This window comes from Camellia sinensis, chromosome 13, assembly GCF_055761805.1.
Source record: "Camellia sinensis isolate YWXY chromosome 13, ASM5576180v1, whole genome shotgun sequence".
Taxonomy (NCBI): Eukaryota; Viridiplantae; Streptophyta; class Magnoliopsida; order Ericales; family Theaceae; genus Camellia; species Camellia sinensis.
In genome coordinates, this window is record NC_138973.1 from 88,453,419 (window position 1) to 88,525,507 (window position 72,089).

The 72,089-nt window shown below is 35.2% G+C and overlaps 3 protein-coding genes across 4 annotated transcripts; 2 read left to right on the top strand and 1 right to left on the bottom strand.

The window, feature by feature from the left end:
- Positions 1–26,235: 26,235 nt before the first annotated feature.
- LOC114276615 (DEAD-box ATP-dependent RNA helicase) lies at positions 26,236–29,406 on the top strand. Of its 2 annotated transcripts, none has more exons than XM_028218400.2 (4): positions 26,236–26,419; positions 27,486–27,687; positions 27,776–27,831; positions 28,796–29,406. In XM_028218400.2, the coding sequence occupies exons 1-4, from the start codon at positions 26,380–26,382 to the stop codon at positions 29,125–29,127; spliced, it is 630 nt and encodes a 209-aa protein (XP_028074201.1). In that variant the 5' UTR covers positions 26,236–26,379; the 3' UTR covers positions 29,128–29,406. The 2 variants fall into 2 exon arrangements, with proteins under 2 accessions (XP_028074201.1, XP_082758922.1); XM_082902796.1 differs by having other exon boundaries at positions 26,251–26,418; positions 27,479–27,687.
- A 12,546-nt stretch (positions 29,407–41,952) lies between these two features.
- LOC114276614 (BTB/POZ domain and ankyrin repeat-containing protein NPR1) lies at positions 41,953–47,455 on the top strand. The gene is made up of 4 exons (XM_028218398.2): positions 41,953–42,782; positions 44,306–45,053; positions 45,991–46,194; positions 46,996–47,455. Exons 1-4 carry the CDS (start codon positions 42,243–42,245, stop codon positions 47,265–47,267), a joined length of 1,764 nt encoding a protein of 587 aa, XP_028074199.1. The 5' UTR covers positions 41,953–42,242; the 3' UTR covers positions 47,268–47,455.
- Positions 47,456–49,944: 2,489 nt separating this feature from the next.
- LOC114276604 (uncharacterized) lies at positions 49,945–50,872 on the bottom strand. The gene has a single exon (XM_082902797.1). The coding sequence runs from the start codon at positions 50,747–50,749 to the stop codon at positions 49,958–49,960; it is 792 nt and encodes a 263-aa protein (XP_082758923.1). The 5' UTR covers positions 50,750–50,872; the 3' UTR covers positions 49,945–49,957.
- Between the last annotated feature and the right edge of the window lie 21,217 nt (positions 50,873–72,089).

Here is a 72,089-nt window from a genome sequence, read left to right on the forward strand (position 1 = left end):
ATCCCAGGGAAGGCAAGCTTGGCCCAAACTGGGAAGGACCCTACAGAATTACTTCAGTATTAGGCAAGGGAGCTTATCGGCTTGAGGATAATGAGGGCAAAGCACTACCCAGACCTTGGAATACTTGTAATTTGAAATATTTCTATCATTAAGATGTGCATCATTTTTTGACCGACGTCATCAATAAAGTCTCTTCAGAATTCTTTCAACGCATATGATTGATAAAGTTATGCATTGTTGTTTATTGAAAACGTAATTAATGTGAACCCAAGTCAAACTCAAGTTCACATTGGGGGCAAAGAATAAACCGAGATTATTCCTTAATTCACTTGTTGAAATTTGTAGCAATTTACAAGTTGGAATTAAGCTGATTCCTTATCTTCACTTGTTGAAATTTGTAGCAATTTACAAGTTGAAGTTAAGCCGAGATTATTTCTTAATTCACTTGTTGAAATTTGTAGCAATTTACAAGTTGGAATTAAGCTGATTCCTTATCTTCACTTGTTGAAATTTGTAGCAATTTACAAGTTGAAGTTAAGCCGAGATTATTCCTTAATTCACTTGTTGAAATTTGTAGCAATTTACAAGTTGGAATTAAGCTGATTCCTTATCTTCACTTGTTGAAATTTGTAGCAATTTACAAGTTGAAGTTAAGCCGAGGTTATTGCTTAAGTTCTCATAGCAATTTGTGGGTTGCTTAACCCTAAGGAAAATACTTAACACTTGTTGAAATTTGTAGCAATTTACAAGTTTATGTTAAGCCGACATATGATCACCCGCTGAGGTATACAGAAATTTACAGGTTGAAATAAAGGCTAAGTATATTGTTTACTACTTATTGAAATTTGTAGCAATTTACAAGTAGGATAGATCGAGATTACTGTTTGAAACTTACTTGAGAAGAAACTTGCAAAGTTTACATTCAGAAATATGTGTTTTATACTTGTTAAAATTTATGAAAAAGTTTGCAGGTCAGTATCTTGCCGAAGTAAAAGTTTTGTAGTTATACCCGAGGTATGAAACCCCGAGAAGATTGCACAAAGGAAGCAACATGAAGAAGCATGCAAAAAAATTTCTAAGTACAAGACTATGCAGAAGCAGTCAACAGAACATCACAAGATTAAAACATCCAAAGGAAGAACAGTTGCAGTTACATATTGAAAAAGCCACGTCGGCCATAAGAAGGAGTTTTTCATTATCCAGAAATTAAAAGAGTACAAAATGCAAAAAACATTAATAGAAGGAAAAAGGTACAAAAGACATTTTTTCAAGATTCTTCAGTATTAGCCGCTGCTAGGACTGGGACCTCGGACGATTCTGGTGGAACCTCCTCGGCAACCCTTTCTGCTTCAATCTCAGCATCAATCTCAGCCAGCGTATTATCCACATTTCTTTCGGCCAAAAGAAGGTCGGATGATAGTTGCCCGATGGCAATCTCCTTAGGTGCCTCCCCAACCTCATCACCCTCCTCATCCAGGGTTAGATCCATAACTTGCTCAGCAGGAGGAAGGGACTTGGCTTCAACAGCATCCTTGGGTCTCCTCACCAAGGCTTCATCTTCATTTTTTTCTCCATCCTCATCCTCGACATCGGCCTCAGTCTCTGATTTGTTTTCAGCCTGACTTGGAGGAGGAAATGGTAAGGGGATGGCATCAGCATTCCGAAGGGGCGAGTCAACAGGGAGATCAAGCTTCTTTATCAGGGACATCCAACCAAGGGAAAATCCCCTGTTGTATGCCTGCCTGACTTGAAGCTTATAATCTTCTGCGACGTCGGTCATACCTTGGGCATAGGCCTTTTCATCGGCCTCTTTGACTTCGGCCTCCTTGGTGGCCAGAGCTTGCTGGAGTTCTTTCTCCGCTTGGGCCCTCTTAGCCTTGGCCTCTCTTTTCTCAACTTCAGCAACTTTTTTAACGGCCTCAGCGGATTCGGCCTTCTCAAGAGCTAAAGTTTGGGCTTTAGTGGCAGCCTCGGCCTGATCCTCCAGTTTTTTCATTTTTGATTCAAGAGACTTTATCTCCCTCTTCAGAGAGGACGCCTCCCTCTTCATATCAACCAATCTTTGACGATTTTCAAATGATTGCATTGAAAATGAATGGGCGTGTTGGATAGCCTGAAAGAAAACAGAAGTGTCAGAAAATTTTCTCAGTAAGAAACAGAAAGAAAAAACACAAATGCAAACAGAAATGCTTACCTGAACAGAATGTTAGAGCATGAGAGCATAATTCTCATACTCACTAAGCTTAGCATTTCGCTCCAAATCATTTGGAAGCAGAAGAGCAGTGCTGAGGGCGACACCAACGTTAATATCGTCGGCACTTTCACTGGCCATGATAGGCCTATCCTCCAGAGTTAGTTCAGGAGCCCATGGAACATCGGGCTTCTTTGACGCCGAGGTCGTCGCAGACAATGACCTTGGCCTCTTTGATTGTGTAGACCCTGAGGGTTGGCCCTCAGCTGACCTCTTGGTGGAAGCAGAGGTTGATTTTCTGCTTTCTGCCAGCTTAGAAATAGGCAAAGCATCATCAGCTTCGGCATCTGTAGCCTTGGCCTTGGGCTGAGCCTTTTTAACTCTCTTTGGCTTTGGTGGGAGCACTGATTGCGTTGGCGCAGCTTCGGTGTCAATTGGAAGGTCAGCGAGAAAGTCTTGAACGACAGGCCTTGGACGAACCATCTCGGCAGTCTTTACAAGCCTTCGTCGACATTTACGTTCTGGAATTGGTATTAAGTAGGGGGCCGAAGTTGATGGAAGATCGGCTGGGTCAGATGTGGACTCTTGATCTGTTCGGGATGTAGAAGCAGTTAAAGTTGTAGCCGTGGGTGGAGAAAGGCTCTTCTTCCTTTTTCTTGGGACGTCGGGTAAAGTGGATTTATATGTAGGGATGAAGTTTAGTAACAGTGGGGCTTTTCGTTTATGGATTGGAAGCTTAAGGAGTGTTTTCAGATCTGTTCCTGGGAAGAAGGATTGACGAAAATTTTTCGGTGGCTGATGAAGATCTGCAGGACAAAGAAACAGACGTCAGAAACAAAAAGTATTAAAGACTTAAATAAAAACAGCTAAGTGTTGACTCAGGGCTCTTACTCTTGCCCTCTGTAATTGTTCGAGGAAGAGGGTAGAGGTGGACATCTTCATCTGGGCCAAATTCCCAATTTCCAGAAGCAATGACAAAATCATCTCCAGCCCCCTTGTTGGAGTCTGGGAGGTCGGCTACAATTTTGTACTGAGTAGATCTCGACTTAAGGTAATAGACAAAACCCCTATCCTTCAGGTCGAGAGGGCACATGGTATAACAATATTGAAGGTCGGCTAGGGTGATTCTGAGGTTTTCCTGCCTAGCTAGGGCTATGATACCGTTAATCACCCTATAGGAATTGATAGTAAGTTGCATGGGGTTCAGCTTGTAGAAATGAAGAACTTCGCGAAACAGGGGATCAAGTGGAAGCCGAAGTCCACATTCGGTGAAAGCTACTATAGGAAAAGGCATTGTATGATCTGTGGGTATGATAGTGTCGCTATCCCCAGCTAGCTTAAGGTGAACATCGGCTGGGATAGAGAATTCCTGCCTAAAGTATTCTAGTTTTGTTGGGGTATTTACCCTATGCCTCCACATACCCATCACGTCAACTTAACAAAAGAAGAATGTGTTTCAGAAGATGGGCGTTTAGAGAAGGGTTGCAAGAACCTCGGCAAAGAACTAGGAATGGACTGATAAGGCTTGTTTCAGTTTTCCCTAAAAAATTGAAGGTTCTACACACAAATCCCAAGCTAAGGAACTATAAAGAACAAAATCGAAGGCACAGATCTGGGACAGATACGAAAAACAGAAAATAGAGACATAGTTTCAGAATCAAGAACAGTGGCAAGAAAAATGGTAAAATAGTACAAAAGTTCAAGATATAGCCACAATCCAGGATACAAGTAAATCCAAGGCTTCGAACAAAAGCAACAATGACAACAGACAGACAAAAGCTCATGAAAAAATTTTAGAGTGAAAGGAAAGAATCTTACCAGAACAAATGAAGCCGAGGCAATGATCGCCGAACCCAGAAATCGGTCGCAACAGTGGAGAAAGCTTTGCAAGAATGGGAGATTAAGAACAGTTCCAGAAGGGAGATCGAAGCAATGGCAGATCTGAAGAGGAAAGAGCTTTCAGAGAGAGAAAGAGCAAGAAGTCAGAATGAAAAAGTGAAGGAAAAATAGAGGAAAAGAAGAGTTTTGTCAAAAATTTGAAACGGCAGCAAAATTAGGGCAATTATTACGCCTAGAGCAACGCACGCGTCAGACGGCGCAGACGAATGACAGACAGCTTTCGGGCGCGTCACCGAGACGTTCCAATGAAGACAAAACACGTGAAGGGAACAGTTAGATATGCATGACAGCTCATGTGTATAAAAAAGTACGATTGAAATCTTGTTCTCCGAAGAGAACACATTGGCTGAAAGTGGATTATCTCGGCTAAAACAATTTTTGAGAAAAGGAATATCGAAATATCGGTATAGGTTCCATCACCTCAGAGCGCCGAGGTAATAGAACCTAGGGGGCAGTTGTGAGGATATATTTTCTGAATACCAACACGTGGCATGGTGACGCCGAAGTGTCAGCCGAGGTGCCACGTGTCCTGGTAGTTACGCCGAGGTGATCTCGGAGTTGCCGGGGTTATCTCCAAAGATATCGGAATCCGAGATAGGCGGATAGGGGACAAGAGTCCTAAGACGAGGAGGGGACTTAACCTAGATAAGGATAAAGCTCTTAGGGAGTTTATCTTTATCTCTTAAAGAGTCCAAAGTAAACATTGATATGAAGTTCATAGAAGTCATACTTCTAGTGGGACTTGGATTGAGTATATTATAAAAGAGAGGCACCCCCGTGGGTCTAAGGTATGCAATTTATGTTTTGAGTATTCAGTTTAGCACTTGATTATCTTTGAGAGATATACTGACTTGATCGTCGGAGTGCCCCCGGGTGGAAGAACCACCGCCGGAGCTTTTTCTTTCTGTTACAGGTTGCTAAAGTCATCTATTCTGCCTGTACTCTCCAGCTGATCACTAAACAAACAGTGTAGTCAGATTTTCACCCACACACACTGTCATACGTACCACACCAAAAATCTCTCTTTGTTTTTTTTTTTTTTTTTTTTTTTTTTTTTTTTTTTGAGCAGCACAAAAATCTTTCTTCAATAGCTTTTGTTTCAATCTCATGCGATAACTTTATAGATCCAATGTAGGGAAGCCTTTATCTGACAGGCCGAAATGAGGACTCACTCATTGGTCTTATCAAATAGGCCCAATGGGATTGGTTGGTCTTATCATGACATCCCTCTTCTAAGGCTAATAAAAGTTAAAATTATTTTATTTCAATTTATTTTTTAGTGCATTAATAAATTAGGTTAAGATGATTGTGTGTTCGATTCTTTTCAGTGCCATTTTAAAAATATGATAAAAAGAACGTTCAAAAACGTGGCTGTCAAAAAGGTCAAAAAAGTCATTTGGTAAGTGCCAAAAACACAGCTGTAAAATTACAAATTAGGATTTATGAAAAAAAATAAAAAAATAAATCTCTTATATTGGATAAGGGTATTTTGGTCATTTTAATTTGATTTGACACCATAAATAAATATTAAACTAAAAAACAAAAAGTCAATTTTTTACCAACTTCAAATCACTTCCAAAAAAGCTAAAATTCTTAATAAAAAGTCAAAAGCTAACTTTTTACCAACTTCCCAAAACAAGCTCAACCCCTAAACTCTTCATAAGAACTTAGAGACACAACCACTTGAATTACACTAAAGTTCAATATTATAAGTACTTGTAGAGCCAATTAGCTTGGGTTTGGTTAAGTTTAATCACAGATAAACAACCTATTAGCAACAAGGTACAGTGAAGAGGTATTTGATTAGGCTCTTTCGAATGGATGAAGTTAATTATTTGCATAGATATTACTTGAGGATATTCTTCAACATTTTGAATTTAGATTAATACTTTAAAATATACACTAATTTATATAAAACTGAAAGGGTCATACTGAATGCACAAGAATCTCGTTTACATATGAGAGATAGCAATTAGGTTGACAGCCTTACACCTTTTTCTTTTTTCTTTTTTTTTGTGTGGAGAGGTTTATTTTACTTATTAGTGACACTTTATCAAAGTTTTATTAAGAAAATGACACTCCATCTACATTCACTTTATCAAAACTAAAAGTATAACTTTCTTGATTGTCTATCTAAAACAAAAAAAAAAAAAACAAACAAAAAAAAAAAAACAAACAAACTTTCTTAATATTGTTTGATTATTATTTTTTAACTTATCAAAACTTTTGCACCATAAAAGGTTAGAATTTGACTTCTCCATCTACGTGTTCATGATTTAGAGTAATTTTAACTAGAGCAGTGCCTTATACCCCCAGTGGGGGTCGCACCCCCAGTGAGGTGGCGCATTCTTACTGGCTGACAGTCCAAAAAAAAAAAAAAAACAATTTTTTTCGCCCCAATCACGGGCCGCCACCTCACTGGGGGTCGACCCCCAGTGGGGGTATAATGCATTTTCGTTTTAACTATACTCTTTATTTTTCATTATAGTTAAAATTCAAAAAATATATACTCTTTATTTTATTTAATTATTTTTTAATCTATGTGCTTTAATGTTACTATTTATTTTACCTATCAATTCTCACAGATTATATAAAGAGCACTTTATGACTCTTCAAATGTAATTAATCTGAGAGAAAATATTAAAATAACTATCAGTTCCGATTTGTAGCTCGAAAGAGTGTGGCTCGAGAGTGGCTCGACATCAAAACGACGTTGTTTTGGTGTCTTTTTTTCTTTTCTTTTTTTTCCTTTCTTCGCGTTTTTCTGAAGATGAAGAAGAAGAAGAAGAAGAAATTTTTGAAGAAGAAGGAGCTAGGTCTGCTGCGTTGCTAGGTTCATCAACATCAACAACAACAAAAAAAAAAATTTGTTGATCAACATCAACAATTTTTTTCTGAACAAATTTTTTTTTGTTCATCAACATCAACAAGATCTGGGTCTGCAGATCCAGATCAATATCATCAACATCTTCATCAACAAATTTTTTTTTTCCCCTTCATCTTCAATCCAAATCAACATCATCAACATCTTCATCAATAATTTTTTTTTTCCTTCATCTTCAGATTTTGAACATCATCATCATCATCTTCATCAACAAAAAAAAAAATTCTCTTTCATCCTCAAATCCAGATCTACTGGAAAGGGGACTGCTATCACCGACCGATCACCGATATCACCGACTGTCATCACCGACCGCCATCACCGCCGATCTTCCTTCTTCTCTTCTCTCTTCCTCTTCTCTTTTCTCTCTCTCTCCCCTCGTCTCTGCCCACTGTATTTGAATGCACAGAGAAAGAAAGAAAAGGGGAAAAAGAAAAAAAAACCTAAAATGATGTCGTTTTGGGTATTCAGGCTAATTTCGAGCCAATAATTTCGAGCAACGGATCATTTTTCAATAACTGTTATAATAACTAATCCGTTGAAAGAAGTAAAATATGTTATAACTAGCTATATATTTTTTTAAAGAGCCATGGTTTTTTAAAGAACCCATTGAAAATGGTTTTATATTCCATTTATTTGTTTGGGAGAGAAGGAGTGGTTTTCTTATTTTGGTTTCCCAGAGGGTAGGACCATTGACTACATAAGCGACATCTAAATATAAATATCTTTTGTACCAATCATCTTTATTTCGCTATTTAAAGATTCATCTTCATTAAACAATCAGATCACAGATACTCATTGTATAATAGAAAGGTATCTTTGAAGAAAAACATGAGATTTCAAATAGTGATCCGACCTACTTAAATACCTGTACGGGGAGCAAATATTCGGTGATGCCTATACTCCTTTCGTCCAAACTCCTTGTTCGTCCGATTAACCTACGAACACAACGGCGGTGAGCTACCCGGCAGTGTGTGGCCGAAAAACCCCTCCGACGGTCAAGTTAGCGCACACTTAGGGATCTAGAGAGAGAGGAGAGAGTTTTCTTTGTTTAGGTTGTTCTCACCAGAAGATGTTCCATCTCCGGCATGGGGGGCGCATCCATGCTTATATACTTTTTGCGCTCAACTTTGCACCCATTAGTCTCTTTACACGTGGAGCTGCTCTCCCATCTGTCAGCACAAATCCAGCGAACACCACCTAACCAAACCGCCAGACAACATTAGCGGGAACTCGGCAGCCCGACAGCATCACCCCGGCCTCCTTCGACCGAGCTACTTAACGAGTCCAACAGTGCCACTCGCCGAGCTCCATCACAACCGAGCTCGGTAGCATTCTAGTACGACCGAGCTCCAGACAGGTTAGGCTAGTCCGTGAGAGACCTTTCTACCGAGCTACATGCGCGAACAATAAGCCTGGGTTGACAGACAATCATCTCGGCCGAATAGGCCCTGGACCTCAACCGAGCAATCTACTCCAGTTCAGCCAACGTTAGCTCGGCCCAAACACGCTCGAACCTCTTTTTAGCCCGGCCATTACCACAGCCTAAAGCCAGATTATGAAATCTCCCTCACAATTGCCCCTTAATTCTGTCCGCAATTGCGTGACCGGAATTACATTACAAGGTCGGGCTAGACTTTTCGCTCGGTGGTTCACTTTGCTCGGTTGGCGAGCAAAGTCAGCTTGGTGACTTTTTTCTTGGTGAGCAAGATCAGCTCGGCAAGGAACTATAAGGTCGGCGGGTAAGGTCCGCTCTGCGACTTGTTTCTTGGCGAGCAAGATCAGCTCGGCAAGGAACGCCATGGTCGACGAGCAAGGTCTGCTCCGCGACTTGCTTCTTAGCGAGCAAGATCAGCTCAACAAAGAACTCCATGGTCGACGAGCAAGGTCCGCTCGGCGACTTGCTTCTTGGCGAGTAAGATTAGCTCGGCAAAGAACTCCATGGTCGACGAGCAAGGTCCGCTCGGCGACTTGTTTCTTAGAGAGCAAGATCAGCTCAGCAAGGAACTCCAAGGTCAATGAGCAAGGTCCGCTCGACGACTTACTTCTTGGGGAGCAAGATCAGCTTGGCAAGGAACTCTAAAGTCGGCGAGCAAGGTCCGCTCGGCGACTTACTTCTTGGCGAGCAAGATCAGCTCGGTAAGGAACTCCAAGATCGGCGAGCAAGGTCCGCTCGGCGACTTACCTCTTGGCGAGCAAGATCAGCTCGGCAAGGAACTCAAAGGTCGGCGAGCAAGATCAGCTCGGCAAGGAACGCCATGGTCGACGAGCAAGGTCCGCTTGACGACTTGTTTTTTGGCGAGCAAGATCAGCTCGGCAAGGAACTCCAAAGTCGGCGAGTAAGGTCCGCTCGGCGACTCACCTCTTGGCGAGCAAGATCAGCTCGGCAAGGAACTCAAAAGTCGGAGAGCAAGGTCAACTCGGCGACTTTCTTCTTGGCGAGTAAGATCAGCTCGGGAAGGAACTCCAAGGTCGGCGAGCAAGGTCAGCTCGGCGACACACCTCTTGGCGAGCAAGATCAGCTCGGCAAGGAACTCCAAGATCGGTGAACAAGGTCAGCTTGGGGATTTTCTTCTTGGCGAGCAAGATCAGCTCGGCAAGGAACTCCAAGGTCAGAGAGCAAGGTCAGCTCGGCGACTTTCTTCTTGGCGAGCAAGATCAGCTCGGCAAGGAACTCCATGGTCGACGAGCAAGGTCCGCTCGGCAACTTGCTTCTTGGCGAGCAAGATCATCTTGGCAATGAACTCTACGGTCGACGAGCAAGGTCCGCTCGGCGACTTGCTTCTTGGCGAGGAAGATCAGCTCGACAAGGAACTCCAAGGTCGGCGGGCAAGGTCCGCACCGCGACTTTTGTCTTGGCGAGCAAGATCAGCTCGGCAAGGAACTCCAAGGTCGGCACGTAAGATCCGCTCAGCGACTTACCTCTTGGCGAGTAAGATCAGCTCGGCAAGGAACTCCAAGGACGGCGAGCACGGCGACTTACTTCTTGGCGAGCATGATCAGCTCGGCAAGGAACTCCAAGGTCAACGAGCAAGGTCCACTCGGCGACTTACCTCTTGGCGAGCAAGATCAGCTCGGCAAGGAACTCCAAGGTCGCGAGCAAGGTCCGCTCGGTGACTTACCTCTTGGCGAGCAAGATCTGCTTGGCAAGGAACTCAAAGGTAGGCGAGCAAGGTCAACTCGGCGAATTTCTTCTTGGCGAGCAAGATCAGCTCGGTAAGGAATTCTAAAGTTGATTAAAACCATCAACAAACCTCTTGCCGAGTAAAATCCATTCGGCAAGGAATTCCAAAGTTGATAAAATTATCAACAGACCTTTTGCCGAGTAAAACCTGTCCGGCAAGGAATTCCAAAGTTGATCAAAACCATCAACAAACCTCTTGCCGAGCAAAATTTGCCCAGCAAGGAATGTAGATCTTTCCATCCAAATGATTGTTAGTTGCCCCTTGGACCGCACTAAATCCACTTGGCGAGGCAAAAATACAACAACTTCTAAGAAAATGGTCAACTTGTTCTGCGCCATTGGCAAAAAGGGTTACAAAAACAGAACTAAGAACAAAACTTTAGATTGGCAGAGTTCGATGTTCTGGAAATGGATCGGCCATTTACATTCCGCGAGTTTTATGCCCCTTTTCCTCAGCCTTCTTATAGACGTCTTCCAAAAATCGAACTCTCTATATCTCTTCCATGGTGGTTTGCATGTCCATTATCTTGTCTGACTGCGTGAACCTTTCGCACTACTCTCTTATTCTTTACTACCGGACTTGTCGTCACGGTAGCTGCGGCTGTATCATCTTCGACTCAGATGTGCTCATTGATGCGCTGCATTAGTTGGCCCATGGATGTCAGCTGGCTCATGGTAAGCGAGTCCCGCAGCCTATGTCCGATCGGGAGACCGCGTTTATATTGGGTGATTGCCAGGTTGATCGGGCAATCTAAAATCTCATTGAAGGTTTCCCAGTATCTGGAGTTGTATGCCTTAAGTGTGTCGCTCGACTCCATTTTGACACTGAGAAGGTGGTCCATCTCCTTTGGCGTTTTAGTGTTGGTCTTGAAACGAGTCACAAAGGCTTCCGCCAACTGCTGCCACCTTTCGATGCTTCCCTCCGGCAGCCTCTCAAACCATTTCAAGCCCAGCTCGCCCAAACTTGACGAGAAGATAAGGCACATAAGAGCGTCATTGCGCCTATGTCCGGCCATGACCTGCCGGAAGTGGCTTATATGCATGTATGGATCGGTCTTTCTGTCGTAGAGTGTAAACTTGGGCTGGTGAAAGCCCGCAGGGAGCGGTGTGGTTTCTATCTCAAGGGAGAAGGGGGTGGCGTTCAGCCTCGCCAAATCTGTGTCTGGAGGGACAGCCATGGCCGGGCGGGGTGGCGGCATTATGACCTCCTCACTGGCGTGACCCCTGTAAGATAGCCGCTGGAGCGCCGGCACCCTTTCGGCCTCTTGTCGATGAGCTCACTCCTTCAGGACATCCCTCAAGTCCTCTGAATGGACGAAGTAAGAATATCTTGAAGTGGTCACGCGGACGTGAGGGATGGTAGGTACTATCTTGCGTGCTAGACTTCTCTGCAGGCGTGTCTAGGTCTCCACCCCTATAGCTTCTGGTGATAGAAAAGGAAGGAGTGCCCCGCTGGCTCTGGCTGCCTGAACGGCGGGGTTGGGTGCACTCACTGTGGTCTCTCACTCCAGCAATACCCTTCCCTTTGACCTGGCGTTTGAGAGCTTCCATCTCCGCCGCCATTTTCTGGATGACAGTGTCTTGGTCCCTTAACTTGTGCTCCAAACGTCTAGCGTGCGATTCTCTTCGCCGCCGGTGTCCGTCTGGGCTCCGTGAATGACCAAAACTTCTACCGCGCTTATCTCGCGCATCTCTGGAACGTCCTCCTGGGGAAGTCTCCAAGTCCGCCATGTTCTGAACGGCGGGGAGTCCGTCTCTCTGTCTGGCTGATTCCGGGGTAACACTGTCAATGGTAGACAATGGCATTTCGTCGTTGTTCGCCATTGAAAGCGATCGGATAAACTTGGAAGACAAGGTTTTGTCTGTTGAACTCTTCCCACAGACGGCGCCAATTGTACGGGGAGCAAATATTCGGTGATGCCTGTACTTTTTTCGTCTAAGCTCCTTGTTCGTCCGATCAACCTGCGAACACAACGGCGGTGAGCTACCTGGTAGTGTGTGGCCGGAAAACCCCTCCGACGGTCAAGTTAGCGCACACTCAGGGATCTAGAGAGAGAGGAGAGAGTTTTCCTTGTTTAGGTTGTTCTCACCTGAAGATGTTCCATCTCCGGCATGGGGGGCGCAGCCATACTTATATACTTTCTGCGCTCAACTCTGCACCCATTAGTCTCTTTACACGTGGAGCTGCTCTTCCATCTATCAGCACAAATCCAGCGAACACCACCTAACCAAACCGCCAGATAACATTAGCAGGAACTCGGCAACCCGACAGCATCACCCCGGCCTCCTTCGACCGAGCTACTTAACGAGTCCAACAGTGCCACTCGCCGAGCTCCATCACAACCGAGCTCGGTAGCATTCCAGTACGGCCGAGCTCCAGACAGGTTAGGTTAGTCTGTGAGAGACCTTTCTGCCGAGCTACATGCGCGAACAATAAGCTTGGGTTGACAGATAATCATCTCGGCCGAATGGGCCCTGGACCTTAACCGAGCAATCCACTCTAGTTCAGCCAACGTTAGCTCGGCCCAAACACACTCGGACCTCTTTTTAGCCCGGCCATTACCACGGCCCAAAGCCAGATTATGAAATCTCCCTCGCAATACCTAATATGAAAAGAAAAAAAAAATGATAAATCTATTCCACATCTTTGTTATAATTAAGGGGAAATAACAGTTCAGTTGAAAGTTCAAAAAATAATTTCAGATACATGAAAAATTTTATAAAATTGCCTTTCAATATTGCTAAATTTATCATTAATAAGTAAATATTTATTTTAAATTGCATTGAAATGAAATTACCCCTTATAATTAATAGGAAACTCTACAAGTTCATTGGTTTATGACGCAGTTCACATCTTCCAACAAATAACACTAAAAAAAATTGTGAAATTCACATTTCTAAATTTTGTACAAATTTTGTTTATAAACTGATGTAACATGTTGCCTCCATTTACTACACCAACAAATAACTCTAAAAAAAAATTGTGAAATTCACATTTCTAAATTTCGTACAAATTTTATTTATAAACTGATGTAACATGTTGCCTCCATCTACGACACCAGCAAATAGCACTAAAAAAATTGCGAAATTCACATTTCTAAACTTCGTACAAATTTTATTTATAAACTGATGTAACATGTTGCCTCCATTTCCTACATTGATCTTTATTACTGTTTCCTCCGCATTTTATTTATCTATTGATTATGGCCTGGTTAATTATGGTCAAATTTAATTATGGTCGGTTGATTAAGACTATAGACTATTTTTAAGAATAATTCTGGTTACATTTGTTTTTATTATTATTATTTTTGTCGACAGACATGATAAGATAGCGTGACAAATGTGTTAAGGACGTGAAGTGATGACATGTTAAATGGAGGGTTAGCAAATTAGCAATTGAGCAATTTGAAAGTTAGTTGTTGAGATCAAGGAGTCAATATCAAATTAAGCATCAAATCTGTAAATTGGTTCCTATAAAAAATGGGATATGTATCTTGTTGAGGGTGGCCTTAGATTATCTCTTTCTCTCATCAGCTGAGCCTATAAATAGGTCAAGAGAGATACAAATAAAAGATATCATCAACTATCAAATACACTCGTGCAGAGTTATTTAGGAGTAGATTAAAACTAGAAGATTTTTTCAACCCCCACTTCTCTTCTTTTCTTCTATCAATTGTTGCATTTTTTTTTTAATTTTTTGTTCTTATTTAAGTTCTTGTAACTAGTGACAAGTGACAATTCATTCAAATTAATGCATATTCCTTTATGTTCTATCTCTTCTTTGCGTAATTACCTTCAAAGAAGTCTTTAATCTGTTTAAGGCATAGAACTCAACCACAAAGCCTGATTTTTATTTGTGTTTACTTAAAGATTGGTTTAATTCTGTCGATCAAATCTTTGTTGATTAGGCTTGAACTAGATTTTTACCAACAATTACTAAAATAAATCAATAGTTGGTAATTATGGAATCAAAATATACTCACTTCAGCCCAACTTAAATAAGGTCTAAGGCCTCATTTGAGAAAATACTTTTTTAGTAACTTTTTGACTAAAATATAATGTAAAAAAAATTAGTATGTTTAGGATGAACTTTTTGACTTTTTACAAAAAAATATGAAAAAAAATAATATAAATAATTAAAAGTGGATAATTTGATAGAAATGCGACAAACGGCATATTGATGCCAAGGCTGCACGGCTGCTGCCTAGTACATATAAAACAATATAATATATTTGAAAACATATAAAACAATATAATATATTTGTAAATATCAACTCATATTGGGGGTGTTTGGTGCAGCTTTTTTAAGCCAACTTATGACTTCTGGCTTTTAAAAAGTTATTTTGGACTGTTTGGTTAAACTTATTTCAAACAGCTTCTGATTCTAACAACTTATTTTAAGTCAAAAAAGCTGATTCTGAGAAGCTGCTCACCCCTTGCTTCTGATTATCAGCTTCTGCTGTGGACATGTTAATTCACCGTTATACTCTTAGATTTTTTTATTTTTTATTTTTTTAAAAATAGAAAAAGACTTAAATGGACTATTAAATATTATTATTATTTTTTATGAAAAATGTAGACAACTAGTGAATAATAAAAAATAAAAATTAATTGAAAAAGCTACTTCACAGCTTATTTAACAAACACTACTCAGCAACTTAAATCTATAATCCAACAGCTATACCAAACAGATTAACCGCTTCTGATTAAAGTCATAATCTATAATCTGTTAAGCTATAATCTATAATCTGTTTTAACAGCTACACCAAACACCACCATTGTAGGCTGCTGCCTAGTACAATAGGCATCAAGACATTGGCTTAGTACACTATGATAGTACATTGTTGCTTAGTACACTGTGACTGTGCAAAGGTTTATAGGATAAAAATTTTAAACTTTTTGATTTTTTTGATAATTTTTTAACTTTTTGACTAAAACCATCACCACCTACATAAAAATTTTAAACTTTTTGATTTTTTTGATAATTTTTTAACTTTTTGACTAAAACCATCACCACCTACCAAACGAGATCTAATAAGTATGGAGTAACCAGACTAAGGCCTCGTTTGGAAATAGGCTAATTTAGTAACTTTTTCGCTAATTGGTTAAAAAAGTAGGTAAAAAAAACTTGTATGTTTGGGATGACTTTTTGACTAATTACGAAAAGTTGTGCAAAAAGTAGAGAGAAGCCGTAATTGTTGACTTTTTGGTATGACTAATTGACTAATTGGCTAATTTAACAACTTTTTAGCTAATTGACTAAAAATGTAGCATCCCAAACGAGACCTAAGAGGCCCACTAAACAAATAATTAGGGCAAGGAACCCAACCAATACAAAGAAAACTACCTCTTAAAGATGAGGTATGCCTCATTCCCTGCACACAAACACACTCCAAGTTATCTGCTGTTCTAATTTCATCCTTGGAATGTCCGCGGCTCGAAATCACCGGTTGATCAGTGAAAGATTAATTTGAAAGAGAGGCTAGAGAGCAAAAGAGTGTTTCTGTATATGTGTGTTGTAAATTACAAGAGAAATGAACTCTCTCTTTATAGAGAGAGGCAATGTACATTGGATGCCAATCCATTACCACCGAAAGCAGAAAGAAGCCAGCTATACAATTAGCAAGAAAGCTAGACAGCTATACAACAATTAACAAATTAACAATATTATATTAACAGCCCCCCGCAAACTCAAGGAGGGAAAGCATCTACCAAGTTGAGTTTGGAAACAAGATCAGTAAAGCGGCCAGGAGGATGAGCCTTAGTGAAGATATCAGCGGGTTGATCGACTGAAGCAATAGGAAGAAGATGAACAGTTCCACAAGTAACATGCTGGCGAATGAAATGACAATCAATCTCAATATGTTTGGTGCGATCATGAAAAACATCATTGTGAGCAATCTGAATAGCACTCCGATTGTCACAGTAGAGAGGAGTAGGAGTAGATGAAGAAACTCCCATATCAGCAAGGAGCCAGCGAAGCCAGAGAAGTTCCTGAGTAGTATCAGCAAGAGCTCGGTATTCAGCTTCGGTGCTAGAGCGGGCAGTGAGAGATTGTTTTTTGCTACGCCAAGCAAGAAGAGAATCCCCTAAGAAGAAGCAGAATCCCGTGGTGGAGCGTCGATCCGTAGGATCCCCAGCCCAATCAGCATCGGAAAAGGCACGTAGGTCAAGAGAGGAAGAAGCCGAGAAGTGAAGACCATGGAACAGAGTGCCTTTGAGGTAGCGAAGGATGCGGAGTAGAGCAGTATAGTGGGGAGTGCGAGGAGCCGACATGTACTGACTGACAATGTGAACAGCATAGGCAATGTCAGGACGAGTGACTGTGAGATAGACAAGACTGCCGACGAGCTGGCGATAAAGAGTAGCATCAGAGAGAAGAGTGCCATCGAGAGGAGTGAGACGAATCTGAGGATCAATCGGAGTAGAGGCAGTTTTGCAATCAGTAAGACCAGCACGAGCCAGAAGATCGGATGCATATTTGGCCTGGGACAAATAGGAACCAGTAGAATCATGAGAGACTTCAAGGCCTAAGAAGTAGTTAAGAGTACCAAGGTCCTTCATCTCAAATTGTTGGTGGAGAAATTGTTTGAGGTGGAGAATACCAGCTGTATCATTACCAGTGATAATCATATCATCCACATACAGAAGAAGAAGAGTAGTACCATGAGCAGTAGTCCGTATAAAGAGAGCAGAGTCATAGGAACTAGAGGTGAATCCGAAGTCAAGAATGGTAGAACTGAACGTAGCAAACCAAGCACGAGGTGCTTGCTTGAGACCATAGAGAGCACGCTGTAGTTTGCAAACCTGATGAGGTTGAAAAGTGGACCCAGGTGGAGGTTGCATGTAGACCTCCTCAAGGAGATGACCATTGAGGAAAGCATTTTTGACATCCATCTGAAAGAGCCCCCAGTGGCGAGCAGTAGCAACAGCAAGTAAACTGCGAACAGATGTACGCCGAGCAACAGGAGAGAATGTCTCCTCATAATCAATGCCATATTCTTGGTTGAAGCCCTTGGCAACAAGACGAGCTTTGTATCGTTCAATAGAGCCATCAGAATGTGTTTTGATTTTGTAAACCCATTTGCAGCCAATTGCAGTCTTGCCAGGAGGAAGATCAACAAGATCCCAAGTATGAGCTTTATCCAAGGCATGAAGTTCATCAGTCATAGCTTGCTGCCAAAGAGGATTAGTACAAGCCTCACGATAGGAGGTAGGTTCATAAGTAGAGAAGGCAGCAGATCCAACAATATAATCACGAAGATGGATAGGAGGTTGAGTTACCCGGCGTGGCCGACCTGGAGAAGGATCGGTGGGAGGAAGAGCCGGTGGAGAAGGAGGTGTGGTTGCAAGAGGTAGACCTTCAGGGAGAGCAGGCTGGACAGGATCAGGGGTGAGCAAGGGCGTCTCGATGGAGGAGGAACCTGTATCAAAATCAGCAGAGAAAAGATCGATGGAAGGATCAGTAAATAGTGCAGTAGTGGAAAGTCCGGGTAAGTGAAAAGAGGATAACGAGGAAAACATTTGGTGTTCCCAGAAAACGACATGGCGGGAGATACGAAGACGTTTAGAGAGAGGATCCCAACAGCGGAAGCCTTTATGTTCAATGCCATACCCAAGAAAGCAACAAAGACGAGAGCGAGGTTCAAGTTTGGTGTGTTCATGGGATTGAAGTAGAACAAAGCAAGCAGAACCAAAAACCCGGAGATTGGCGTATGGAGGGGGAGTGCCATGCAGACGTTCAAAAGGAGTTTGATTATGGATGACAGGTGTAGGAGAACAGTTGATAGTGTAAACAGCAGTGAGGGCAGCTTCGCCCCAAAAGTTTTCAGGGCAGGAAGAAGAGAGAAGGAGAGCGCGAGTAGTGTCAAGAATATGCCTATGTTTCCGTTCAGCGCGGCCATTTTGCTGTGATGTGCCAGCACAGGAACGATGAGGCAATGTACCATGATGCTGAAGAAAGGAAAGGAAATCTGAATCCCGATATTCCATAGCATTGTCAGAGCGAAAAATTTTGATGGTTTTGGAGAATTGGGTGTGGACCATTTGTGCAAAACGATAATAAATGTGTTTCAATTCAGACCTATGTTTCATGAGAAAAAGCCAAGTAAATCGGGAAAAATCATCAATGAAAACAACAAAATAGCGGGATCCCCCCATAGTAGTAGTAGGTGAGGGTCCCCAAATGTCCGAATGTATAAGATCAAAAGGTGCAAGAGAAACAGAAGTACTTTTATTAAATGATAAAGCAGGTTGTTTGGCCAGTTGACAGGGTATACAATCGAAATTATCGGGAATTACATGACCCAACTGTCCACTAGAAACCAAAGACCTTAAGCGATTAACAGAAATATGCCCTAAGCGACAATGCCAAAGATGAAAGGGAGATAATGAGGAAGTAGATGTAGGAGCAGCAATTTGAGGAGAGTCAGGAACATGAAGGTGAATGAGTTCATAGAGACGTCCATGCTTACGGCCGATCCCAATAGTCTGCCCTGTCTGAGGGTCCTGTACCAAACAATCAGTAGCAGAAAATGTGACAGTTAGACCAAGTTCACATAATTGACCAATGGAAATAAGGTTTAAGGTAAGAGCAGGGATATGATAAACGTGAGGTATGGATAAAGAAGAGGTGGAAACAGTACCAACATGACGAACAGACATGAGAGAACCATCAGCAGTATGTATTGAGGGAATATGAGGAGAGGAAGATAAGGAAGAAAAAATAGTAGAACTGGAGGTCATATGATTACAACAGGCAGAGTCGAAATACCAAGAAGAGTTACCTGGAATGACAGACAAAGCAGTAGGAGGAGGTGTACCAGAGGGGGAGAGAAGCTGTTTGAGCATGGCCTCTACATCTGTTGGAGAAAAGCGAGGGGTAGATGGAGTAGGTGACTCAGAGAACCCGGCAGAGGTGGCAGTGTCAGTGTGATGAGACTGATTCCCGGAAGCAGCAGCAGCAGTGTGATGAGACTGATTGCCGGAACGGTGAAAGTTTCCCCGGGAAGAGCCACCGCGAGAGGAGTGGCTATTGGAGGATGAGCGAGAGGGATTGCGAAAACAATCCTGTTGCAGATGGCCAGGACCAAGTTTGTTGCAGTAGCGGCAGGATCTGACGGGGCAATGGACCAGGAGATGGGTTGAAGGAAGGCCCCGATTCTGACAGTAGAGGCAAGCAGTAGTCCGCTGGGGAAAGGATGGCCGGGACGGAGGAGTGGCAAGAACAGAGTCCACATGATGAGTTTGAAGAGTACCGAGACGAGTCTCTTCGGAGAGCAACTCAGAAATTGCTTGTTCAAGAGTGGGCAATGGATGGCGATGAAGCAGAGAGGCACGTACGGGCTCAAAAGATGAGGTAAGAGCCATGAGAAATTGCACCAACCTTTGCTGGTTGCGATGGATAGTAAATAAAACGGCATCTTCGGGGTCATGCCATGCTGGTTCGGAAAGAGCAAGCTGATCCCAAACAGAGTATATTTGAGAAAGGAAGTCATTAATGGACTGAGTGGATTCTTGGCGCATGCGGTGAAGTTGGTTCTGAAGTTGATATTGATGGGCAAGACCAGTAGTCTGGTATCGTTCTTTCAAAAAATCCCAGATGTCTTTCGCAGGAGTAGTTACAGAGTCAAGCTGAAAGCGGCCAAATTGAAGACTGATAGAGGTAATAGAGGTATTACGAAACCAGGTAATGATTTGGTAATTCTTACTGTCCCATTCCTCAAGTCGGTCTTCATAAGTAGCAGTATGAACAGGAGTTTCAGTAGTGGCACTGTCTTTTACTGGTTTAGCCACATCCCCGGTGACAATTCGCCAGAGCTTCTTGCCTTTGAGGAAAGAGGACATAGCTTGGGCCCACAGAACATAGTTTGAACCATTTAAAATGACGGAAATGGGATGGGAGGCATCATGACGATCCATAATACTAGTTGAGTAGGTTTAAAGTAATAGAAATAGATCCGTAGGAGCAAAATTTGGTAAAACAGAGTGTACCAGTGAGTCCGGAAGGTCGAAAATAGCAAGGAAAGGTATGCTGGACAGAGATGATGTCAGCAATGATGTCAGCGGCGCACGTTAGCAGAGTGCAGGGAGGAGCACGTTAGCAGGAAGGCAACGGCGTACGTTAGCAGAAAGCGCAGGCGCGGCGCACAGGAGCTGGTTTGGCGCACGCGGGTGCACAATAGCAAAGTGGCGCACGGTACGCGTACGGTAGCAGGCGCGGCGTATGGGAGCCGCGGATGTGTGGGCGCGTGTGGGCGCGTGGCGGAAGTGAGCGACAGGAGTTGGCGCGTGCGAGCGCGTGTGAGAGTGGTGGCGGTCGTGTTGACGCGCAGAGGCTAAGGGCGGCGCGTGTGGGCGCGTGTTGGCTTTTCTGAGAACGGGCTTGGTGCCGTTGGACTCAGGAGAAAATTTCGAACAGATTTATGTGCTCTGATACCATGAAAGATTAATTTGAAAGAGAGGCTAGAGAGCAAAAGAGTGTTTCTGTATATGTGTGTTGTAAATTACAAGAGAAATGAACTCTCTCTTTATAGAGAGAGGCAATGTACATTGGATGCCAATCCATTACCACCGAAAGCAGAAAGAAGCCAGCTATACAATTAGCAAGAAAGCTAGACAGCTATACAACAATTAACAAATTAACAATATTATATTAACAATCAGCATCAATTTTGTTCTATTTTGCAGGTTTTGGAGTCAAAACTTATCTTTTGTTTAATATAGAGTAATGTTAGAGGTATCAAAATTCTATTAAAAATTTTATCAAATATTTCACATGGATGTCCCATGTGAGTTCCGCAACCATGTAAGATATTTATTAAAAATTTTAATATAATTTTTGAAATCTCTATCATTTTTGTTAAACATATACTGCAAACTAATATGGTAAATTAATAAGCGTAAAACATAAAATATCATATAAACAGGAGAAAAAAATAAATACTCTTCATGTTCCAAATTATTGGTCTATTTTTACTATTTCAAACATTTTTAAATCATTTATATTTTTATTTTTTTTTCTATTATTTTGAAAATTTTCTCTACAAGAATTAATTGAGATATTTTAATTTATAAAAATAAAACTGATTATTTGTTAAGAAAATACATTATTCGATTAAAAAATATGAATGTCGAAAATGGACCACCAATTTAGGACGGAAAGAATAATTGTGAAGGTGCGCATGACAATTATTTCTTGGAACATAACTTTTATTTGCATCCAGTACATGGTTCATTTGTATTTATTTACAATTAATTTTATATTTATACCAAAAATATACCAACAGAGAAATAAATCACAGAATATAAATAGATAGGGGGGTTGCACTAGTATATGTGGGAGAGATTTTATTTGCACTTAAAACATCATTAAGCATATCCAATTTTTCAATACAATCTATTAAATTATTTAGAATTATAACTTACTCTCAATACCATCTTTTTTTTCCCCCCAAATTACCCTTCAAGGTAACATCTAAATAATAAACAAATCAAAATCTTAAATTATACTACTCTAAAAAACCTTTTCAAAAATCCTTAAACAAATTTCTCAACTGAAGGAGAACGATGAAACACAGTTCTCTTTTCATTTCTACCTCCTCGTTCTTTTCTAGTCTGATAATATTAATATATAATAATATTAAATAAATATATATATATATATATACACACATTTATAGACATGATTATAGTTGAAGAGGTTGTGATCTAGAATATTTTTCAGCTGGTGGGTGGTGTGGGGCTGGGTGTAAAGCCTGGGTATTTATTCCCCCTTTTGGTTAGTTGATCCTCTTAGAAAGGATGACTGCCATGTTTTTGTTTAAATTCTAGTTTTATCAATATATTTTCTACTGTTAACAATAATAACAATAACAACAAACAAATAAACAAATAAACAAAAAATATACAAGATATTGATGATAATAGTGAGTTTTGATGGGATGGATTAAAGTTTTGAAATAAGAAAAGAGATGAAGATAGTTGAATATAAAGAATATATCAGTTTTGTTAGGTTATATTTTTGGCAACTCCGTTTGACAAAACTCCTTTCAATTGTATTTGTTTTCGCACTTTTATTTCAATATGGCTATGAGTTTCTTAGATGCGAATCCAACCTGAATTGTGCCGTTCAGAGAAGTTTGTGATGTTAATACTTTTAAGATTGCCACTTCGCTGATTATGACGGGGGTCGAGCTGCCCGGTTAGCTCGCAGCCGAAGCAAAATGCAAAAATGCATTCAATTTTGATCTCCTCGCTCGAGCGGGGAAAGTAACGCTCGAGCGGGGTTTACAAGCTCACAGCATCTCTGCTATGCCTGAAAAAGTACTGGATGGTGTGATTCGACGCTCGAGCGTCGAAACTGACGCTCGAGCGTGAAGCTTATATGAATTGCGGAATATGAAGTCTCCGCTCAAGCGGGAAGTCCCACGCTTGAGCGGACTGCGCAAACATAGTTTTCCGAATTTCAATAAGGATTGGGTTTTCTTCCAAATCTAAGATTATTTTTGGTTTTCTATAAGTAGTTGGTTTTCTCCCAAAACTAGACTACTCCTGAAATCCTCCAAATCTTCTTTTTGGATTCTAAGGCTTATTTCTGGGGATATTTTGTTAGTTTTCTTTGATATCTTGATTGAGTATTCAACTCATGGTTTAAAGAGTATACATCAAAGGATTATTTGTTTGTTCTACACAAAAGAGAGAGTTATTCTTCAGTAGATTCTGAAGAATTTGAGCTAAAAGTTTTGGTGGATTTCGGAGTGGTTCATCGTCAAGACAATTCCGAGGTGAAGACGAGGTTAGAAGAGACACATAGAGGTTGATTCAATTCGGGCGTGGATTCGCTAGGTAATTAAGAGTATACCTGTGCAATTCCTTTATATCTTCTTAGTGAATTGTTTTGTGGCTGTTGCCCGTGGTTTTTTATCACAATTAGAGGTGTCCAATTGTAGTTTTTTCACGTAAAATCGTTGTGTCGATTTGTTTTGATTGTTTGATTGAGATTGTTATATATTGCTTAAAATTGATACATAATCACAAATCAACATTTAGAGGAGTTTTAGATTTTTCAGGTTTGGATGTATCATGAGAAAAAATATATATAATATTTTATTTTAAAATTTAATGTGTATTCCTTATTAAAAACTTTACATAGTTAGACATACTGAGTTATTATTTAGTTGCAAATAGAATCACCCCTACATGTGTCAACCCAAGCCCAACTCAGTTGGACACCAGGCTTAATTTTACCATTCCAAATCTGTCTCTAAAAGAATTTTTAAATCTCAAACCTAACAGTTAGCCTAATCGTTATGGGCTATTAATTTTATTTTTTAATTTTTTTTTCTGAAAAGAATTATTAAATTATTTAAACCTTTTAATAATTATTTAAATTTGCATTAACAAAATTCAATTATAAACTAAACATAGTCTTTTAATTAATAATTTAATTTAAGCCGTTGAAAAAAAAAAGGCAAATATACTTTTCTTATCTTTCATTAATTTTTTTTAAGTTTATTTTATAACTAATTATATAAAAATTAAAATTAATATTTTATAAATAAACCAGCTGGGTCAAGCTAAAACTAAGGGAGATTCTATTTACATCCAAAAAATTATTAAGTACTCTCAATTTTTAAATGCACTTGTTCAATTATTGAAAATTTTATTTTATTCTCATTACACCATTTTATTTTTCTCAAATTACCCTCAAGGCAAACCCAAATTATAAATAATAAACAAACTAAAAAAATTAAATTATTCAAAAACTTTTCAATACAGAAAAAAAAACAAACTTATAAGCACATAAGCATTATAAATACAGAAAAAAAAAATCAAACTTTTACATAAGTATTATAAAACTTTTCAATACAAAAAAAAAAACTTTTACATTATAAATTGTTCACAAGAATGTTGGTGAAAAAATTAAAACCAAATTTATAAGCACATAAGCATCTGGTACTAACAAGAAAGAGTAGTTCTCAAATAATATACTATTTAAATGACAAAATAAGAACAACTCTAATAATATGTTATTGTTAATCTAACTACTGGGTTCTTTAATTTTTGTCAAAAAAACGATATAGAAAATAATTGATGGTATTCTACAAAAATTGTGAAATCCCTTTATATGAATATTTATCTCATTTTTGATGGGTTGTTTCAAAAAACTATTTTGATTAATACTCTCTTTATTATTTGATTTTGTTCAAACTTTCTTCTAGGGTTTAGGGTTTTGAAATAATAAAAAACAATGATGTTGATGATGGTGAGTTTTGGTAGGATGGATTGGAGTTTTGGAGGGGGGAAAAAGAAAAAGAAAAAAAAAAAAAACTTTGATCTCTTGGAGAAAAAGATACAGAAATTTGAATAATAATAACTGATTACGGTGTACCATGAGGAAAAAATATATATATATATATATATATATTAGAGTTTAATAGATGTTGTACTTATTAGTAAATTCATATTAGCCTATAATAAAAATTAAAATTTATGAATTTAAATTAGACGTATCGAGACATATTTTAGGTTCAAATAGAATCCTCTAAAACTAATAATTTCAATTCTACCTTAAAAATTCAATAGCTCAAAATTTTAGAGCATCTCCAACGGTAGTAGGCATTTTACCTATCTAAATATTACTATAAACTATATATTTTATTTTGCCTATCGACTGTTTTATGTTTTTACTCCAACCATGCTCTTTATTTTAACTATTTATCCAAATACTATTAATTTTATAGAATGCCACGTCAACAACAAAGATGGAGGGAAATGATCCTAATGATTGAATACATTTTGCCTAGTATTGAAGGCTAGCTACATGTAGCTAGTGAATATGAGTTGAGGCAAAATGCCTAATCATATGCCTAGTGCATTGGAATTGAAAAAAGTGAATCACATTAGGCATTTTAACTAACAAGTATTATATGCCTAGTGCATTGGAGATGTTCTTAGTCCAACCTAGTTGTATGAGTTAATTTTTTTTTTTAAACCCTAAAAATATCCAAATCTAAAAGAAAAAAAAAATACAGTTTATCATTAATTTGATTTTTTTTTTTCAAAACATACACTGATTTGTTATTCTCCCTAAAATAAACTCCACTCTCTGTATTTTGTGATCAATTTTCTTAATTTTATTTTTTAAATATTTATTTATTTATTTTAATGTGTACTGTATTTCATACATTTGTGTATTGTATTTTTTAAATATATATATTTTTAAATATTTTAAATTTTAAAAAATTTGATTTTTATTTTATAAATATATTTTAAAATATTTTAATTCTTTAATATTTTAATTTTTTTTTCCTTTTTTTTTAATATTTAATTTTTAAATTTTTTTAAAAAAAATTGGATGGTCATAAATATCTAAATCATAGCAAATTATTTGACCAATACTTAAAAAAATAACAAAAACTTTTATTTGAAAAAATAGAAAAGAACAAATATTTTTCTTCAAAAATAAAAAAAAACAAAATATTTTTTCAAAAAAATATAAAACAAAAAATAATTTTAAAAGACAAAATAAAAAATATTTTTTTGAAATTTTTTTTAATAGAATTTTGAAAAGAGTTTGAGTATGAAGTTGTATTTTGAGTTTAAAATATTTAAAAAAAAATAAAATATTTACAAAAAAAAATAAAATATTTAAAATAAAAAATTTTAATAAAAATTATATATTTAAAATTAAAAAAATAAAATTTTCTTAAACATTTTTAAATATTTTAAAAAAATAAATCTAAAAAATTTCAAAGTACAACTCAAAATTTAAAAACTCAAAACTCAAAATATAATTTAAAATTCTTTTCATTTTCAAAATTTAAAATTCAAAAATTTTTTTCAAAACTCATAATCAAACAAATTTTATCTTTTTAATACTCAACTCACAACTCTACACTTAAATCACAATTCCACGCCGAAATCATAATTCTAAAATTAAAACAAATGGAACCGAAATTATTTGTCAAATCCTGATTGGTCACACCTCAGTGTCTGAAAAAGAATTACAAGTCTTCCTGTTGCAGAGAACCAAACCCCTCCATAGTGTCAACTTTGCCAAAGTTGGCACTTTCAAACCTGGTGGCATATATGAAACCTTTGATTCTAATATTATTCTCTCTACCATCTCTGCGTGCTCTGAACGGTCCATCTATTCTAATCCCAGATCGCATCAACCAAATCAAAACTCAACTTTGAAGAAACCTCTCCAACAGATCTCCAATGGCTGAATCTAAATCAGACCCATCAATCACTATCTCAGGTAAGTATTTCTTTTTTCATTCATTCACATCTTTTGATCTCATACCCATGTTACTTTTTTTTCTCATTTCTTGAACAAATCAAAGATTACATTGCCCAATAATTGCTATTTCAATTATTAATAGTTTTAATCAAGAACAACCCCTTTTGTGTTATTTGATTGATCATCCTTCTTTGTGTGTGTTAGAGACTAGAGATAGAGAGAGAGAGAGAGAGAGAGAGAGAGAGAGAGAGAGAGAGAGTCTTATTTTCTTTGCAATGTTGTTTGTTTGTAATCATCCCATTAAAGCATAGAAGGCCAAATTAAGCATATAATTTATAAATTAGCAGGCTTAAAGCTGCAAGAAGTTACAAAATTTTGATAGTAATTTGATTTGATAGTTACATGAGGCAAGAAGTTACATACAGTTACAGCTATTTTGAGAAAATCAAAAAAATATGCAGTCTACACTGATCACTCTGGTGGAGGCTTCATATAATAATATAGATAATCCTAGTGCATGTGTATCTCCCTATACTTGGTGTGTATCTTTGTGAATTTAGATGTTGATGTGATAAGAAACAACTCATAAAAATTTTAAGTTTTATAACTAAAGCAGTTGAGAGGATATGGGAGGAGGGGAATTGAAGCGGTTAGCTCTGTAGGGTAAATTTGGCATAAAAAATAGCATGATTTGGCTTCAGTTCATACCATGTGGGTATTACTTTTATAAGATACTAGCGATGGGTGCAAATGTCATGCGTTTGCAATTTGAGAAAAATTGATTAACAATTTTGAACGGTTTGATTAAGGAGAAAAATTGTTCAAACATATATTGGATATGATGTGGCAATTAAATGTGAAGGGTATTCTTGAAAAGGAAAAAAAAAAAGTGACGTCATTCACACCGAGTCATACGCTTTATATAATGGAATATATATATACACATCCTTCATGTGCGGTAAGGCTATTTTTCATAACCAGACCAAACATGTTGCAAGTACTATAATTATTAACTAGGTGGTGAGGTTCAAACATACCTATTGATACCATGTTGAATTGTTGTACGTTTTGGTGCCGGATAAAGATGTAAAAACACATGATCGCCATCATAATGAAAGTCATGGATTGCGCAATGACATTGATGAGGACACCCCAATGAATGACGTCAAAGCTCCCAATGTTTTTGAGAGAATGCAGGAAGAGATTGAGGCACTTGTTCAAACAATTCATCCAAAGAAAGAAACAAAGACTAGTCATGACTCAGTTTTGAATAAAACTGAAACAAGGTTTGGGAACACTTGTTTTCCTTGTGTTAAAATTGAGCTGCAAGTTGTGGACTTCGATTTCTTATTGCTTTTTTATGATTAATTGCAGGGATGAAACTATAAAGGCAGAGTCAAAACCAGAGAAACCAAATTCTGTGTCACAAGGTATCGTTTTTGATTACCTCTTCTTTGCAATGTTCACATATATATATACACTAGCGGTGGGTGCAGTTTGTGATTGTACATCTGAACATTTGGACAGTTTAACGAATGAGGATTGAATTTGGAAACTGTTTAGCAGTTACGGGATGTGCAGTTTTAGCGGTTACCGATTTTATGGATATTTTCAGAAAACAAAAAGCATAATAAAGCTTCTAAGTTGTGCGCTTTATCCAATAGAATAGATATATTTGTAGGAGGGGAATAGGGCAAAGAAAAAGTTGCATCGCACAAAAGAGAGACTCTAACCTAGGTATCATGCCTGGTAAGAGAAGCATCTCAGCGCAATGTTCATATAGGCTCCGGATAATTAGAGTTTGGTTTTGGTTGTGAACTTGTGATGGTCTGTGATTGGTTGTTTCCTCATATTCAACAACCTATCTTGTATAGTAAATACTTAAACTACGAATTTGTTTATACATGTAATGACAATTCTCAGTAGGAACTAGGGTTTAATCTCCCACAACCAAGGCAAAATGAAAGAAGAAAAAAGCAGCAGGACGCACCAAAATTTAAAGTGAAAATTCATCTTAGAAGGAAAAACCCAATGCACAAATGTGTCTATGAGCTTTATTGAGCCGAAGTTGAGGTTACCTCCAATTAGAGTAACTTTCCCACATGGTTCTAACTCGGAAAATTGTGTAGAAACTTCTGTTGGAGGATTTTGTGCCCGTGGCTCAATCTAGTGCACAAAGTAAAAAAATTGGTGATCTAATGTAAGAGGCTCCTACTAAAGCGGGGTTTGGGAAAACTTAGCCTTATGTTTTCTTGTAGAACTTAGGAAACTCAAACTGCTTTGGCTTCTGCATTGTTCCATGCACTCATTGGTTATTGAATTATCCGTGCTTGAGCATTTGATTTGAAGAAAATTTCAAAATATTCATTGATATTTTGGTTTTGATTTTTGTAGAAAAGGATGCAAAGGCACCCAATCTAATAGAAAGAGCTAAGGAAGAACTTGAAGCAATCATGCACAAGGGGAAGTCACCGCGCCATCATCACAAAGAAACTCATGGAACGAGTGATGACATTAATGAGAACACCCCAATTAGTGAAGTGAAAGGTCCGAACGTGTTTGAAAGAGCAAAAGAAGAGATTGAGGCCCTCGTTCAAACAATTCATCCTAAGAAAGAATCAGACGACAATGTTGTTCACTCACCAAAGAAGGAAGGTGGATTTCGGATGTCCGTTGGAAAGGGTTTGGAAAAAGTATGCTCTCCATGGGGTCACAAGAGAGATTGAAGGTAAACTTGTTTTCAAGTGTTGATTACTTTTGCATTATTAATTTTGCAAGAAAACTAGATCTGTGAAATTTTTCTTAATTATTGACGGTTTAAATACTCATTCGGCTTCGTTAAAAGATGTAAATTCATTGCTTGTTCTTTCCAGTTTTTTGGTGAATTTGTTTCAGTTATCAAATTGAGAAAGTTGCATACATATTGGCTTTCTTTGATATGTTGATTCCATGTATACAATTATAAACTCAATTGATAAAAAGATAGTTTGGATTTTGGATTGCTAGTTCAAGTCTGTCCTCATATTTTTCTGTTATTTTGCAATTGCATGCAGCCCTTCTCTGTTTTTGACGTACTTAGTCCTTACATATTGCCCCTTGTATCATTTTAGTCCATACATTTTTATTTTACTTGATTTTGACACTCATTTTGGATTTTGTGTCCATTAAATCCAATTGATAACATTAGTTAGGATTTTTTAGTCACTGTGTTGGTTGAGATTAACTCACTGAGTTGAATAAATATATAATTTTGCTTCTAAAAATATGAAATATGACATATGACATTCTCGTGCGCATTTTCTATCAAAAACAGTAATGGGTGCAATTAATTGAGCCAAATTAAGATAAAATTGAACCAACTGAAACAACAAGGACCAAAATGACACAATAATAAAACTATAGGGACTTTTTTTGGGGGTGAGTAGAAGAAAGTATAGGGACTACCCTATGTAATTTGTCCAATTATAAATATGTTTTTGGGATGAAACTGAAAACATGAGCTTTCACTACGATTGCCTTGAAATTTTGTTTTGTTTTTTTCTTTTTGCTTTTTTCTGAGCCAATTCAGTAGTTATATGCATCATGGGAAGGTCACAAATATGAGAGATCAGTATTTATGGAGATTGCACTCTGTTTGGGTTCAGGGAATGAAATCCAGAAATTAATTTTAGAAAATTTTCATTGTTGCTTGTTACCATTGACACTATCGTTTTGTTTGTTTTGGCAATATATATATATATATATTTTTTTTTTCATAAATATTTTTTTCTTTCTTGTGTTTGATTACAACCCAAAAAGTATTGGTGTTGGTGGTTGGTTTTGGTAAAGTGAATGGTGGCGGGGTAGTGATAGTAGGATGGTGGTGGTAAAGCGGTGACAGTGATAGTGTTCTTGGAAAGTTTAAACTGGTATTTTTATTTAAATTTGAAAAATATTTTTCACCTTCAAAAAAAAATATATACAATTTGTTGTGGAGGGAAAAGATATGAGTCCAGTTCCAAATCCCCTTACACCAGCCCAAAGAAAAGGAAAGGCCCTAAAACCAGCTCCTTAAGCCCATTAAAGATAGTTGGATACAGATTGGGCATGTGTGAAGATATCCTTCTAGAAGGAAGATTTACAAAATAAGGAGTGTCGTTGGATTACCGATGAGAATACCCGTCAAGAAGAGCATAAATATAGGTTGGGCCTAGTAGAAGGTAAAACCGTCTGATCATCCTCATCTCATGGCTGTGATACTTAGCAAGTTGATCATTAACATCTGACGTGATCTTAGCCATTCATACAATAAGGATCTAACAATCAAGGATATAAGCATTTTGACAATTGATTTGGTTATTGCCAGACAAAGGCAGAACCCTCCTATCAAAAGATAAATGGACAAATAAGATTTAAGCCAAACAACTATAAAAGGATCAACAGATAAAACATTAAGGTAGATAAGGTAATCCAAGAAATCCATTTAATATATTCATTGCATTTTTCTCATAATGGCCGCTCAATATAGTGACTTGATTGTCGAAAGATACTGCCGACCAACCCTGGTTGAGGTTGATCGTTGATATTTGGTTTCTCTTCACAGAAGTCAAGGAGGGGACATGTCATTTTATTTTTCTTATCGAGATAATTTCACGTTTCACCGTTGCCAAAAAAAAAATACATTGTTTAGACCTAGATATCTTAGTTGCAGAGAGTGACTTGCGTCATCCAAGAAAGTAAATGACGTCATTGAGAGTGAGTTATGGCCTTAATGCGACGTCGTTTTAGAGTTCAAAGCAAGAACATTTTCCTCACATATGCCCAATGTTCTATACCTAAAGAAAGATTGTTAGAGAAAATTAGAGCGCTGTTCACAACCAGGCCACCAAATTATGTGAGGGTTGCACATGAATTACACGAGGACGAGCAACCACATCTCCATGCCCTTGTCTAATTTTCATACCGTTTTCAAACGTAGAACGAACGGTTCTTCGACGTTACTCACGATCGAACTAGTCGCCATTTCCATCCGAATGTACAAGGGGCCTACAACCAACAGAATGTGCTGGAATACATCTCCAAACACGGGGATTACACGGAATGGGGTGAATTCCGTGAGAGGAGTCGCTGCGCTAACCAGAGTAACAAAGAAAATATATATCGCGATGCACTTGCTGCCGGCACCAAGGACGAAGCACTAGCACTGGTACGAAATGGCGATCCAAAATATTTCTGGTTAAATTATGACAAGTTGTCATCCAATTATGACCGGATTTAATTTTATCTACCATTGCCGTATGTTCATCCATTTACAGACACAGTATGGATCGTTCCAACAGCCATACAGCAATGGGTTACAGACAATATAAGAGACGAAACCCAAAGACCGCACAGGCCCAAGAGCATTATAATTGAAGGCCCATCTAGAATTGGGAAAACATGTTGGGCCCGGTCTTTAGGACCACATAATTATTATTCTGGCCACATCGACCTGAGGGACCACAAGGACGACGCTTTCTACAACATAATCGATGATGTGTTGTCGTCTAGGGGCTCCGCTCCGCGCCTAGATCTGCGGCCAGGATTAAAAATCTAAAAAGGCAAGCGCAAGCGGGAATTTATTATATAAGCCAAAATAATGGGGGAGTTTGAATTATTTTGGAAATGGATCGCGGAGATCTAGGCCAATTTAGGCGGTTGATTTTAAAATACGAGCCGGATCTATTGCTGGTGCATTGGTCCTTGTTGGTCATTAGCGAAAACAATGTCGAAAAGTTAATCCGGCTCATCAATGCCTGTCAGCGGCAACAAGATGCTCTATTCGCCGGTATGAAAGTGGTTTCCGAACTAGAAACCCAAGCGACGTCAGACACATATTCCGTCGCTGATTATTATTACGTCACGGCGCCTGAACCAAATGTGCCTGTGTGGTCTAGAACTGGATTTGGGTGTAATAAAAAAAAAATTAAAATTATTTTTTTTTTTTCATAATTTGTGTTGCTTTGGAATATGTAATAAAATTATTTTATAAAACGGTATTTCATTACTGGGCCGCGCCTCAATTACTGATGGGCCTATGTCTAATGGGCCTCTGGGCCGCGCCTCAATTAATGATGGTTTATGTCTTATGGGCCTCGAGTATCCACTTATTTCGTAGTTTAATGGGCCTATTTTAAGTGTTCATGTCAAACATTATATGGGCCTTATTATTGTAATTGGTCCGTTGGTCTATCTACCAATTACAGCCCATTAAACATTAAACCTGCTCAGAAATCGAATTTATGAAGACAATATAAATTCCATAAACTTGCATTTTATTTAATCATAAAAATGTACATAAATATTTTCCCATCGCCAGTCTTTTACATAGTATGAAATTTCGTCGAGTACAATGGTCAGTGCGAAACAATAATTAACTACATTAATAATCCCAAAGCTGGATAATTTGTTCGTCATCCTGCGTGCAGCGCGCGTCATATTATGACCAGTCATAGAAAGTCATTCACTTTCAACGACATGCTTCGTACGCCGTTAAAAACTATTTAACGGCAGATTTTGTGCATCGTCGTTACTTTTTCTATGACATGCTATAGTACGTCGTTAAAAACTATTTAACGACAGATTTTGTGTGTCGTTGTTACTTTTTCTATGACTACTTTTGTACGCCGTTAATTGGTGAGAGAGTTGCACATGCTATAGTACGTTGTTAAAAACTATTTAATGACAGATTTTGTTGTATTGCGACTGGTGTTTCCGGTCGAAGTTATTTTAAACTACGGAAACATAGTTATTACAAAAAAAAATGATTCACGTCTAAATCGTTGTGTGATTCTATCTGGAGGATTGACGATTTTCTCCCGTATGATGAGCCTCATTTTTTCCATTTTGATTTGCTGGAGGTTGGTACTGAAAGGGATGAACGACTATCCCGAAAATTAAAGCTGTTAGGGCTTTACATCCAGGGTGTAGTTTTATGTCAAACGGGTGGTCTCTCCCAAGTTGCTGCTGATACGCCTGGCCTCGAAAGTGACATGCGTGATGCCCCTACTCAGACTGCAGAACAAACTGTGGACATTGATCCATCTGATATACTTGACAATAGGCAATGTGAATTTGTCGTTGTGCTGGACCGGTTTCCTAATCCTGCGTATACGCCAAAGTTTGAAGATGTTTTCCTGTGGTCCAGTGGTGACCCACAAACTGGTTGTATGGTTAGGGGCACGGAAATAGACCGTTTTATTGTATTGCGGCGTGTCCCTGTTGTAATGCCGCCGCAATCAAATGAATATCCAGTTGTGAGGCGTCAAGGCGTTAAAACATTTATCAACATCGGAAAGAATGGTTGAAAGTTTGTTATATAAGCCAAAATAATGGGGGAGTTTGAATAATCCAAAATAATTCAAACGTTCACCTCCCGTTTGACATATTTCTCATTTAGTAGATGTAATCTTTAGTGGACATAACAATCATCTTGGAATTAATGGATTAAAGGATATGGAATATCGAACAGCCGCATTGGAGGTGGAATATCTTCCTACGTTGGGCCTTTTTCTTGGCATTACGATGCCTCTTTTTGATTGGTTCTGGCAAACAGGGGCCGATCGACTGTATAGAATTTTGTGTTTCTGATCGTCCACGCTTTGAACCCGGCGTGTTCATTTTTTTCCAAAAATTCTTTATAACTAGAATCGGCTCCGGGGTTGCATAATATAATACTTGGAATCCCGCCCTTTATTTTCTTTGGGCAGGCATATTTACAATTTGAAAAAAATTCTCGTTGCGCTCCAATAAACTCGCGCCAATGTTTCAAAAATTGTGGGGCCACATCATCGATTATGTTATAGAAAGCGTCGTCCTTGTGGTCCCTGAGGTCGATGTGGCCAGAATAATAATTATGTGGTCCCAAAGACCGGGCCCAACATGTTTTCCCAATTCTAGATGGGCCTTCAATTATAATGCTCTTGGGCCTGTGCGGTCTTTGGGCTTCGTCTCTTATATTGTCTGCAATCCATTACTGTATGGCTGTTGGAACGATTCATACTATGTTTGTAAATGGATGAACATACGGCAATGGTGGATTAAATGAAATCCGGTCATAATTGGATGACAACTTGTCATAATTTAACCAGAAACATTTTGGATCGCCATTTCGTACCAGTGCTAGTGCTTCGTCCTTGGTGCTGGCGGCAAGTGCATCGCGATATATATTTTCTTTGTTACTCTGGTTAGCGCAGCAGCTCCTCTCACGGAATTCACCCCATTCCGTGTAATCCCCGTGTTTGGAGATGTATTCCAGCACATTCTGTTGGTTGTAGGCCCCTTGTACATTCGGATGGAAATGGCGACTAGTTCGATCGTGAGTAACGTCGAAGAACCGTTCGTTCTGCGTCTGAAAACGGTATGGAAATTGGACAAGGGCATGGAGATATGGTTGTCCGTCCTCGTGTAATTCATGTGCAACCCTCACATAATTTGGTGGCCTAGTTGTGAACAGCGCTCTAATTTTCTCTAACAATCTCTCTTTAGGTATAGAACATTAGGCATATGTGAGGAAAGTGTTCTTGCTTTGAATTCTAAAACGACGTCGCATTGAGGCCAGAACTCACTGTCAATGACGTCACTTACTCTATCGGATTACGCAAGTCACTCTCTGAAAACTTTACTAGTGGAAGAGAGTTAGGGAGTGAGTTATATAGGTGCCCAAGAGTGTCCCACTAATATTACCTGGGACGCTCCCCCCGTGCCACGTGTCGTCCCCCGATTTATGTGCCTGTGTGGCAGTTGTTTCAATCGCACAAAATCAATTGTAAGAGCGCATTTGAATTGTAGATTGAAATATCGTTACTAGTAAAATAATTTCTTATTAATACAAATATTGGTTATAAATTATTTTACAATTGTCTCCGTTGTACATTTGCTTCCTGGGCTGATGTTGATCCTTTTACTTCGGCTTTTACAGCTTCTCTTATTAATTTAGACACCTCGTCTGTAGTGAGTCTTGATGATTCTGAGTAATTGGATCCGGCCTCGCTTACTGATGGGCCTATGTCAACTGGGCCGCTAGGCTGATTATTTGGGCCAGTGTTGATTATTGATGGGTCGTGGGTCGGCAAAATTATGTCGCGCCGACTGAATGATTCAAGCCCATCTCGAATTGAACTTGCTGACATTTGTGCCGCCATTATTCTTTGGACCGATGAACCGTATTGGCCCATCGGTGCTGACAATGTCATTGTGGATCGAAAACGTGATTCGGAATTGCAGTGTGTTAGTCTTGCCTTTGTTAATTTACGCTCCACATGCCAAATATCCACGTGGCTGTTGTTGAATACCTTGGACAAAACAGTTATTAATGGCGGCCGATAAGTAATTTCATCTGGGAACGATGATGTTTGGAAAGCCAATGTGGCTTTCATTTTGTAATATTTCATATCATCGTTGATGTTTGTTTGTAGCAATTTGTACGACGCTGTCTATGGGCATCCTTTCTTATCTGCGGCAGCATAGGCGTTTTCAAAATATGTGATATCATTGAGAGTGAGTTATGGCCTCAATGCGACGTCGTTTTAGAGTTCAAAGTAAGAACATTTTCCTCACATATGCCCAATATTCTATACCTAAAGAGAGATTGTTAGAGAAAATTAGAGCGTTGTTCACAACCCTCCTATCAAAAGATAAATGGACAAATAAGATTTAAGCCAAACAACTATAAAAGGATCAACATATAAAACATTAAGGTAGATGAGGTAATCCAAGAGATCCATTTAATATATTCATTGCATATTTCTCATAATGGCCGCTCAATATAATGACTTGATTGTCGAAAGATACTGCCGACCAACCCTGGTCGAGGTTGATCATTGATATTTGGTTTCTCTTCACATAAGTCAAGGAGGGGACATGTCATTTTATTTTTCTTATCGAGATAATTTCACGTTTCACCGTTGCCAAAAAAAAAAATGCATTGTTTAGACCTAGATATCTTAGTTGCAGACTGTTAGGTAGCTTCACATATTGCATTCATCACATCACATTTCTATCCCAGTAGACCCTGAAATGCAAAAGCTCTATGGTGCCATTAATAAATTCATCTTAGATTTGCAAAAGACATGATTGGAAATGAGCAAAGGTTCATATTTCCGCACCGGATTCCGTCAACCAAAATTTTCACGTCTCTCTGTTCAAGTAACTTACAATGACATAATGGCTCTATTTAATATTATTTATAAACTAGTTTTTATGATTATAATATTTTAAATTATTAATTTAAAATAATTAAAATAAATTATAAATCAGTAAAGAAGTTAAAATCTATAATAATGCTTGAGACCATTAAAAGTGGTGCTCTAAAAGTACCAACAATGATGTGGCAGTGGACGGGACCCACTTCTTGTGTCTTGTTTTTATTTTTTATTTTTTATTTATTTAAAGTGCTTACCAACTCATTAGTGATGTTTTAGAGCACCACTTTTAGTAGGATGTATCATTACCGTAAAATCTATTTAGTTGAGTAAGTTTTATACAGTAGTTTTTTTTTTGGTCTAAAGTATTTATAACGTCATCAAAAGTTTTGTAGATTTGTAATTAAATAAACTAAAAAAATGTAACAAAATTTAATTTAATGAAATCCTCTCTCTCTCTCTTTTGTCAACAAGTTATAATTTAGAATTATAATCAAACATTATCAATTAATTTTTTAAATAAATAAGCTAAATAAATTGACTTATAAACACTATCAAAGTGAACTGAATTGTTCCTTAAGGAAGAAAAACAAAGAAAGAGTAATGTTAGAAATTATGAAAAAAAATAATATTATGAAATATTTCATAAAAAATTTCATTTTTAAATTAGTGTGTGGTATATATAAGAATATTTTGAAAAATTTTTAACTTATTTTGGGTCATATCATCTCTCATATTTTTTATTTATAAAAAGGTAAAAAAACTAAAAAAAATCAAAAATTTAGTTTTTAACTAATTTTCTAAACCACTTCATAATTCAAAAATAAAAATTTTTTATACAATATTTCATAATATTTTTTCATAATTCCTATCATATAAATAGAATAATTGCTATCACATCATTATAATAGTCCCTTTTTTGTTTTTTTTTTAATTTAACTTCAACTTGTATCAAAGAAAGAATAGGCATGTCATCATTTGACTTTGACCACCGCCATTTTCAAGGTAATTATTTGTTATTACTACATAAGACTTTTTCAAATGCCACCAATTATCTTTCTAATTAGTAATCCAAAATTCTTCAGATATTATCTACCATGGACTAATTTTATTTTTATTTTTTAAAAAAAGTATATTGTACCCCCTACTTAGATTAAATAAATAAATAAACTAAAAACTTCAGCCTGTATTTTTGTTTTTAATTTTCAAAACATGTTTCACTAACTGTTCTGGCACAAAAATAAAACATAGAAATATAATGGGCACTTTCGAATTTTTCATTATTTTTGTTTTTAAAGATATTAAAATAAAAAATAAAAAATAAAACAAAATACAACCAAGGAGGGAAAATAATTCTAGTTGTTTGAATTAAAATTTAGAAATAGCTAATATATGCAATTTTATATATCCAAGTGATATTTGGTTTGGATTTTCGAAATTCACTTTTCAAAATATTGATTTTTTTTTATTTTTTTCATGTTTTTTTGTTTTTACTAAATTTTTTTAATATTTTAAGCAATTTTTTTAACTTTTAGATACACCAAACATAAACACACTTAAAAAATATAATATTTGTGAAAAAAATCTTTAGAAAATTCATTAAATACCAAAAACATATAATAATAAAAAATATGAAAATTGAATATATTTTTGTATTCTTGTGTATTTATTGATTTTTAAAACTATTTTTTACAAATATTTTACTTTTTAGATACATCTAAATAAAGTGCATTTAAAAAAGTAAAAACATATTGCTTAAAATTTAAAAAATATTCACTAAAACCAAAAAATATGAAAAATAAAAAAATTCAATTTTCAAAAAATTGAATCTAGAAAATTGAAATCAAACATACTAAATAGTTTGAATTAAAATTTGGTAATTGAGAAGAGTAACGTTGGAGACCCAAAAGTTTTATCAATTTTTTTACTAAATGTTTCACATAGATAATCAATTTTTTTGACTAAATGTTTCATATAAATATGAGACTCATACCATATAAGTCTTACACAAATTCTATATCTATATGAAACATTTGATAAAAAAATTAATATAACTTTGAAAATTTCTAAATTTTTGAGTCTTAGATCTTTGATGGAATTTTTGTTTTTTCATTCGTGATGTTAATTGTTAGTCATTTGGTGTATCGAAATTAGTAAATGTGCGTGTTAAAACATCTTTAACGGTTTAGAAATTTTCATTAAATATGAGTAAAAAAAAGTTAATTTTCTCAATCTAATACGAGTAGCTCCAATAGTTATGGATACACTGTAGTGTGCATCAAAAGCGAAGGGGACATCCGGTGGGTCAACTGGTAGGTCGACCGGTTAGGTATTTTTTTTACCCAATTCGCAGGCCAATTGAAGCAGATTTTTGCATGAGGTCAACCGGCCAGACGTCCAGCCAGTTGATCGGTGGAGCCACCTCCGACGTTACAGCACAGTGAAATGGTAAAATCTCACACGGATCCTCAGTTTGATGAAACTTTTGCCCCGTTCTCAGTTTGATACAGCTTTGGTGAAACTATTGGAGATAGAAAAAGTTAATTTTTTCATCAAATTCAAATTTGATACTAAATCTGATGCAACGTTGGAGATGATCTTATAAAAGTAAATTACAGTATTAGTTGTTAGTATGTGTCTAAGAAAAAAAATAAAATAAAAAAAAAAAAATAATAATAATAATAATAATGTCACATCTATAATTCAACTTAGATACACCCCACCTGGATATATAGGGTCACATCAAAAGTTTGACAACTTAATATTTTAATTCTTATTTGTTTTTTTTATTAATATCAAAAGAATACAAAAAAATAAATAAAATAGACTATATAAATCGATAAGATAAAAAATTACTTTTTATTCATATTCATTACACTTTTTCTTTTATAAAAGTTAAAAAAATCCCAAAACAAAAACCAAATAAGACTAAAAAAGATTAGGCTAAAAAAGTTCCAATATAAAAAAATTAACTTATATTAACCAATGCCAAATGAACTCTTAGTATAAAAATTAAAAAATTAATAATTTATAAAAAAATTTAAAAATTCTATTTTATCTTTACTTTTTATACATTTTTCATAAAAATTAAAAGATGATTCTAAATATATTATTTGTTTACTTTATATTTTAACCAAACCCCAACTTCGTGGTAAACTGAAACGATTGATTGTGAAATGTAGACAACATTAAAATTAAAAATGAGCTAATAAATATTTAGTTGCGGCTTGACCCAAAAAAAAAAAAAAAAAAAGAAGTTGATTTTTTAGAATTTGAGCTTTTTAAATTTGGAACCAAAAAATTAGTTTGGCAATTTTTTTTTTGATTTTTAAGAGAGAAAAATTAAAATAATTATGATTTAAATATAATATTTTTGGATTGTTTTGGCAAGTGGATAAAAAGCCACTTTTTGGCTAGTTTTGAAAAGTGGGTAAAAAATCACTTCTTTTTTTTTTCTTTTAACTTATTTTGGATTACATTCTATTTTTTACACATTTTTTCAAAAAAAATTTATAAAAGTTAGAAAGTCAGCTTTTAATCAACTTTTCAAAACATTTGTCTTATTAACTTATATAACTTATTTTATCTTTTGTACTTTTTTAATCCCAACTTAAATAGCCAAACGAAATCTTTTAGTAATTATTTAATCTCTTAGATAAATTAAAGTTAAAAATAATACAAGCAATTTTATTTGTGATTGTTGTTATGAAATATTTTTTTTTCTCCCCTCTTAGTTATGAGACCAATATATATATATATATATATATTACTATTTGAAAAATTAGATTAATTAAAATTTTGTACACACCCTTAAAAAAAAAGGGTGGAAAATGAAAAAACAAGGTAGTTTGTTCTCATGAAAAGAAAATTTATCTTTGGCATGATACATTTATTGCCTTTGTTAGTTGCTTTCAATATATTTTTATAATAATTAGACACATTTTTCTTAGAAATGAAAGAATCAAAATTAAACACATTTTGGTTGAAAATTCTTTGTAAAGCCTCTTTTTATGGCATAACTCAAAATCAGAAAATTTGATCACTTGGTCAAAATGAAAGGGCAAAAAAAAAAAATTTATACCAGCCGGTGAATTTTTAAGTTTTTATCAATAGAATCCTTGTCAAGAAAAAATAATAATTTAATATATAAATAAGAATTATTTTATGAATAGCTTTTAAATTACTTTCTTTAATTCAACTTGAATTAAAAAAAGTAATACTATATATATCACTTGTAATTTATCATGATAAAACTTGTGATTTATCATGTTAACAATCTAAAATGAATATATTTTGAAGTTCATTATTTTTTAAATTCAATTTGAACTCACTCGATAAATTAATACTATGTATATTTGTTTATCGATTCAATTGAAACTTGTTTGAAACAAATTAAAATAAAATAAAAACTAAACTTAATTACATTTTAATGTAAAATTTAGAAATTCTATTACTAAACATTAGGGTAAATTATAAATATACTCTCTGAAATTTATTTAAAATACAAATTGTTCTTTTAGTTTGAAAAATTACAGATAATTTCTTATCAAAATTTTTTATTTAATAAAATTAATTGAAAAAATAAAATTCCTAACTGAATTCTTATACAATAATAAAATTATCTGAATTATTAATTGAAATAAATTTTTAACATTATTAAAAATTATTAATTAATTTGATAATTTATTAATAAAATAAAGTATTTATTATAAAATTAAAAATTTTAAGGGACGGAGACGGAATTTATCCTAAACTTCCTATGACAATTTTGTTATGAGGAATGACTTGGAAGTTGAGGTATTTGACTGGTTAAAATCATTAAATAGAAAATTCTGATTGGTAAAAGTTATTAGATGAAAAACTCGTATTTATAAGAATCTTTGAAAAAATTTAAGTAAATTATGTTTTTATAAATTTTTACCAATAAGAAATTTCTATTTAATAACTCTTATTGATTTTTTTTTAACTGTCTGATGTAAATAAAAATTTAACTGTGAAGAAGCCAAATTCTTCTGTCTGATATAATTAAAAATTCTACTGCAAAGAAGACAAATCCTTTAAGGTTGGTTTGGAAAGTGGATTGATTTTTTAATTTTTTGATTTTTTTAACTATTTTAATTTGTGGCTAAAATATTTGATTTTGGAAGGATTTTTTGCTTTTTTAACTTTTTTGTTTGTGAGAGAAAGAATGTAATGATTATGAGTTGAATGTGATATTTTATTTTATTAAATTAAAAAATTTATTTTAGTTTCGTGATAGGAGGTGAGATTGTCCTCATGTTATAACTTGTCTCTAACCCTAAAAAAATAAAAAATAAAAAAAGTAAAAATTAGAGATATTTTGTCTCATGTGGAAAAAAAATTTAATGAAGTGGATTAAATAAAACTTTCACATACAACTGCCTGCCTAATTTTTATCCAAAATATATTTAAAAACTTAAAATAAAAGTTGTTTTAATACCTGTCTCTGTGGAACTCAGCTTACGACGATGATGGACAACCCAACCCCTCTCTCTTCTGACTTCATCTTACCCCTCTAAAACCTCTCTCCCTCTCTTCTCCCAATCTCCATGGCCATCTTCTCTCTCTGATTGATATCTCCAAATCCATGCCCTTTTCCCTCACTTTTAGCCCCCTCTCCTCTCTCTCCACTTCCCCTACTTTCTCTCTTTAAAACTTCCATGGATACTCGCGCTGGTTTCTCAGATTCCAACGACCTCAGTGGCGGGAACAGCAGCAGCATATGCTATGTCGCCAACACCGAATCTCTCTCTCCCGAACCCCCCTTCCCTCCCGACATCACCGCCATGAGACGACTCTCCGAAAACCTCGAGTCGATCTTCGATTCCTCGCCTCCTCCGGAGTTTGACTTCTTCGCCGACGCTAGCATCGCAGTCGCCGGCGGCCGAGAAGTCGCCGTTCACCGGTGCATTTTGTCGGCGAGGAGTCCGTTTCTGAAAACTGTGTTTTGCGGCAAAGAGAGAGGAGTGAAGTTGGAATTGAAGGAGTTAGCGAAGGATTTCGAGGTGAGTTTCGATGCGTTGGTCGTTGTTTTGGTGTATTTGTATAGTGGAAAGGTGAGATCGTTGCCGGAAGGTGTTTGTGTTTGCGTCGATGACCAGTGTTCTCACGCCGCGTGCCGGCCGGCCGTGGATTTCGTGGTGGAGGTGCTATACGCTTCCTTCATTTTCCAGATATCTGAATTGGTTGCTCTGTATCAGGTACTGAGTGATTCTTTGTGTTTTCTCATCTTCAATTTTGAATAAGTTGTGTGTTCTTCATTTCATGTTGCAACTGTTGTTGTATTCGTTGATTAGTTACTGTATAATCATGAACCTTAGTTTTATCAACCTACTACTAATGTCCAAAAATGCTATTTTTCACCAATTTCAGGAGAATTGCTTTTTGAAATTCTGTTTGACTCTTATTTGGTAGTGATCGCTTATGGTACCTTCGTTTCGCTTATGCCAGGTGGAGTGAGATAGAGGATGTGTGTAGATAGTAGTAGTACTTAGCAATCTTTACAAAAAGAAAGCAATCCTTATCAAATTGTTTCGAGTTTCTTATAAATTAATGGGCAAATTATATCCATGGTCCTTGCAATTTGCCTTTTTGTGTCAATTTGGTTAATAAATGTATTTCCAATTGTATCAATCTTACCCCTTAATTTTTCACATTGTATCGATTTAGTCAAATTGATAAAATCCTTTAAGAAGAAATTGGACAGCAATCAGGAGCAAAATGGACTATTTTAGCCGTTGATTTTAGTCCAATTTTGTAAAGGGGTGTTATTAATTAGATTAAATTGGCATAATATGGAAATTTTAATAGTAAAATTGATGCAATTAGAACTATAAGAATCAAATTGACACAAGGCAGACTACAAGCATCATTTGCCCTTAATTAAACAAAATTGGGGCCATATTTTGCAATGCATGTGACAAAATTATTAAAATGAACCTGAAAATTGGAAATAATCCCTGGAATAATTGGTGAATGATTTCACTGTTGTAATTACTTCCTTTCATCTTGAAATTGTTCACAAGTTTCTCAAAACTGTATTTGATATGTATGTCTAATGCCATAAAATATTGTAATTCAAATTTATCTCCATGAGTTAAACACATGCATTACGACCAAACAAGCTTTTGCTTGGACTTATATGAAGTCAGTTTGGCACCTTTCATATGGTGGAAGGGAGCTTTATTAATCTTTATGATGAGAGAAATGCTTATATATGGTAAGATCATAGAAGTTATACCATGTTAAGAGATAATCTCATAGTGCTACAATTTTGTAAAAGGTGAAATTATTAAATTTCAATATGTTAAGAGCATGGTGCATTTGGAAACTCCTAAGATTCTCTTATTGTGATAGAGTATGCTACCAGACCTGCTTGTAATTGTTCCCAGTTGTCGCATGCACATGAGAAAAGAATGCTATTTGTGTTGACAGTTTGGATTGACAGAAACCAGTGAAAGCACACATTGGGGCTTTCTTCCTTTAATTAATATTAAGATCTTCATACTTAATATTTAATTGATAGCCCAATTGTTCTACTAAAATGTCAGAATCCCAATTTCCATTACTTAAAGCAGACAAGTCTATAGTACGCAACTGTAGATACTTTTCATTGATATGTGTCCGTATCTGCATGACATGGATGCGTTTATCGGCTTTTGTAGCAGTGTGCCCACCGTCACTGGTTGCTTTTCTGAATTTCTTTTTATCTCTATCCTTGCAGAGGCACCTATTAGATATTCTTGAAAAGGTTGCAGCAGATGATGTTTTGGTGGTTTTATCTCTTGCAAATATTTGTGGTAAAGCATGTGAGAAACTGCTTACGAGGTGCATTGAGAATATTATTAGGTCCGATGTTGACATCATAACTCTTGAAAAAACCTTGCCCCAACCTATTGCCAAACAAATTGTTGATTCACGCAAGGAACTTGGCTTGCATGGGCCTGAAAGTAGTGGTTTCCCTGATAAACATGTGAAAAGAATACTTCGGGCTTTAGATTCAGATGATGTTGAATTGGTCAGAATGCTTCTGAAAGAGGGTCATACCACTCTAGATGATGCATATGCACTACATTATGCTGTCGCATATTGCGATGCAAAGACCACAACGGAGCTTCTTGATCTTGCGATTGCTGATGTTAACCACAAGAATCCAAGGGGTTACACTGTGCTGCATGTTGCTGCAATGCGAAAAGAGCCTAAAATTATAGTATCTCTTCTAACAAAAGGAGCCCAACCATCTGATCTCACATCAGATGGTAGAAAAGCACTTCAGATTTCAAAGAGGCTCACCAGGGCTGCGGATTACTATAAGTCTACCGAGGAAGGAAAAGCCTCTCCCAAGGATCGGCTGTGCATAGAGATATTGGAGCAAGCAGAAGGAAGAGATCCATTACTAGGAGAAGCTTCTGTTTCACTTGCTATGGCAGGTGATGATCTGCGAATGAAGTTGTTGTACCTCGAAAATAGAGGTAAATTTTTCTATTGTCTCAAAAATTTTCTTCTTCTATCCTTTGGATAATACATGTTACCTTTCCTGGTTAAGCGAATCGTAGCTTATTAAGTTTGAGTGACGATGGTGCTTTCCATTCGAGCTTTTGATATTTGACATATTAATAGTTTCTGTCTAATACTACCATGATGAGAATCTTCAAACCGTTTCATTTCCTTTAATGCACTTATATTACTATGTAGCATATTTATGTTATTTACCAATCACCGCTTCTGCAACTTGAACTATGACCAACTCTAGTAATGCAAATGAAGGTTGAAATTGTTATAAAAAATTCTTAATTTGACAACATACAAAGAGGATTGCAGTATGATGTAACATGAATGTACGTCATGGAGATCAAGAGGTTCTGCATGGCTACAAGCTTTACCAGATGGGAAAAAAGAACAAAAGAAAAAGGGGTTTCCACTAGAGAGAGAGAGAGAGAGAGAGAATTGCCTGTTTATAACAATTTTTCAGATATTCATTGAAGGATGTATTTCTGTTATCTGCATCTGGAAAACTGTTTTTCTCCTCTCTCTCTCCCCGTGTCTCTGTCTCTCTCAGAAGTACGTTTTGCATTAGGACTCGCAAATTTAGTCCAACTTTTGTCGGTTTTACTCCATTCTCGCAATTAATCTCTCTCTCTCTCTCTCTCTATATATATATATATATATGTGAGAAGTAAGTTTTGCACTATGACTTGCAAATTTAGTCCAACTTTTATCAGTTTTACACCATTCTCGCAATTAATCTGCCTATTGAGTGAAGATCTATAAAGTCTTCAATTTATATTTGTTTTCAATCTCTTGGACAATCATTATGGTATTCTTCTTATTTCTAGTTAAATCGGATATGTATTGCTAGACCAGCTTATTATGATGATTACTTTATTAATTAAATGCCCTTTTTCTCAGTTGGATTAGCAAAACTTCTTTTCCCCATGGAAGCAAAAGTGGCAATGGACATTGCTCAAGTGGATGGCACTTCTGAGTTTCCATTGTACAGCATCAACTCTAAGAACATGCCTGGTGTCCAGAGGACAACTGTGGACTTGAATGACGCACCTTTCAAGATCAAAGACGAGCATCTGAATAGGCTAAAAGCACTCTCCAAAACTGGTAATGATACTTTTTTTATTTTCAGATTTAAAGGTTCACAAATAAATGGTAATTCGAATTTTAAATGTTGGCAATTGCTTTTTTGAGTAGCTTTTTTGTTTTCTTTTTTTCTATGTTTAGTGGAAAAAAAAAAAAATTCCCAAGAAGTTTTACATTTTTAGGTTCTACGAGACTAGGCGGTCCTGAAAAATAAAAAGAACTAATAATTTTTTTTTGGAAAAAGTGTTTTTTTGAACTCATTTGTCATTTAATGGACCTGAAAAGTACAAAACATTTGACACAAATCTAAAAGAAGTTCACTAAAGACCAAACAGAGTAGAGGTTTTTTTTTCTTCTATTTTATTTATTATGATATGAGTATAAATACCCGACAGGTTAATATTATCCAGTATGGACAAATAATCGTTGAACAAGTTTGATGTCCAAATTACCCACCCAAAAAAAGTTTGATGTCCAAATGTGCAATTTTATTTCAAAATTCTATAGAATATTTTTTTTTCACTAAATTGACTCTATGGACATTTGAATACAAATACTGATATTATGAGACAAATTCTGAACTAGCCTAATAGTTGATTGCTCCTCCAATATATATTAAACTTAATTAAAATATGAACGGTGAAAATATTATACAGTGATCTGCATAAATATCCACATATACGTGTTTATAAAAAAAAAAAAAACAAAAACAAAAAACAAAAATCTAAGAAAAAACAGTTTTCAAAAATTAAACCAAATTGTGTTTAGCATCCCGACATTTGTAAAAAAGCCTCATACTTTCTGTGTTTTGTATGTGGACAGTGGAACTAGGGAAACGTTTCTTCCCTCGTTGTTCAGAAGTTCTCAATAAGATCATGGACGCTGATGACTTGTCTGAGCTAGCTTACTTAGACAATGAAACTCACGAGGAGCGACAACTGAAGAAGCAGCGGTATATGGAACTACAAGAAGTTCTAACTAAGGCATTCACTGAGGATAAACGGGAATTTGATAAGTCCAACATATCATCATCTTCATCATCGACATCCATGGGGGTCAGCAGGGCTAACGGTAAACTCACTTTCAAGAAATAAATTACACATGATTAAGATGCAAAAAAATCATCTTCTTGTTGTGCAATGATTTTGATTGTTATTAAGGATTTGGTGTATTTTTGTCTATTTGGCTAATGTTTTGACAGAAAATTATAGGACAAAAGTCAGTTCAACAGTTGATATTTGTACATATTCCCAGATTCTAATCATTGAATTTCTGTTGGTTGTGTTTGGGTGTGCTTGGTTTTTGTTATTAGAGGACTAGCATTTGTGGTCTTTTTGAATGGCATTAACATTTTGTTTGTTTCGGCTTTCAAAATTAAAAATTATTTTCTACTTAAATAATTTTATATTTTAAAATTTTGGTATGACAAAAAAATGATGTCTTTTTTTATGGAAATCACCATTAATGAAAAACAAACTTATTTAAATAGAAAATACTTTCAATTTTGAAAGGTGAAAAATATTTTTTGAAATAAAATTTTATTAATGTCACTAAACTATTACAATCGTCACCACTACCTCACCATCACCTTCTTCCCATCATTGACATCGCCACCGCCACGTATAACCATCATCATGATCACCAACATAATCTTTAACACATTTGTTTTAGTATCGTAACCAACGTTAAAAAAAAAAATTGTTAGTAAAGATTTTTTATTGGCATTGTGTTTTGTTAGAAAATTTAGAAAGAAAAAAAAAATTAAGAAAAAAAACTCATTTCCTTCTTTTACAAAAAAATTAAAAAGTAATTTTTACTTACCTTTTCAAAACATTCTTGACTAATCTTGGTTGAAATTACTAAGAAGCTCTAGTCAAAGAGCTTTTTATTTCAGTAAACTAATTATTATTCTTTCTTGTTTGTTATTGCTTTCATTTGGCCAACAAAATCCAATCTGAAACCCCTTTAGTCACATCTTTGCTTTACTCAAAAGACCCACAAACTAGACAAAATTTGGTTAATTTGTTTGAACTTTCTAGTTAAACAAACATATTTTATCTAGGAAAGTGACACATACATCCCGGAAACACACACATCAATCTTGTCTCTCACAAGAGGGATGTTTTAGGAATAGTTTTTGAAAAATGCTACGTATCTTAAATAAATTATTAAATTTTTTGTTAAATCTCTGATATGAATGTGACACTCACACAAATTTAAAAGTGTGTAAATTTCACATTTATATGAAAAATTTGATAAAATTTTTAATAAATTATTTAAAATCTCTAATATAACTCATAATTTTTAGAACCCAAATGTATAACATTTGATTATTTGGTAACCAGTGTCATATCATAACATTAATGTTCAAGAACACTAGTTTGCAATGATTAAAGCATGTTTTTTTTAATGAAAGGAAAAGACACTTTTGCTCTTTGTTTTGGTGCTTTGAAATTAATAAAAATTTCAAAAACATGGAGAGATGTGAGATACCTAAAATATCTCTTTAAATTTATTTATAATGACATGAAATTATTTAAAATGATTTAAATATATATATATTTTTTAATGAAAAAATTTACAGAAAAATAAAAAAGTATACTTTTTTAATACACCCCAAACCAAAATCTGTCTTAATTAATTCTTAAGCAAATTAACAAATGATATTTGACAATTTATGTCATTGGGTTAAATTTAAGAATGATGTTTTAGAGGTCTTAATCATTTTCTTAAGAAAACACCTATTGTTTCATTTTTGTACTCAAAACAATTTTGAAAAATTAAAAAATAAAACCTTTTTCGTATTTCCTAAAAAGTTGGTTATTTTTTAAAAAAATTTATGACAAATAATTTTTGGACATAAGTTTCTTTCAGAAAATGAAAACGCAACCAAACAGGCCATAAAGATGAACCAAATAGCAACTTCAAACCTCATGGAATCAACCACATATGAAATGAAAAGTACCTAACTTGAGAGAAAGTGTATCACAGCATTTATAGCAATATTAATTACAAAATAACAACTTTAAACATCAATGTTTTTTTTCAACCAAATATATAATGAAAAGTACCTAAGTTAGAGAGAAATGGTGTCATAAATTCTTAAATATCAACACTAATTTGTTGCTGCTGTTTGTCAAAGAAAACCCAAAAAACCTATCAATTGGGTGATCCATCTACACCTTATACTTTCCTTTTCACCTGTTGTAGCAAAAGAAGCCCAGTAAGTATGTGACTATACTTTGTGTAACATTAACAACAAAACTTTCATTTTAGGTATTGTTTGGTAACGTTTATTATTTACAAAAATAATAAATATATTTGGCATATACGTATTTTAAAGAAAATATATATTTTAAAAACAAGTGAAAAGTCACAAGAGGCAAGTGGGCTGCCTATGTTTTCTATTTTTAAAAATTGTAACACTGGAAACAGAAACATGTTTGAGAACTTATATTTTGTTATTTAAAAGAAAAATGACAAACAGTTTCAAAATTTCCAAAATTTCCAAAATTTAAAGGAAACAAATTCCCATTCCTTCTAGCAACCATTCTCTGCCACTCTCCTACCCGTGTCCGGTAACTAGCCAAACATGTTTTTTTTTTTTTTTTTTTTTTGAAATATATGCGTCCGAAACATTTTTTCTTTTTCTATTTTGCAAAAACAAATAAAACAAAGCCATGTTTTTTTTTAATTTTATTTTCTGCAGCTACAAACCAAATGACAATGCTTAATAAAATTGAAGAATGAACAAGAAGATCATATACCTCAAACACCATTGACATCAATGCTTGGATGATTCAACACAATCCACTTCCACTTCTTCAACCAGTGGCTTCGCAATCAAATTCTCCCATTCAAGAACAATCTTAGAATGGTATTGCTTCAACTCTGCCTCATCTTGAGCTTCAAATTCATCTTCCATCAATTTCTGCAAGAAAGTATAATTCTCCAAGTTCAAATCCAGACTAACCGATCCAGGATTCACAACGTTGGAAGCCTTTTGAACCAGACTAGTACTTCCCTCACCATCCATTGAAGCATGCAACAGTGTTTTCTCTTCTGATTTAATTATTGCCAACTCCTCCCGATCATTATCCATGGCTTCCACCGAGTTGTTTTCGCGCTGTGGGCTCCCCAATGTCTGTTTCTTCTCAATTTGGCCATTGCAAAGCTCTCTTTTCAGTGTTTTTTCCACTTCTGATTCAATTCTTGTCAACTCCTCATTTTGCTCCCTCCCATTACTATCCATGGCTTCGTTGCGTCGTTGTGGGCTCGCCAGTCTCTGTTTCTTTGCAATTTGGGCATTGAAGATCTCTCTTTTCTGCCTCAGAAGATTGATAAATTTGTTCATTGCAGGGTTGGCTAATGCTTTGGCTATGAAAGCATATATTTGTTGTTGCCTACATTTGGTTATGTTTTCTATCTTCTCATTCACAGCAACCAAACAGCTCTCTGTGATCTCTTGTTGTTTTTTCAATTTTTGGATTTCCATTTTTATTTTGTTCCAATCATTCCTGAGTTTCTCTAGCTCAGTTTCGACGCCGAGTTGTGGTGAATCAGAGCAAAGCTTCATGGTTCCTTCTTGTTGCAAGTTTTGGGGATTTCGTTTTCTCCTCTTGATGGTTTTCAACAAATGTTTTTTGCCTCCTTGAAACCCTTCATTTGCAAATTCCCATGTGTCTAAACCAATCTTCTTGAAACCCTTTAACAATTATAACCCCAAAAAATAAAAATAAAAAATTTAGATCCAATGCATGATTAGATATGCAAACAGCAAAACCTAGGTATAGTAATGTACAAAATCAATTTAAGAGAAAAAAATTATTGTTAGATTTATTGGAGGAATTCAACCCAAAACCAATAGGGGTAATGGGTGGAACTAAACTTGGATGGCATAAATAAGCAAACATGAGACAAGATTCTACCACTCTCTTTATATGTGGCAAAATCAAATGCAGAGGTGATATTGAAATGAACTTGAGCAAAGATTTGACTCACTGGAGGCCACCGTTCAAGACCGAACTTTAATGTTATGTTAAATTTGTTGAAAGTACTCAGTTTAAAAATTTTTGCCAATTGATTTTTGAGTTGAATGAGGCCAATATTAATCCCAACAAGTATACAAATTCAAATAGCCATTAAAATAAAATAAAACCCATTATGAAGAGAGATTATACAAACAAAACCCATCAAAATTATTCCACATATAACCCCATTGCAAAACCCAAAAATTTAAAAGAGATTATAATTTTTTTTTTGGTTGAACTAACTAGTAAATTAAACAAAACCCATTAGGAAGAGAGATTATAGAAACAAAATTCACAAAAATAAATCCGAAATTCAGAAAATAACCCATCAAAAGACTTCAAAAAAGGGTTGATCCACAAATACAAACATTAAGCAAAACCCATATAATACAGACATCAAATTTATCAGAATAGAAAACAAGAGGTAGATTATATATATATATATACAGAGAGAGAGAGAGAGAGAGAGAGAGAGAGAGAGATTGATTCTCTCACATAGCTGTTGAGCTGGCGAATGAAGCTTGAGAAGTTGCTGTGCTTGAAGTATTTGGGCAAAAGATTGGCAGAGAATTGGGGAGGGTTGAAGACAATGAAGCTTTTCCTAAATTTAGTCCATGATATGATCTCATTTGTGAGAGGGTCTTCCACCATTTCAAATATCTTCTTCAGAAATGGAGGTGGTCCTCCTACTTCAAAGAGTCTCTCCGTAGGGCTTGGCACCAATGTTGGTGAAATTGGTAAACCACCACCACCACCACCACCACCACCACTTCCACATTCACAATCATCATCATCAAGCACTATCACTAGTGGTTCTTCTTTAACTACCACAACTTTCAATGCCTTCTCTTCCTCCTCAAGAAAAGCTCCTCCTCCTCCTCCTCCTCCTCCTCCACCACCACCACCACCACTCCCATTTCCACAGTCATTATCAAGCAATTTCATTGGTGGTTCTTCCTGAACTGCCACAACTTTCAATGCCTTTTCTTCCTCAAGAAAAGCTCCTCCACCAGCAACAGCAGCAGAAATATCATCTTCAATCAACACAATTTTCTCCTCCTTTATTGTTTGCATTTCAATCACTGTTAAGAAAGAGAGAGAGAGTGAGAGAGAGAGAGAGAGGGAGAGCTGTGGATTAAGATTTCCAAAATCGGTTATTATCTCTGTTTCTACTAGTGACTGAGAAATGTGAAAAAAGGAATTGGATATATATATATAGGATCTTGATTGTGGGGGGGGGGGGGGGGGGGGGGGGGGCGGTGTTTGTTGGCTCAGGGATGGCCCAATGTGCAAAATGAGTTGTCCGGCTGATTGTTTTGCCATTTGTAGCTCTCTTACAAATCTCGTGTCTCTCCACCTCATTCAGTTCCCCAACTTTTTTGATACTTCACTTTGTCCCACCCTAAAAGCATCAAAATTGCTACTATAAAAAAGAGGTAAATTGCACTAACCTCCCACAAAGTTTGGAAAAAATTATAGTAAGTCTCATGATTTGAACGTAATTACATTGAGGCCTATTAACATTTTGGGATTGACTTCCCTCAATCCGTGATTGGACTTGTGGGTGTTGTTGGGCCCATGAGGGCCTACCACAAGTTCTGTTTCGATAATCCAAACCGTTCAATGTATAGAACTCGTCAACTACTATATGTCTGTAAAACATCACGTTGGTCAGATATCGATAGATATTTCATCGGATCAGATTTCTGTCAATCGTTTATTTTATCACCGTCCATTTTTTTTTATACAAAACTAATTTGATTACATAACTATCGATATCCGATCAACATGATTTTTTACAAGTATATAGTATTCAACGAGTTCTACACATTGAACGATTCAAATTATCACAACAGGACCCATGGTGAACCCTCATGAGCCCAACAACACCCTCCAGTCTGACAGAAGGGAAGCCAAACTCTAAGATTTTAATTTACATAACACTTAGTCCCATTTTTTATCAATATTTCATTAATCATTTGGATGAAAATTTGTTGTCATTTTTTTTTACACTGAATTTATTTTATTTTATTTTGTTTATTATTGTGTATTCATACTGTTTTAATTAATTTTTATCATTTTACCTTTAATAAAAGAAAGGCTAATGTAATTATTTCAAAATTGTAAGATTGTTTGTATTACTTCCAAATCTCAAGAGCGGTCAGTGTAATTTTCTAAAAAACTAAAAATAAAAAGCCCAGCTTTATCGGTCATACTAGGGGTTTGCTCGGTGCAATTCGGTGTGATTTGAGGATAAAATTAAAATCAAACTGTAAATGGTGGATTGATAAATTTGACATCTGTAACCAAATCATGGTTTGGATAGTTCCGACTTATTAGTTGGTAGAAAAATAATTTTAAATAATTATCAAGCTTTCATATAATATTTTTCATATATAACGCTAATTGATTTTATATAATATTTTTCATATAAATAACTCTAATACATCCAGTTTTACATCTCACATCTATTTCATACTGATTTTTATTTCGATATTTTATTGGGAGAAAAATATATATATTAACTATGAAAGGACGATACAATTTCAAAAGTAAATTATAAATTTTAAATCACGAATCAAACTAATTCCTAATAGGCAAATCAGTACAAATTGAACAATTTTAACGCATCAAGTGATATTTTGCACAATCCTTTGTCCCTCTACTGATATTATATATTTGGTAAAATCACAACCATGAATTCAAAAAAGCAAATCACAATGGACGAAATTGGGTCTTGAAAACCATCATCCAAACACCTCATGCAAAGCATGAATATTGTCCTTCTGTATAGAGCAACAAATATGTAATAATTGATATGTATATATGGAATATCATTGGAAAACTGAAAATTAGTGAAAAGAACGTAAACTTAGGCCATGTTTGTTATAACCTAAAAAAGTTAAAAAATCAAAAAGTCACTATCCTATTTAAGTTATACTATCCAACTTACATTTTTATATTTTTATAATTATTTTTATTTTTTTCTACAAATTTACAATTCCACCGATATTATCTTATGGGCACTGTCCTCTGTACTCTAATATTCTCTTATTGGTGGTTTTGCTTCTAAATTATTTTGATGCATTGTCCTCTATCCTGCAATATTCTCTTAATTGTTCTTCTTCTTTTTTTTCTTTTTAAAAAATATCTGATAACAAATGTACTTTTATACAAGTTAATAAATTTTATTTTATTATTGATGTGTTCTGTAATAATAAAATTTTAAATTTATAACAAAACGCAATTTTAATGATATGATAAATATCAAATCAGTAACTAACTAAATCAGTATAAAATTACTTTAAAAAAAAAACAAGATGGTGTTTGGGAAGTGAGTTTTTATGTAGATTTTATTAGATGTAGGTTTTTATGAGATAAAAAATTTTTGGTGTTTGGGAAGATAGTTGGATTTTTATGTGGTTGGATGTGATGTTTGTGAGAGAAAAAGTGAAATGATTATGAGATTAGATGTGATATTTTGTTTGGATGTGTTTTTTTTGGTTTTGTAAAACTTTTGTCTTTTAGTGGAAAAAATGAGACAAAAATTTGGGAACTTGCTTCATTCCCATGTTGTAGACAATCCTTAACTTGGGCTTTGTTTGGATGTTTTTCTTACACAAATTTAAAATTCAAATACAATTTTAAATTTTTTTATTTTTGTTATTAAAAGTGAAAAATTAATTATATTTTTTTCAAGTTTCAAATAGATGAGTGTAATTTACCCTATCAAAATCAAGAGAGAAAATGTGTTTGTGGCATTGAATAATTTTCGATATTACTTATTGGAGAATATACAGAACAATATATTGTCATTGCCTTCGTTTGGGACGTGGATTGACTTTTTAGTTTTTTGGTTATTTTAGCTTAATGTTAAAAAACCTCGTTTAGGATAGTTTTTTGAATTTTTTGATTTTTGTGAAAAAAAAAATGAAATAATTATGATTTGAATATGACATTTTATCTTATTGACTTTTTAACTTATTTTGGGTTGTTTTGAGAAGATAATTAAAAGTTGACTTTTTAGATTTTTTTTTGTAGCTTTTTTTGAAAAAAATATACAAAAAAAATATAAAAGATGATGTGACTCAAAATAAATTAAAAATTAAAAAATAGTTTTTAACTCATTTTCTAAAAAAATCTTATATCTTTTTAATAATTAAAATAACTAAATAGCCTATACCAAACATAGCCCATATATGTTTCTAAGCCGTTTAATGTCGATTGGACAAATGCATTGATGACGGTTGAGATCGTTTGGTCCTTTTCTGTCAAGTTTGTTTGTTTATTTGGTTTATTTATTTTTTATACCAAAATCCAAATCATTACAAAATTAATAATATTATGAATTCAGACTTATCAATTCAGAAATTATTCAAAATTATGATCTTGTATTTAGATTTATTATACTTATAGATCTCACATTTCATAAATTTAATTTTCATCACACAATCACCTATCAAAAAAATCTGGGTAATTAAGTCTAGGATAGCAAACATATTCTTACAAAAAATATTTTCTAAATATTAAGACCTTGTCTAGAACTTTTTATTTTTCCATATTTTCTGAACATAAACACTCTAAAAATTGAATTTTTTTTTTCATTTTTTTTTTGTTTGAAGTGAATTTTTTAGTATTTTATGTAATTTTTATTTTATTTTAGATATAGTTCAAAAATATAATATTTACAAGAAAAACTTTAAAAATTTCACCAAATACAAAAATATAAAAATATAATATATTTTCGTATTAAAATTTTTTTTTGTACAAATTATATACTTTTAAGTATATCAAAATTAAGTGGATCTAAAAAGTAAAAAAAATAATTAAAATATTTAAAAATACTAAAAATATAAAAACACTAATTAAAATTTTATAAAATTATTTTTCAAAACTCAAAATCAAGTAGAGTTGTTTATTTTAAAAACTTAAGTTGTTTTTTGAAGTCTTGAAATCACGATTTTAAAAAAATTAATAATAAATAAAATACGGCTGAGGTTTGCCTCTAGTCCACCATCTGGAGGGTCTAGTTCGGCCCATTAGGTCCCTTTTCGATAATCCGAGTCATTTATATTTTAGGATTTGTTGAGTACATTATTCCCGTAAAAAATCACGTTGATCGGATAACGGATACTATGCATTCGGATCACTTTTTTATGAACCGCTTTCAGACCATCCATTTTTTTCCAGGCAAAAGTTATCCGAATACATAGTATCTATAATCCGATTGACGTAATTTTATACAAGAATAATGTACTCAATAAATTTTAAAATATGAACGGTTTTGATTATTGAAATAGACTCAAAAGTGAGCTCAATGAACCGAACGGGACCAAATTATCCCAGATCTGTACTGGAGACCGTCCGAACCCTTAAATACAATGGCCAAATTGAAATTCCGCAGTTTGGCGTTGTTCAAATTAGGAACCAAAGTAAAAAGAATCAAATTATGAGTTAAAAGTGTAATTTGTTATTATTATTATCCATCATATCAAGAACTATTTAGGACTAAACAATGTAGTATTAATTTTAGAGACTAGACCCTCTCTAGTTTGGTATCACAATAGCATACTTCAACCCCATCGAATTAGAGATATGCCACTGAATAATTTTATGAGGACTATTAATAATGTACTATTAATTTTATGATATCCGAGCAATGAATTTGTGCTATATCAACATATTTTTATAAAGAGGCTAAAATGCCAACTTTCAGTATATATATATAAGGTCAAAGAAATTGTTTGTCATAAATTAAAAAAAGTTAAATGTCACATTAAATTTTTACTCAAAAAAAAAAAATATTTTTTAGCAACTTTTCAAACGCATTAACTAACCAGGGATTGGATTTTCTCAAGTTGACCATCCAACTTGAAAGGGCGATTGCATTTGATAGATTCATTTTGGGGCTAACCTCAATAATAAAGATAGGCAATGTCCGTAAAGAATAAAGATGGTAGTTGTCGACGGTAAATCTGAGATAGCGACAAATGAAGGTGATGACGAGTAACGTCAACTAATGGTGAAGATGATGGAGGTGATGGGAGAGGATCAATGGAAACAGTGAAGATTTGTGTGAGAGATAGTGAAAGTGATGTAGAAAATAGAAATACAAAAATAGATATAATAGTGAAATTGGTTCTTAAATGAAGAATAAAATTGTTCATTAACTTAATGTACTATATTTTTTTGTTCTTTAAATCTATAAGAAATTAAACCAATGACTTTTCTGAATAAGATTAATTAGTGTGTCATTTTGCCAATAGAAGTGAGTAATAAGGGTGTTTTGACCAAATATCTCAAAAAAAATAAAAAAATAAGTAAAAACTATAAACAGTTGAGAAAAAAATTGCGCCAATAGTCCCACTATATAAAATGGGTGCAATTTGGAATGTCCTAACCCAAACAACCCGAAATATTTTAAATTGGATAAGGTTATACATTTTTCTTTTTCTTTTTCTTTTTTGCAAATAATGATTTGATTTCGTATGATATTTCATTTTCAATCGAAGCACCAACTATTATTCTTTATGATTTTGAAACTGAGATAGAAAATAATAATTGGGAAATTATAAAAACAAAAATGGGTGTATTCATTAAAAAAAATAAAGGCTACAATAACTTATACGTGTTTAAAAAATTTGAGAACTGAAGTTCCAAGAAATTGCTGACACTTAAAAAAGTTTTAAACTTGAGACTCTTGAGAGATCACACCTTTCAGCCCCAGGCTTTTACCACCAGATCAACCCTGCTAACGCTACTTGTAATTTTATAAGACAAAAATAACTGAAAGAATTAATTATTATAAATTTGAAAACAAGTGTTGCTAACTTCTAGTTTCTACCCATCTAAAAATAATTATAGTTTGTAATTATTAATTTTAAAATTTTAAAAACTTGCACCAAATAAGCTTATGAGCAGCACTCTAAATAACTTGATTTTTTTTTTTTTTGCAGTCAAAGTAAATCGCATTATAATGTCATCAATTTTGCTCAAATAAAAAAATAATAATTTGAGGCATTTTTCTTTTAAATTTTGAGAACAAATAATTGTTTTATTCAATTTGGACAATTTGATCCTAATTATTTGAAAGGGTAAATTACACTTTGTCTTTTTTATATTTGGTCACTTTTTTATTTTGGTCCTTAAAATTTATTTTTGTTTTCACTTTGATCTTTCATATTTTAAGTTTTTCTCAATATACTCCTAAAGTTCATTTCTACTAAAATTATATAGAAAATGACACATAGAAAGTCACGTGATATAAAAATATTTTATTACATATAATTCACACTTTTAATATATACTTAAATCCCAATATAATAATAATTTTTTTATGTTATGTAATAGTATTGTGACATTTTTTTTTATTTAATTTAAAACGAAAGTTAATTTTAATTTTGAGTTTTTTAACTTCCCAAACCTTATATGAAACATTATTTTTAGCCGTACTTGGCTCAACAACATGTTCTTTTAGTCATGTTATTTTCATAAGTTGACTCTTTAAAAATAAATTTTCCGACACCCCACGCTATTGATGAAGTTGACTTTTTTCCACTTTTAACCGTGAATGACTTGGAAAAAGTCTAAAAAACTCACAAATTCCAGCTATTAAAGACTCAGTTATAGACTTGGTAGTGAGAGTTATAGACTCGTTTCTCTATTGGTAAATTTTCATATAAAGTTGATGAATTTTTCCAATTAAATTGTGTCTTTTTTATTCCACCAAATAATATTACAATGTATGAAAAATTGTTTCATCAAGAAAATAGACATCTTCTTAAAGATTCAATTTTTTTTATTTACGCCAAATAATTTCATCTAGGCTATTTGAAATGAACAAATCTAATTTATTTTTTTTATTTTTTACGCTTGACAATCCACCTAGTGTGCCAAAAAATATTGGTTATTTTTAGCTTATTTTTCCTACGAAAAAAAATATATCATAAATGTGAATGTGTCGACAAAGATTGAAAAATCTTTACAAATTAAATTCAAGTCAGTTATCAAGTGATTGCGTTTTTGCCTTAATGAAAAGAATTTCAAAATTGCCAAGTGTGAAGAAACAAAAAAATTAAAAGAAGAATAGAGAGAGACGGAGAAAGTTGATTGAGTGAACAATTGATTGAGTGAACAATCAAAGCAATCATTAATTTACCTCTACTTTAATGCTTCAAAAATAAAGTGCTGAAAATAAATCTATATTAAACAATTCATAAGATAAGAGGAATGACAAGAAAAATAAAAATGTCTTTGATTTGAGTTGTATGGTCTTACAAATGTAATCATGAATGACTATTTATACGCAAAAAACTTATAAGAAAAAGAGCGAATTACACTAAAGGTCCCTATAGTTTGGGACTTATGTCACTTTGGTCCCTTACTTTTCAATTGTGACAAATTTGACCGTAAATTTTGAATCTTATTTCAAATAAGGGCAATTGAATATACCATTAGTCAATTTTAAGGGTAAAGTCATCAATTCGATAAAATATAAACTAATTTGACAAAAATAAATGTCAAAAAATATTTTTTAATTTTTAAAATTATTTCTACTCACCAAAGATAAAATTATGTAAAATTGATAAATCTTTTACACAGTTTTTTTTCTTACCAAATTAATTTTTATTATGTATTTTGATGATGATCATGTAATGGATATATGACGACAACTTTGATATCATTATTAAACCAATCCATTAAATCAAAAAATTCAAAACTAAAAACATTTCATATATTAAATATATCAATTACATATTAAAAGCCTAACAACACCCGTTACATGACGATTATCTAAACACATAATAAAAATTAGTTTAGTAACATAAATAAATAAATGTGTAAAAGATTTATCAATTTTACATAATTGCCTGTAAAATTGAGCAATGATATCTTCAATTGTCTTTATTTGGAACAAGATTTAAAATTTAGGATCAAATGTGTCACAATTGAAAAGTTAAGGATCAAAATGATACGAGCACCAAACTATAAGAACTGTTAATGTAATTTCCCTTAAGAAAAAACAATCTAATAATTACTCTATTTCTCTATCTTCATCATTGTCTTGCCATATGTCTCTCTAACTTCTCCACTTTATTCCATGTCTTTCCACTTCTCCACTTTAGGCTCCGTAATCCTTCACATTCTTCATTATTTTTTCACATATGCTTAATGATTTATAACTTCTCATAACTTCCAAGTGAATAAGAGAGTGCCACGTGTCCAATAATTTATAAATAATAAATAATAAAAAAAATTACAGATTTTTGATGTTAACATATACATATAGTTCAAAAATCTTATTTCAAAAATAAATGAGAAGAAATAGGCAGAGGTGGTTGCTAGAGGAAGGTGGTTGCTGGAATTCTTGTTTTATATTTTTTGAACTTTTAAAAACAGGAAACAAAATATTGGTTGAGAACTTTTTTTCCTACCTTAAAAATGACAACAAATTTTCAAAATTTTCAAAATTTAAGGTGCTGTTTGGTAACACTTACGTTTTCAATCTTCTGTTTATATTTATAAAAATTTAAAAAACTCAAATAAAAACTTGTTTGGTAAATTTTTTGATTTATAAATCAGTGGTCTCAGTTTATAAATTTGGCAAAAAAATGAAAACACAAAAAATGTGTTTCCATTTTGAGTTTTCAATTTTTTTTTTTTACCATCCAACACTAGCCATCACCCGCCACTATTTTCCACCACCGTTTTCCGCCACCACCACCCACCCTCACCACCACTCACCACCCACCTGCCACCACCACCTACCACCGGCCACCACCATCCACCCCCACCACCACTCACCACCCACTTGCCACCACCACCTACCACCGGCCACCACCACCCACCGCCCACCTATCACCCATTCGCCACCACTACCCACCCCTCGCCACTACCACCACCACCACCACCACCACCACCATCACCCACCACCCACCTGCCATACACCCGCCACCACCCACCACCCGCCACTACCACCCGCCACCACCACTCACTACCCACTTGCCACCACCAGCCACCCACCAGTCACCTGCTACCCACCCGCCAACACCACCCACCCGCCACCCACCTGCCGCCACCACCTACCACCCACCACCACCACCACCACCACTACCCACTCACTACCACCTACCACCCGCCATCGTCACCCACCCACCCGTCACCACCACCACCACCACCTGCCACCACCGCCACCACCACCACCCACTCACTACCACCCACCACCTGCCACCGTCACCCACCCACCCACCATCACCACCCACTCGCCACCACCCACCCACCTGCCGCCACTACCCACCACCCGCTACCACCACCACCACCACCACCACCACCAACCACTCGCTACCACCCACCACCCGCCACCGTCACCCACCCACCCACCCACCAACCCACCACCACCACCACCACCCGCCACCTACCCACCGCCACCACCCGCCTGCTGCCATCCACCACCACCCGCCATCCGCCACCCACCTGCCACCACCACCCACCACCCGCCACCGTCACCCACCTACCACCACCACCACCAACCCGCCACCACCCACCGTCACCACTTTCCACCACCGTCTTCTACCGTCACTTGCCACCACTTGCCATTTCTCACTCTTTTTTATATTTTTAAATTTTTTTAAACATTTTGTCAATTACCAAACGCGTTTGTAGTTTATATTTTTCTAAAAATAAACAAAAATCAATTTATAAAATTTTTGTAAATATAAACTGAAAACGTAAACGTTACCAAACACACACTAAACAAACAGTAAAAAGATGTTTTCACAACAAAATTTCACTCCCTCTCTAGCAACCAACCTCTGTCCACTATCCTGATTTGGCAACTAAATAAACAATTTTTTTCGTTTTTTATTTGTTTGGAAAACTTATCTATGTAGTGAAACGATTTCTGTTTCTGTTTTTAGCAAAAACAAATAAACAAAACTGTGCTTTTTTTTTTTTTTTTTGCCCTTTTTCTTTTCCCTCTCAATTTCACAAACAAAAGGTGATGCCAAGGTTCTAAAAAAGGTTGCGGTTGCCATAACGATAGCGGTGGCGCGATTACGGTTGCGGGGTGTAAAAGCCGCATTATAACGGTTGTGGTTACTGAAACTGTAAATTTTTTTATTTTTCACACAATTTGCAAAAAATTCACCGATACGCATATTTTTTTTTTTCAGAATCATATTTATTGAGTTTTAAAATAAACTTTGATAAAGTTTTGATAATTTTTAAATATGATCCAATATATTTCATATTTTTAAATTACTAGAGAATAATTTTTTTTACATTTTATTTAAATAAGTAATGACTTTATATGTCATAAATTCATATTACACTTGTGACAAAAATTTCTTTTATTGGACTTAGATGTATAAAATTATTTTTAATTATTATACTTGTGGAAACATATGTACATTTTAACTCAAATAGTTTTTAAAAAGTATACATCCTTAATGGAAGAACTTGACAAAGTAAATAACATCATAGCACAAATCACAAATAACAGAGAGTACATTTTACATAATATTACTACTAAAATTACATAATGTCACCAACAAAATGAGTGACGTGGTGCATCTTGGGATTCAGATTGTTGAGCTTGATTGCTGCTGCTACCTTCACCCCACCAAAATAAGTGATTTGCTGCATCTTGGGATTCAGATTGTTGAGCTTTATTGCTGCTGCCTTCACCCCATCCAGTAGGAAATAAATAAGTAAATGTGCTCATCATGTCATCCCTTTCTGTTTGGTTCATTGGAGGAGAAAATGGATTCCTTGGCTGAAAAGGATCAACATACTCTTATTGGGCTTGTAGATAATTTGGCAAACCATATCCTAGAGGACCATGTTGTTGAGGGGGCTAAGGGTAATTTTTTTGAGGTGGGTAAGAATAGTTCTGGCTATCATTGCTATAGGATGGGTGAGGGTGATATGAATAACTCTGACTACTATCAGATGAATTAAGCTGTTGTTCTCTGCTTTTTAATCTACTTTCATCCCTATATGTATCACTACCATGAAACCTTTTAGGTAGTTGGGGTATAGTTGGCGTAAAGTTGCAACAGGTTCTCCAATATCATAATGTTCTCCAACATCACATAATCCAAATCCTTCAATAAAATCTTCACTTCCTGCACCAAAACTAATACCATTACCACCGATTGTCGCGGCCGCCGCCACCACCATTATCGTGAGAAGTGCCTTCACCATAACCATCATCACCTCCTCTATCAGATGGTGTTAAACCACCACTATTATCACTTTGAGTTGGAGTAGGAGTTAAGCTTTGAGAAGTGCGTCGAGCTTGATATCTATGGGTGACCTCACCATCGTTTCCATCGCTGCCATTGCCATTGTCGTCATTGCCACTACCACCATCATCATCTGAGATCAAATCTAGCCATTCAAAATTATCCACACAATCTAGTAAAGGATTTTCCCTTTCTTCTATCCATGGACTTATTGGATCATTTTCTTCAAATATGTAATCCAAGTTAATAGGATTAAAACTCCTAACAATCTCCTCTTGGTTGTTTCTTTTAACGTGTCTCAATTTTAATCTCATGTTGTAGGTGATGAAGACTAATCTTTGGATTTTCTTATATTTCAATCTATTCCTCGTCTTCGTATGGATTCAATCTATTTCAATCAATCTATTCACTCCCGTCATTTTATGACTTCCGAGTTCTGTCAAAGAGGGGCAACTGTAGACACCCAATTTTTGACCGACCTTAAGACTCAGATGTCATCGTTTGTGCACGCGATGATTACGCATGTTTGTGCTTGTTTTGAGCGCCCGAAGATCTTGGCTGGTTGCCTTGTCTTTGAGCCTCTTGACCCTTTGTGTTTTGGCCTTGGTTTTTAGGCCAAACCTTGGTGCCTTTGCCTGGAGAGAGAGAGAGACCTGTAGGCCACTTTTTGTAGTTGTAGGCTATTTTTCCTTCTTGTAGGCCACTTGCAGTGGTCGGTAGTCTAGTTTCAAGAGCTTTTGGCTAAGCGCCTTGTCTCGGGGCCTCTTGGATCCCTTCTTTTTGGTTTGTTTTTGGACCATACCTTGTTAACCCTTGCCTAGAGGGATGAGAGGGCCTGTCGGCCACTTTTGGTGGTTGTAGGCCACTTTCTCCCCTTGTAGGCCACTTGAAGTGGCCTACGGTCATTTTTCTGTTTTTGCAGATATTTTTGATACCAGCTGTGCTAGCTGTTAGGCACAGAATGCATCCTCCATACGCGTGTATGGAGGGATTCAAACAAGCTCTAAGCTTGTCAAGCAAGCTTGTGCTTGCATTGCTCTATATAAGGGAAGCTTCCTTCCCCTTTCCAGAGGTTCAGAATTTTTGGAGAACAAAAAATTACTCTCTTTATATATTTCTCTCTCTCTCTCTCTCTCTCTCTCTCTCTCTCTCTCTATTAAGCCTTAAAGTGCTGTTTCTTCACACTTTTGCACACAAACACCTACTCAAACACCTTCATTTTGGAGCTGAGGTCCCTTGGAGCTTGTTTTGAGGTCTTGGCATTGGTTTTGGTCCAAGATTGTTGCTGAAGTTGCTGTCTTGCCTTAATTCTTCAAGGGTAAGAGACTAGCCCCTTTTAAAGCTTTGTTTTGTTTAAGCATTTGGCCATCTTTGCATGTTGTTTTAGGCCAAGATTTCAACTACAAAAAATTTTGTTTTTAAGTGTTTAAGATGTTTGTTTGAGGCCTTGTTTGAGTTAGGGGTGGTCTACCTTCTTTGTGGCTTGTTTTGCTTTGTTTTGTGCTCTCTTTTAAAGCCTTTCAAACCATCTTGTTTTGGCTTTTCCACCACTGAATTCTAGAGGAATTTCAGTGGTGGAAAGTGGGTTTTGGGACCCAAAGTAGGTGGGGGTGGTCTCCCCCTTGTGTTTTGCTAGCTTGTGTTGATTGGCCTATCAAATGAGCATGTGTTTCTCCCTTTTTGAGGCTTAGTTTGAGCTTGTTTTTGTGACTTTTTGGACCTGACCTAACTCTGTTTTGGGCTGGTTTGATCATTGGTTTCTTGCATCTTACACTTATAGTGCAATCCTACTTGTTGGCCTAACATGCATCATGCTTTATGTCTCTCATTATAGCTTATGTTAGCTCCATCTTAGCATGTTTTTGCCACTGATTTGTCATGTCATAACTCTATTTTTGATTGGTTTGATTGCCTCTTGCATACTTTTTGCACTTGTAGTGCAATTTTATTCACTAGCCTAATATATTTGGTGTTTTAGCCTATTGATCTAGCATGTGTATGCTCTACTCCAGCACATTTTTGGCTATGTTTTAGCATGCTTTAGGTCTGATTTGAGTGGTTTTGGTCATGCATGCTTGGCTTTGCGTAGCTATGGTGTATTTGGCTTTGCTAGTCTTGCACTTTGGGACCTCTAGCATGTCATATTTGAGCTTTTTGGATGGCATGGCATCATTTGGCATGTTATTTCAAACCATATACCTCTGCCATATTCTTGCATTTTTTGCCCTTTCGTTGTGTTTGAGGGTTGAGCCTTATGCTTCACTTGTAAGCCAACTTACATGCATACTTTTCTAAGCTTTTGAGCTTCCATCTCAGCATGTTTTGGTCTTTGTTTTGGCCTAATTGAACTCTGTCCAGAGCTGGTTTAGTCATTTGTGCCATGTAGTGCATGCCTCATGTGTACTGTTCTTCACTTGCTTTAATGCCTAAGTTTTCTAGCATGTCTTACGTGCATTGCCTACATGATAGAGTCTTGTGCATGCCACTTAACATTGAAAGATGAGCATGTTGTTTGCATGTGTGTTGCATTACATGTGTTTGGTTCGGACGTTAATCCAAACACGAGAAACGAGGGACGTTTCATACTTGAAGTGATAAAACGTGTCTTATTTCTTAGTCGTCGTCCCCCTTGATTGTGCATGATAGGGCGGAGGCCTCTTGAGTCTTGTGTGCTATTTGTGCATTTATAAGCTTGTACAAACTTGGCTTCTCGGCCATCATGCATTGCGATGCTCGGTTGGTGGCCTGAGAGTCGAGCACCACACTCCTTTGAGCTTGAGAAAAGATAAGGAGGGTGGTTGTATACACATACCCTGCAAATGCCTTGCTTTGCCCTTGTTGAACTCTATTTGCAGTAAAATGGAAGTGTGCAGAAGCAACTAGCCGACCGGCCAGAGGAAGTGGCCGACCGGCCACTTTAAGTGGCCTACAGCCTCCTTAAGTGGCCGACAGCCTCCCCTGGTGGAAACAGTCCACCAGCTTGAAGATGGTTCAAAGTTCTTCTGGTTCTGGAGCAGAAACAAACTAAAGATTTGTTTGGTGTTCAGAATCAAAGCAAATGCAAACAGAGGCAATCGGTGGCAAGGCGACGGGATTTCGGGAAGAAGCAACCAAGCTTGCATGCATTCCTCGCTTTGAGGCTCCTTTTAACTGCTTTGCTTAGATGGTTAACTCGTTGGTTCTGTACTTAAATAGTTAATGCGTTTAGCTATTCATTTGTGTTTGTAATTAGTTAACTATTTAGTTAATTAGTTGTAATTTGTAATAGTTAGCTTAATTAGCGTAGCTAGTTAGCTTTCATTTCATTCGGACCCTCCGTCGAGAGGGCAAATGCTATAATAAGTGTGCGTGTGTGTGTGAATGTCTTCCAACCCCACGTCTTTCTCCCTTTTATTTACCAGCTTTTGATGGTTGGTTTTAGGGCATGTTTTAATTAGTATACTTGTGCTTTGCATGCGTGCATCATTCATTCGTATTGCACGCACCGAGCTCGGCGCATCACTCAAACTGCATTGTATTTCAATACACTTTCTTGAATACATGTTTCAAAGCATGTTATCAAATGTTGCATTCATATGCCATCTTAGATAGCCGAGCCTATTTTAGTTGCTTTTTTGCATGTGTGGCATTAGGCATACTAGCATAGTTAGGATTCATGCATATTTCTAACTAGTTTTCTATTTTGGCTCGGAGTACACTGTAAATATTTATGCTTTAGCATCCTTGCATGAATGTGAGTGTTGCCATGATAGCATGCTTGCCATGAGGCTATGTGCTTAATTGATAAACTGTATGAATGCCTATGGATGGAGGCTTGATTGCCTGAATTGGAACAATTCATCAAATGTATGTTTTAAGCCTACTTTGCGGAGTGGCAAATCATGTTGTTCTAAGCCCACTTGAGGGTGGCAAATCCGCACTTTAGCCTACTTGCGAGTAGCATCTTCAAACCATTTTTGAAAAATAAACATGAGATGTTTTGTTCCAAATCGAGCGATTTAGTCTATACTTGTATGTTGCGCGCATCACATAGTAAGTTAGATTAACAAACAGAATAAGAACGCATGTGTTTATAAAAACAACATATCATGTTTAGTAGAGGCCGATCCTTTGATCGGGCGAGCGGGGGTGCTCATTTCATGACCTTCCCCCCTCGTACCAAAGTTCTCGAGCCGAGGCAACTTTGGTGATGATAGACACGTGGCCTTTGGCACGAGTCAGGATTTCCTAAATTTTTCAAAAATAAAATATTTAGGTGGCGACTCTGAAATCTGGCAAAGCAGTCCATGTTTGGCGCTTTTTGATTAAAATCGATTTTTCAAAACGATTTGTCGGATTTGGACTCTTTGGTGATTTATCAATCTTACATTGCACTTTGTGAAATTAGATTCAAAACCGTGACAGGAGTCCAAACTGTAGTAGCTAAAACCCAATTCGCGCCCTCTCCGAAAAGGGGGGCGCGCGGAGCGAGTTCGGGCGGTCTACAGTTTCTGGTGACTCTGCTAGGGAATTAGGGAACTTGACTCGAACATCATGATATGTTGTTTTGTTTACACTTATGTGTTTCTTTGCATTGCATTTGCATTGGTGCGCTTAAGTCATAGTGTTTGCCATTTGCTATTCCTGAACGGTATGCCGGAGGCTTGCTTGGAAAAGCGTGCCAAAATAATATTCAACAGTCCTATGAATAATATTAGAGGCATCGATTGATTTATGAAATATAGTACCTCTATTGCTGTACACTAAGAAGTTAATGATGTGTCCCGAGTTAGATTGCTCTAACCATCACACATGATGGATACATCTCTCTCTGCCCAAATTCCCTTGAATGATCGTATTCATTCTGTCATTTCATCATACTTCATGTCCAAATATACTTCAGAAACTTCATAACCACTAGGACCCTTTACTCATGGCCCTACTTTAGCAGCAACATCAAACATGGGTTGTGCATACTCTGAATCAACTACATTGAATGAATACGATTATAGAATATAAACTTGGACATTGCCCATCCCAATCTCTCCCTTAACTTCTGTAAATTCATTGTAGAGATTTTTCGCTGCTTTGTACTCTTGCTTTTTTGGAGTTCTACATCTATTGCTCTCAACCTTGCCTCAGGAGCATGGGGCTTAATCCAATTACATCCATTCTCACTAATTTCGACGAAAAACATTAGCAATACCTAGCCCTTTTGGCATTCTTTGACCACTATCCCCTACACTAGAACTACCACCCGTATCATATTGTGATCCATGACCTACAGTACCTTGTCTAAATTGTTGCATTTCCTCCCATTGTTGTTGTGAATGAATACTTGCTTGTTTAGCCCTAGTCATCTCTGGACCAGAGTCAGAGTCATCATCTCGAAGATCTACAAAATCTCCTCCTTCATCTTCATCTTCATCATAGAGATCATCTCCCCTAATATGTGCTTTCAATTCAGCTTTTCTCTTTTGTTTGTCTGCTTTACTCATTTTCTTATCTTGTAAATGTTTCATCATTTCTTGTATTACGTCTCTACTAACACTAGAACAAGAATGCACTTACCCTGTTTGATGTGCTAAGTGTTGTTTGAAACGCGTAATCCTACCTTTAATGAGATGTCCACAAAATTTGCAAATAATATGGTGCCTAGTGCCTTCAACTAAAGTTCCAAATTTTCAACCAATATCATCACTTGGGGGTTCATCATTGGCACCCTTTTGTCGTGGCATTTTTCAATTTGAATTCTGCATCATTGATACATTTTTTAATTTATTTTAAATGTTTCAAAATTATTTTTCTACAAAATTTGAACTAACTAAATAAATAATATTTACATTTATTAAATGAAATGATTGTAAAAAAAATGTAACCACTATTTATACATTTGATTTTACATGCTAATGTAATCATATAAAAATTAAAAATAAATTATAAAGATATTTTTAAAAAAAGAAAATATTGCCATAAAAATAGTTGTCACAACAAATTTTGTCATAAAAAAAAATTGTTATCACAACACATTACAATGACAAAATAAAAAAATATTTATAATTAAATATTAAATGAAATGATTATAAAAAAAAAAATTCAACCGCTATTTCTACATTTGGATTTTACATGCTAATGTAATTAGGAATAAAGACATTTTTCATGGCATTGTTTGAGCTTTTTTTTTTTTTTGTATTTCTTTATTTTATAGAAAAGGATTTTTTTTAAAAAAAAAATTGTGCCATCAAAATTGTTGTCACAACTCATTACAATAACAAAATAAAAAAAATATTTAAAATTAAATACTAAATAAAATAGTTATAAAAAAAATGCAAGCACTATTTATACATTTCGATTTTACATGCTAATGTAATCATATAAAAATTAAAAAATAAATTATAAAGAATTTTTTCTTTTAGGTGTTGATTTTTTTTTAAAAAAAAAATTGTGCCATAAAATTTTTGTCACAACACATTACAATAACAAAATAAAAAAAAAATTTATAAAAAAAATTCAACCACTATTTATACATTTGGATTTTACATGCTATTGTAATCAGGATTAAAGACATTTTTCATGGCATTGTTTGACCTATTGTTTTTTTAAAAAATATTTTTTTTATTTTATAGAAAAGACATTTATTTTAAATAAAATTGTGCCATCAAAATTGCTGTGACAACACATTACAATAACAAAATAAAAACATATTTAAAATTAAATACTAAATAAAATAGTAATAAAAAATGCAACCACTATTTATACATTTTGGTTTTACATAATATGTAATCATATAAAAATTAAAAAATAAATTATAAAGAATTTTTTTGAGATATTGATTTTTTTTAAAAAAATATATTTTTAAAATAAAATTGTGCCTTTAACATTGTTGTCTCAACACATTACAATAACAAAATAAAAATATTTATAATTAAATATTAAATGAAATTATTATAAATAAAAATATATATAACCACTATTTATACATTTGGAGTTTACATGCTAATGTAATCAGATAAAAATTAAAAAATAAATTATAAAGAATTTTTTTAGAGGTATTGATTTTTTTTTTCTTTTAAAAATATATTTTTTTAAAAAAAAATTGTGCCTTCAACATTGTTGTCACAACACATTACAATAACAAAATAAAAAATATTTATAATTAAATATTAAATGAAATGATTATAAAAAAAATTGCAACCACTATTTATATATTTGGAGTTTACATGCTAATGTAATCATATAAAAATTAAAAAATAAATTATAAAGAAAAAAATTTATACATAGTTGTTTTTTGGGCTTCAATCACTTGAATATTTGTTATCTTTTTGAATAACTTGCAAGAAAAAAAAATCAATAAAACTGACATATATAAAATGTATTAATATAATTGTAGGTGTTATGATTTTTAGATATTATATATATAAAAAAAAAAAATCAATCACTAATTATTATATATAAAATGCTAAAAGTAAGTGCATAGCTCTCTCTATATATTTTTAAATTAAAATTGCTAAATATATCACCATAAATTTTTTAGGCTTTATAATAGCTGGAGATCATTGTTAAAAAAAAAAATACAAAAAATACAAAAAATACAAAAATACAAAAACAAAAACAAAAACAAAATTAAAATTCCAGTTGGAGACTACCCAAGAAAGACAATTGATTATATATGTTCCCAAGGGCTATAGCCGGAGAGGCAGCCAAACAAACAAAATAATAAAAAAAAAAGGCAATAGATCAAATGTTCTTCGTCTTCAACACAAAGTCACAGAGTCACTTATAGGTTTCACAAATGTTCTTCATCTTCAACACAGAGACAGCCTTAAATATTCATCTCCTTCTTTATCTTCAACACAGGTTCATCTCTTCCCTCTTCCCTCTTCTCTCTTCTCTCTTCTCTCTTCTCTCTCACTTATCCGTAATTCCTCTTCTCTCTGTCTTCATCTTCCCATGAACCACTCTTCTTTATTTTTTTATCAGAAACTTAGTTAAAGATGGTTGAAAATTTGTAAATCTGAAGATCTGAATCAATTGCAGTTGCAGAGTATTTGAAGATCTGAAAATCTGTGGATGTATTCTGAATATTATGAAATCTCACCTCAAAGAGGTTCACGGACTGAAAAGAGGAGAGACAAAATCTATTCAATCATAATAAAGGTATGTACAACAGCATCCATAGTTTTTTAGCCTTTTCTTTTGCTTTTTTTTTTTAAAAGAATCACCTAAAAAAAGAGTGTAACGGTGCGTAACGGGCCGTTACGGCCATTACGACACCATTACGGCCGCTACGACGGCCGTAACGACTGATACACCTGTGAATCTCAATCACATCACAAAAGCGGGGGTAACGCGTGGTGCCTACTGCCGCAAACGTTATGTAACGGCCGCAAACGTTATGTAATGGACGCAATCGTTACGTAACACCACATTTTGAAACCTTGGGTAATGCTTAATGAAATGGAAGAATCAAATAAAAAAAAATAAAAATGGAAGAATGAACAAGAAGATCATACCTCATACACCATTGTCATCAAGGGTTGGATTCAACACATTCCACTTTCTCCAGTCCTTCACAAAAAAATTTAAAAAAATAAATAAATTGTTTTCACTTGTTCTCATAATTTTCGATCCCTCTAGCAACCATCCTTTACCACTTTCCCAC

Bases quoted from the DNA above. Each gene is read 5' to 3' on its own strand.
- LOC114276615 (XM_082902796.1), top strand. From the start codon at position 26,380: ATGGCTGAATCTAAATCAGACCCATCAATCACTATCTCA. The intron at 26,419-27,478 runs GGTAAGTATTTC...GTTTTGGTGCCG, and splicing joins ACCCATCAATCACTATCTCA to GATAAAGATGTAAAAACACA. The intron at 27,688-27,775 runs GTTTGGGAACAC...GATTAATTGCAG, and splicing joins TTGAATAAAACTGAAACAAG to GGATGAAACTATAAAGGCAG.
- LOC114276614 (XM_028218398.2), top strand. From the start codon at position 42,243: ATGGATACTCGCGCTGGTTTCTCAGATTCCAACGACCTCAGTGGCGGG. The intron at 42,783-44,305 runs GTACTGAGTGAT...CTATCCTTGCAG, and splicing joins AATTGGTTGCTCTGTATCAG to AGGCACCTATTAGATATTCT. The intron at 45,054-45,990 runs GTAAATTTTTCT...CCTTTTTCTCAG, and splicing joins GTTGTACCTCGAAAATAGAG to TTGGATTAGCAAAACTTCTT.
- LOC114276604 (XM_082902797.1), bottom strand. From the start codon at position 50,749: ATGAAGCTTTGCTCTGATTCACCACAACTCGGCGTCGAAACTGAGCTA.